The sequence below is a fragment of the Rhinolophus ferrumequinum genome, chromosome 21 (assembly GCF_004115265.2).
Source record: "Rhinolophus ferrumequinum isolate MPI-CBG mRhiFer1 chromosome 21, mRhiFer1_v1.p, whole genome shotgun sequence".
In the NCBI taxonomy this organism is placed as follows: domain Eukaryota; kingdom Metazoa; phylum Chordata; class Mammalia; order Chiroptera; family Rhinolophidae; genus Rhinolophus; species Rhinolophus ferrumequinum.
Window position 1 is genome coordinate 38,553,863 of NC_046304.1, and position 66,690 is coordinate 38,620,552.

Consider the following 66,690-nt stretch of genomic DNA (forward strand, 5'->3'; position numbering starts at 1 on the left):
TTGTATTGTGGTGAACCTCGTGAAACAAAATCCACCCGTCCCCTGAATACAAACTGTTCCTCTCCCCGTTCCCCTTTCCCCAGGGTACTGGATTAGGGCCCCTTTGACAGGTGTGAATGACATCACCAATTCAAAAGCCGCTGCTTCATTTTCCTTTACTTCATACAACTAATTACTGTTTTCACATAACTTGCTCAAGAGTTTATGTATTTTCCTAATTATTTCAAAAAGCTCCTCCTTTCTTAGGACACATGGCACAGGGAGTCAGCAGGGAGACCAGACACCCTGGTTTGCATGAGACTGTCCAGGTTTGTGACTGTGCTTCTGGCATGCTGTGTGGAGCACCCCCTTGCACTCTCAGCAGTGCCAGGTTTGGATAATAAATGATATGGTCTCTCAAGGTCTACATGACCAGAACCCATCTGAGTGATGGCAAACAAGGGTGGCCTCCAGCCCACTGCTCTTTTTATTATACACGGATGAAACAAAGACACACACACACACACACACACACACACCAGAAAATGAATTCACATGGGTCTCTTCTGTTCAAGGGACTCCTGCCCGTCTTCCACCAATAAATCCATATTATGCTGCAAGACTTTTATATTATGGCTTTGTCTTAAAATATGGCACTCGTTTAACTGAGAAAAGTGAAATGCAGAGTATACAGTACGTATGCTGCTATTTATGTTCCGAAAGAGGGAAGATTTATACACATCTATGAAAAAATACTACTGGAGGATACCTAAGAAACGGACGACAGTGGTTGTCTCTGGCAAGGGAATTTGGGTAGCTCGTGGGGCAGGGTTGGAGGACTTTTCAAAAAATACATTAAAAAAAAATCTCTTGGTGCCTTTCATACTCCTATATATGCCTAGGTTTTGCCTCAGAAACTCATATACCCCCTCCTTCTGGACACCTCCCTGCAGCCCAGCTCTTCCACTAATCTGCTCCTGGCTCCAGGAGAAACCTTCAGACTCCAGACTCCCTGACAAGTAGGCTGCCTTGTGGCTTTCAAGTTTGCCAGACAAGCTGTTTCAGCTTTTTTCACTGTGGGCGAAGACTAACTGGACCCTGTCCTTCTCTCCTTAGAGGCTCCTGACACATGAGGAAAAACGACTGCCTGCCAGAGCTGTATCCACCCAGAGGCCCAGTCTATGTAACTGCAGGTCTCTCGTTAAACGTTCACAGCCGGAAGATTGTTTAATGAAGCTCCTGTCAGAATTGGAATATGGAAACAGCTGCCCACAGCCACAACTTATCTTGCCGGGTGTCACTTTTCTTCTTATTTCTGTTATTTCATCCTGGCTGTCTATGCCTTGACCATCGTTTTTTTTTTTCTTTTAATTAAAGTTTATTGGGGATGACAATGGTTAGTCAAGTTACACGGGTTTCAGGAGTACAATTCTGTAATATATCCTCCATACATCACATTGCGTGTTCACCACCCAGAGATGGTCAATTCTCCACCTCGACCATCTTTATTCTGGCTAAAGTTACAGCTGGATCTGAGTGGTAGGTTGATTTAAGATCTTAATTATGAAGGCGAGTAATTTTTACCAACTCCAAGAGAGTTTATTGGCGAAATGAGGGGCTAAATGTTTATCATTGTACACGGCAATGTCAGATTTGGGCCCTTCATTGATGTGGCTGTTTGAACTGCTCACATGTAATTGGAGTTGGTGCATTATTTATAAGTCAGGTATCAGGTCACCTGGGCTATGAAACCTTGGGTTTTGAGGCAGTGCGCTGTGGTGCGAAGAGATGGCAAAAAAGTTCGGGGGATTCCTACTGGGACCCTATCGTTGGGTGGCATGCCTTCGGGCAAGTCACTTAAGAGTTCATCTCCTTTAATGGCGAAAATGGTAACTTATGTTTATTTTACCCCAGTAAAGAAAAAAGGAGTTTATCTCGTTCATTAGACCAGGTTGTCAATCTTTAAGGTTTCTTCCAGGCCTAGACTTGTTTTGATTCTGTCACCTTCCTTAGGAAAGTCCTAGAAAGATCTGAAACCTAGTTAGAAAATTGGGAATCAGTACTAGACAGCTTCTAAAATTGGCTTTGTATTTAAATAAGAGATAACTTGTGAATAAGTATCTCCTCTTTCAGAGATTGAATGGGTTATCAATTGGATTTCCTAGGTTTATCACATGCACAGGTAAGCACAAAACTCCACCAGGAGACCCAGGATGTAACAGTAAGTTTGAAGGAGCAGTACAACTCCAAACATCATAACTGACACGCCCTGTGAGGGGAACACTCGGGCTCTTTGGGGGCATTTGCCAACATTTTAAATGCAATGGCACGTTAAAAATGACTTGTCAAATTTGAAGCTAATCTCTTTAACTACCTCAGCTTAGCACTATGGCACTATTGCTAATTATGTACCCACTGGCACCTTACTTCCCCGAACCTTCTCACCTATAAATAAGGTGGTTGCACTAAGTCAACGGTTTTCAAATGGTGCCCTGTTGCTCCATGGGGCACCGCAGGGCTTCAGAGCCTGCAGAACTCCAAGCCTCCTCCTTGCTCCAACAAGATCAGAGCAGCTTTCATCCATTTCTATAGTGGGCTTCTATATGTAAGACTTCATGAAGAAAAGTTTGCTTTATTTAAATTGAAAAGTTTGGAAGTGACCACTCCATTCCTTCCAGCAAAAGGAATGTCCTTCTATGCAGCCATGTCCCCTGCCTGCCGTTGCTCTAGCAGGAATGGCAGAATTTCCTTACATGGGAATTTTACCTGAATAAAGTCCTTGGGTGAACAAGATGAACATCTCAACTGAAGTTATCTGCCGTAGCTGCTGGGCTCCAAAGAAGCCTCCCTTGGGCTCAATCACAGCACCGGAGAAACTGAGGACAGCACGGGGTGCTCACACCCATGTCTGCAGCAGCACAGCCCACAGATGCAGCTCACACATCCTTGTGAGGGGTGGCAGAAGGGCAGCCACCCCTGCATTTATAATCCATTCTCGATTTGCAGGTAAAGAGGAACAGAACATATTAGGTAATCAAAAATTACATGTTCTTGGGTCAACTTGGGGACTCCAGTGTTTTCTTGAGCACTTCCAGTTGAATCTGTTACCCCATGACACCCCAGAGAACTAGGTACTGCCACAATGCCATTGTATCAGTGAGGAAACTGAAGGTTGAAATGGCAAGGTAACTTTCCCAGGGCAAGTGACAGAACCAGAAGTTTTTTCAGCTATATTCTTAAATTGTGAGATGTATAACCTCATGGAATAAAACATACATGTAGACTAAGGAATAATTATGAAGCAAATATCTAAGTAACTGCTACCCAAGAAACGAAACTCTGTCGGCACCCTAGAAACCACTCTCCCACCCCCATCTTGGGTTCCTTCTTCATCCTGCTTCACTCTCTCCCCCAGAGGTACATACTGGCTTGACTTTTAAAAGTAATCACTTCCTTGCCTTTCTTGATCATTTTTCACCTACAGATGCACCAAGCCAAGATTTCTACTCAGGTCTGTGAAACTCCAGTCTGTGCTCTTAACCTCAAGATAATGCTTCTTCCTCTTGCTCTATCAGTTGCTGAAAGATGAGTTTAAATCTTCCATCAATTGTGGATTTGTTTCTCATTTTAGATCCGTCAGTGTCTGCTTTATGTATTTTGAGGCTGTTATTAGACACAGAAATTTAGAACTATTTCATCTTTCTTTTATTGTTACATGTCCCTCTTGATCTCTAATAATGATTCTTAAAGTCTTATTTATAGCTTATAGCTTTAAAATTCTGTTTGTCTGATATCAATAATGCTACACCAGCTTTCTTCAGATTAGTCTTCATGGTATGTTTTTCCATCCTTTTTCTGCCTCAATAAAACTTGGAGCATCTTTCTGCTATATATTTTTGTGGCTTATCTTGATTTACTTGGAAAGTCATCAATACTTTTAGTTCTGAAATAGAAAACTAGAAAAAGAAATAAGAAAAAAAGATGTGAATGAGTCTGCGCCGTAGGTCAAGCCTCCAGCCTGACACTCTCCTTTGGCAGTTATATTTCTACGTGAAGAAAGGCTGCGACTGAGTTTCAATAAATTAGTGCACTTCATCAACGTAACACTCATTCACGTAGGTTATGTCCAATGGGACCAAATTAGAAAGCTGTTTATTCACAGACACTTACTGCAAAAGCACATTGGACTGTATCATATAAATGAGTCACAGATAGTACCACAATCATTGCAAGTCAAACTATTCTGTTATCCGAGAGACTCCTTCTGTGGTCAGCGGAGGCCCGTTCTCCGAGGCTGGAGCATCAGGGAGCTGGCCCGAGTCCTCACTCCTCAGCACTCTGTGTGCTGATGTAGTCCTGGAGAAGCGTCTGCACTTCTGCCCGCCGGCTCATCTTGGTGGCTTTGCCCTGAAAGCGGCCTTTCTTCCCCGCTCCTTTGCCTTCCAGCACCTCAGCCACCCTGAGTGGGGGCAGAGATATAGTCAGCGGGAGGTGTTCGAGGGAAAAGCCACAGAAAAACCAAGAGCAGCAGCCCTGAGTCTTTCCTCGTGGGCTGGGGGGAAGGGCGAGGAAGAGTAGATGGCTTCTTGGGGGGTGGGAGATGAGGGTAAGGGGGATCAAATATATGGTGATGGAAGGAGAACTGACTCTGGGTGGTGAATACACAATATAATTTATAGATGATGTGATACAGAATTGTACACCTGAAATCTATGTAATTTTACTAACAATTGTCACCCCAATAAATTAAAAATAAATAAATAAAGAGTAGATGGTTTCTAGAAATCCTTAAAAATACTTGCACACGTGCATAAAGCTATATGTACCATGTTTATTGTAAGAGTGGATAACTGGACACAATAGAAGGGTCTAAAAATGGGCCAGATAAATTAGGGGAGCCTCCAGAGAGCAGGGTGAGTGTCCACTAGGGGTAAGGGGCTGCAGACACAATGCGTGTGGGAAGCACCAGCGAGGCAAACTGGGGGTGAGTGAGCAAGATGGCATTGTGGTAGCCTGGACAAGCCTGTCTGAAGAGGGAGTTCCTCGTACCTCCTACCACGTGGGAATGTGCGCCCAGTGTTACCAGAGTGCCCTTTTTTTCCTTTTATGAGAATAGCTAGAACTGTACATTTTTATGTAAAAATCCGATTTTAAAATGCAGCAACTAATTTAAAAATTTTTAAATAGTACGCAGGCCAAACCGGTCTACAGACCAATTCTGGATGCCGGTCAGAACCTCTGCTTTAACAGCTTATGTTTTCCTACAATGCTTTGCACTGAACATGTATTCATCAGAGTCACTCAGGATTCTGAAAACCCTAAATGCTAGAAAGAAAAGGGGACACTACGTCACCATATCTAATTTAAAATAAAATATAAACAATAATATAAGGGTCAAGAAGTCCAACAAAGTTCTAATTTTTCCCTAACAACTACATCAATGCCTTTTAAAATTTTGTCTCAAAATCCTAATTTTTCCCCCCAAAGAGTTACTACCTCTGTTTTGCTGGTGTGTTAAGCACCTGCTTCATCTGCCTACTGATAACCAGCACCAGTAGTCATGTATCATTATGAATCTCAATTTCTAGAAGAGATTTCGAGCCCAAAGACCTGGGTTCGCGTCTCAGGTCCGCCACTTTAACTGTGAATCCCAGACACAGATATGCCATCCCTCATCTGTAAGACTGGGAACGATGGTGGCAAAATTATTTCTGCTCGGCCCACCGCAGGGGCCTGTGATGCGAATCAAAACGAGCCTGCAGATGTGGCGCTCCCTGTCACCAGCACAGGGATGGATCAGTAGGTTAGGCTTATCCGCTCTCCCACCCGTGCAAGGCAGTCCACGGAAGATTACCTGGGCCCCAGGGTCTCCACGGCCTCAGCAGGCCCTGCCAGTAAGAAGAGCCCAGCACCTTTCTCATCACCCACAGTTAAGAACAGGAGAGTCTCCTAGGAGGTAAGACAAGGAAATGAACCCTGATCCTTAGGGATGTGGGTTCAACCCCCCTCAACTCTGCCTCTCCTCAGTCTCAAGAACAGATTTTTAAATCGTGTTGCAATTACATATGTATCAAATCAACATGCTGCACACCTTAAACTTACACAATGTCACATCTCAATTAAAACAAAAACAAAACAGAAGACATCCCCCCCTAAACTACAGGTATGTTCTGGATGAGTGATAATGCCACCTGTCCATGCTGGCCCACCAGGGCCAAGAAACTGAGAGTGACTACAGGAACTTAGCTTCAGCATGAAGGAGGCTGAAGGCGGCTGACCATGGCCAAGCATAAAATGCCTTCGTGATCTGACTCCTGCCAACCTTTGCAGCCTGGTCACCGCCCGAGCCCGACGCACCCCGACGCCTGCCACTGCCTAAACCTCCGTGTTTCCCCTCTGCCTGACCATCTTCGCTCCCTTGTCTATCAATGACCACTAAGCAGTATCCAAGGGGCACCCCCCTTCCCCAGACCTCCCCACCTTTTCAGGTAATGCTAGACCTCCAGCATTTACCATCCTAAATTATAAATGCTGACATGCACATTTGTCTCCCAGACTAGAGAGTGAGCTCCTTGAGAATCAGTACTCTCTACAGAAGAATTATGAAAGGAGGTGCACACTGCTTGGCCCAGAGGAGGTGTTCCGAAAAGTGCTTTTTGGAATAAATACAAAAGAGCGACCTGGAAATCACTAAGCCCTGGTCTGTCGGGACAGGGAAGGGCCGTTGAAGTCAGGAAAAGGGAAACGAAAGGAATGGCCTTCAAAGGTCTAGCAACCCTCGTATTTCTAAAGTCAGGCCCTCAGCACACTTAAACCTGGACGGCTTAGAAGAGTTCCAGCTCCGCTAAAACGAGCTTGGAAGATGGTAAATGTCACAGCCCCGGAAAGGTCAATACCACAGACCTAGCTCAACACCTAAAACAGAGCTGGGCTCACAGCTCTGATCATAAGAAAACAGTACTGAACAAATTTCTATTTCCTACTCTTCACGTGCTCATGTTAAACTGACGCCCTCATTTAGGTCGCTACTCAGGGTACACAGTGAACCTCATACTCCACTTACCTCTGACCCCGTCTCATTGGCAATGATATTCATGAACTCAGAATCACCCTCCTTCCTACAACAGAGGACACAGACGTGAGATCCAGGTTGGAGTGGGAGCTGGGAAAGCACAGGAAGCCCAGCTCCTCGTGAGGCCGGACCCCCTGCTGTTTGTGCGAACTCCCAGACTCCCTCAGCAAAGAGAAAGAGAGACAGCTGAGGGCCAGCAGGACGTCCTTCTCAGCATCAGCAGTTCATAACAAGCTTTGCATTTGTTTCTTTCTCCCTTAAATAAGATGCACCCGGGTAAATGGAGATCCGTTAGATGGTGAAGGAGGTGAGGGAAGGTGCTAAGGAAAGGTATGTGAAGATGTTTCTATCAAACCCAAGAAATTTGGTAGGTACGACATTTCTTAGGGTCTCCTCAGCCTTGGGAACACCAATGAGTGACCTGACGCCCACTATGCACTGCATACAGGGGAGGCTGAGCCCTACAGCCCAACACCTCCTCTCTCACCTGTGTAATGCGATCACACCTCCCCAGTCAGGGCTGCTCCTGAGGCTGTGGGCAATGTGCACCGCCAGGTCTCTCAGCAGGTTCAGGTTATTCTGAAATGGGTGTCGTAATGCAGGTGGAAAGGAGAACACGAGAGAACTACCTTCCCTCCGCTTCTTTCTCCCCTCACCCCGGCTCTGACAAACGACACATCTGGTTAGGCGCAGGGGCCGAGTCTGTTCCAGGAGCCTATTCCAGGCAGAGCCCACCCTCTCCACCCTCCATGGAATAATCAATCACCTTCTGCAGGAGCTTGGTGGAGTTCTGCAGCTTCTTCACTGCTTCCACGTGGTCCTCTGCTCCACACCTGCAAGAAAAAGGTCCAGGGAGATCTGCCTACCTTCCCAACTGCTTTTGGTGTTGGGGATACATCCATGATGCCCTTCTTAAAGAGTGTGAATCCCTCCAGATGGGGACCTGGGGACATTCCAAGTAGGCCTCTTAGGCAATCGGGGGAGAAGATATGAAGGACTAAACCATTTTGTATGGGTCTGAGTTACTCTCCAAAGCACTTTAACATTTCTGATCACACCGTACCCCCCGAGACAGATTATTCTGTCTGCCTTACAGGTAGGAAATCTAAGCACCGGGGTGTCCAGGATCTGAGAAAGAGGAGGCAACAGAAGGGGGCGTACTTAAGCAGAGTGGTCAGTGCTTTTTCAGTTCCATAACTTCTCTCCATCCACTTCAGCACCCGGTTCCCAGCCAGAAATATTAGGTTGGTTTTATTCTTTTTCCCCTTCTCAGTGCCCAGAATTTTAATGACCTATATGAGGCAAGGGGGTAAATACACACACATGCAGAAACCGCACTGGGTGCTGGAGCCACGCGTAGGAGAGACCTAGATCTCCGCCAGGCTCAGAAACAATAAAGGACTGATTTCACTAGGGACGCCCCCATTGTCCCCCTCTATCACTGCCAGCCCTGTTGTGATCTTCTACTCCTGACACCCTCTCTCCTAAGCATTCAGAAGCCCTTTCTCACCTACCTGAAGGTCACTGAGATTGCTCACATGGGTCCCACAGCACATGTTGGAATCGACGCTCTTGATGGTAACAACTCGAATGGGCCCGGCATGATCATCCGGCAAACCCCGGCCCCGCACCTGGAACGCAGGGGCGAGGGAAGGGCTGTCTGGATTTTGATGAGGCGCCCTCGGAGGGCCACTCTCCAGAAGCCATCCCACTGGCTCGCCCCTCACCTGCTCCACCTCAGGATCATTCAGGCTCAGCTCTCGCACATTCACAGGCAGCCGATCTCGGATTTTCTCATTAACACTCTGCTCAATGGCAGCTACCTGCTCTGCAGTCACAGAGGGGCTGTCCAACTCAATCACACTCCGGAGTCGCCCTAACTCCCTGTCAGAAGAAGTAGAGTAGCCACAGGACACTGATGACGACAACAATAATATCAGAAAGTTGACCGTTTACAAAGACTGTCCGCATAAATGATCTGATGTAATCCTCACAGAAATCCTGCAAGGCAGGAATGATCATTTCCATTTTACAGGTGAGAGGTAGTAAGGAACGTGATCAAGGTCACGCAGCCAGGATTCACCCCCTAGGTCTTTGGGCTCCAAACTCCATGGTCTTCCTAAACAAAGGCAGATGTCTCTTCTCTCATCCTCGTGTTTCCCCTAAGAAACACAAGGTCACCCACCACCCTATCTTCAAGGGGAACAGGAGAACACAGCAGATTCTGAACGTTGCCTTTCTTTTATTCTCCTACCCCCTGACCCATTACCAGGGAAGGAGCTGGTAGTCAGGGACCACGCCCTACAGTTAGTCTCACGCCTCTCGCTCACCATGATGTTGTCTTCAGCCCAAACAGATGATCAGCAACTGCTGTGATGAGATGCTGCCCTGAGCAGAGAGAACAAGAGCCAAGAGAACAGTGAGAAGCCCAGATAGCCACCTCCTCCCCCAGAGCATCACATCTTCCTTATGAAGACCGGCCAGGCACCAAGTAATACTCTTGAGATACTTCATTGAAAATCCTCATGAGAATTCTGCAAGATGCCATTTCACAAATGAGAAAACAGGCCTAGAGAGACCAAATAACTTGCCAAGGCAATGTAGCTTATCAGAAGCAGGATGTGAACAAGTTCTAATGTGCCGCATTCATTCATAGAACAAACATTCATGAAGTGTTTACCACATGCAAGGCACAGAACTTGGCACTAGAAATACAGCATCATCCCTGATTGATGAAGTCAGGAGGAGAAAGAGACGGAATTAACTGCAAAGGCAAAGAGAACAAGACAGCCAAAGGCCTTGAAGGAGGAAAGAAACAGGACACATTCAAGGAATTCAAAACAAGGCCAGAATGGCCAGAATACAGAGAGCAAGGGAGTTGGGGAGCGGCAGCTGAGGCTGGAGCAGCAGACGAGCCCTAGCCCAGGTAGGGCTTGGGGGCCACGCTAAGTTTGGCTTTATCGTGAGCTACAGGAAGCCTCTGAAAAGCAGGAGAATGAGATGATCAGATATTCATTTTTAAAAGATTATTCTGGCTGCTTTGTGAAGAATGGGCTGCACAGAAGCAAGACTGGACGTGGGGAGACCAGCCGGGAGGCTATTACAGAGGTCTAGAGAAAGACAATGAGAGCTGGGACTAGAATGATCGCACTGACAGTGGGAGGATATACACAAGTATTTAGAAAATAAACTGACAGGACTCAGTAACTGACTGGCTATCCCCAAAGAGGTTTCTGGACTGGCTTCCAGGACTTCAGCAACTGAGTGGATACTGACACCATGCACGGAACACAGAGAATGCTGACAGAAGACCGGGTCTCGGGGAAGGGGTGGCTTTGTAATTCCATTTTGGAGATTTTGAGTTTAAGAAGTCTATGAGACATCCAGATAAAGGCACCAAGTGAGAAGTTGCTAATATAATAGTCAAACATAGCAGCTATTCTAATAATTTAATTGTTCATATTCCTTTTATAACAAGTATATCCTGCCTCAATCAGAGCTGATTCTGAATATGTCTGTCTCTTCCAAAAGATTAATTCCTAGAGAACCCAAACCATACGTCAATCATCGCGGCTTCCTCATTCACACCTGCCCCTCCTGCAGACCCCTTGTCCCACGCCACCTACCTGAATGCTGCTGCATGTGGTCAAACCTCCGCTCCCAGTCCACCCGGACCCGGACCTCAGTCCCAGGGGTCAGGGCTGTCTGTGTGAAATGATCAGCCTGGGTCCCACGTCGGGTCACTCTCAGCACGGAGATGTCATTGATCGTACCACGGTCATCAGGCTGGGAAAAGAAGTAAAGACAATCAGTGGTGGGAAGCAGGATTCACCCTAACTGCAGGATACAAAGACCCTCTGGGGAAAGCATGTGAGAAACACACCCAGATTTTGAGACTCCCTAAGGAAGAGGCAATGCCAAGTGAGGTGGTCCACCTTGTTCCATGAGGGAACTACGTCTGCCCTCTTCACTCTAAACACCTATATGTTTTGTTCTTCGGAACAGAGTAACAGAATTAAAACAAAGACGGTAACTACAGCAATGAAGATTTTGGTAAAACCCAAAGAAACTTAATTCTCACTCTTATTCCCTTAGCTTAGATCCTTATCTTTCAATAGTTTCTGAAATTATCTGAATCTCCCTCCCTCCCTCCACTTCATCCTCTGCACTGCTACTAGAATTAGATTTAAAAATATTTATTCACTTAAAAAAATATCAGGTGCCAACTGCTTACAAGACACTGTGCCAGCCTGAGACTACACTGTAAACAAGACATGACCCCTCATGGAACTTCAGGGTCTGAAAAATACAAACATGCAAACAAATAATTGTAATATGATCTACAACAACATGCCATAACATGAAAAAGTACATTATTCTAGAGTTCAAAGGAAAGAGACCTAACAGTCTTAGGGAATCAGGGAAAACTTCCTGAAAGAAGTGATGTATGAGATGAGACCTTCTCTGGTTGCCTGAGGTCACAGATTTTCTTCAGCAGATCAGAAAACCTCTATGTTGAGAATATCACTATAATGACGACATGGATATGAAACTGAAACTTTCTCACTATCAAGTTTACTGCACATGTTCTCTTACGTCACTTCTTTGCCTGAGTGTTCACCATAGCTTCCTGAATAAAGTCCATAGACCTTAATACATCCTTCAAGGCTGTCTGAACTATCCTCTACTTACCTTTCCATGGTCATCTCCAACCTGTCATCAACGCACACCACAGACTCCAACTATATCAGACTATTTGTAGTTAACTAGACTTGTCAGTCTTTCAGGCTTCCCTGCCCTTGTATTATCTCTGCTGGAAAAGCTTCTCCTATAACGCCCACCTTTGGTGTTATTATCCTCCTGTCCCATGTTCACACTGGACCTTGTTGCTACCCGATCACAGCATTCTTAAGTCTGCCCTCTCTTGTGCTCCCTCAGGGGAAACTTTTTCAGTCCCTGTCAAACACATTCCTACTTCAAGGCCTTTGCAATCGTTTTTCCTGCTGCCTGGAATTCTTCCCCCTCCCCCACCAGCACCACTAGACAATTATAATGGCTTACCCCCTCACTTCCCTTAGGTCTCTACTGAAATAACTTGCCCCCAACCTAGGAGAACACGCCATCATTCTCTTTCCCTCAAGCTTTAATTTTACTTGCGGCACTTATCATACCTGGCGTACTATTTATTCCCAGTTCTGTCTTCTCCAATAAATATTCTATTCATATGTATGTGGATGAACTGTCACGTTCACTCCTTATCTTTAGAGCCTGGAATAGAACCCAGCATATGTTATGGCTAAGTATTTGATAAATATTTGCTGAATGAACAAATGGACTGAACTGAACTGAACCTCCATCTGTTTGCATTAGGACAGGAGAGCATTTTCCACCTGGGAGGAAAGGAATGAGGAGCTTCCAGAGAAGGGAGAGGGGGAAGGGAGGGAGGGGCAGACGGAAGGGAGGGGCCTGGTACCTGTCCACCGCCCTCAGGGAAAAGCAGCGTGTCTTCCAGCACCACTTGGAAACCGCTCAGCACTTCCTTCTTGCCATTGCTTCCTTCGGTCTGCAGCTCCGCGGGACGGCAGGAGACCACGCTGGTGGTGAACTAGGCAGAGAGGGACGAGAATAAGCCCCGACCCCAGCGCCCAGTACACCAGGGCTGAATCGACCTCGGTTCTCCCTCCACGCAGCGCCCTCTTCCCGCCCCGCCTCCATGCACCGGGCAGCATTAGGTCCGTCGCCCAGCCAGCCGTACCTCCCGGGCGTAGCTGTCCCGCTGACAACGGAACGCCATCGCTGCTGTCTCCCGGGACGCCGCGACCCGCGCACACTGAAACGCCTGGGGCGGACGGGAGCCGACGGGGGACAATCCCGGTTAGGGCGCGTTTCTGCGCAGAAGCAAGAGCGCAAGGACTGGGGTGTGGTTGGGTCAAACTTATTAAAAACGCGATTCGCCGATTCGGCTGGTTGAGAAACTGTTTTAAGACTTTGAAAAGCACCAGTGGACAAAACAAAACAAAACGGCGTCCTGAATTTGTCAAGGCACTTAGTTTAGCCCGTTGGACCCCACGGATGTGTGCAATTCGGCCCCGCGGAATCCGGCTGCGTAGAGAAGGGGACGATGGTGGTGGCTTGGAGGCACAGCAGTGCTGCTCAACAGAAATGTAATGCAAGCCACATGGTAATAATATATTTTATTTAAATCCACATGTCCAGAATATTTTTAATCATGTAATAATGGGTATTTTTAAATAAGATTTTTTCCCATACAAACTTTTCGAAACCTGGTATTTTACACTTACAGTACATCTCAGTTCAGACTAGCCACATTTTAAGTACCACCTGCGACTAGTGCTAATTGGACAGTGTAGCTAAAAAAGTTACCAGAAATTAAACTGCCATCGTTGCCTTAAAAATTTTAAACGGATTAAAAGTTAAAATTAACTTCCTTTTTGCTCTTTTAAATCAACTAATAAAAAGCGTGGACTTCAAGATGTTTCAGAATTAAGGATTTTTCAGATTTTAGGCAGTAATACAGAGCATATTCCATGTGTTACAAAACGCGCTCTATTTGGAACAATGGGGCAACATCATGTCAAACCATTAATTTGTGTGTTTTTTTTCGATAAGTCTATGCCTTTGTTGGCTACTTGAGGGAGGACGAAGCAGGAGAAGATGGCCCCGAAGCAGGGAAGCAGGGGCGGCGATGCTTCAAACGCATTATTTAAGCTGAGCTATAAATACACTAAATAGAATAAACAAAGACTATAAATAGCCTCACATCATTTTAGGTCATGTTTTGGTGTCAGATGAGTTTTGGTGTCAAATTTTAAGTCTGTTTTCAGAAATTCTAGGTTTTCAGAATTGTGGATAAGGGACATATGCTATACAAATTCAAGTCCCAACTTTGCCTCTTCTTGATCACCTATGAAGAAAGGACCTAATTATTCTGTAGGGTTGATATGAGGTTCAAAAAATTTTAATAATATATAATAGCAAATTATAAAGCATGATTCAAATATAGCTTTATCAGTTTTTTAAAAAAAGCTTAAGGACTAATGTCAATAGCAAAATGGGTGAAAGACATGGACATAGCACATTAAAAGAAATGTGAATCACTAATAAAAATAAACAATGAGCAACTCATAATTAAAGGCAAATAGAACCAGGTACAATTTTTATCTTGGCAAATATCTAAAAGGTTCTGGAGAATGGAGCTCTCTCATGGGTGGGAGTGAGAATTGGTGCAATTTCATCTAAGAGCAACTTGCCAACAAGTTGCTCTTACATGAAAGCTATCAATCAAAATGTTTAAATGTACCTACTCTTTGACCTAGCAATTCCACATCTAGCAATTTACAGATTTTTTTGCCAAATATGTAAAGATCTAAATTTTTTAAATGTTCATTGAAGCAATTGGTTGAAAATTTTAAAAAACTAAGAACAACCTAAATATCCCTCAATAAGAAACCAGTTAAATTATGAAAAATATATTCAATTGAATAACACGTAGCCATTAAAAAGTTAGATCTACGTACACTGATTTGGAAAGAACTCCAATATATATTAAGTGAAAAAAAGCAGGGTGCAAGATATACATAGTGTAATTCCAATTGTGTATACACACACACACACACACACACACACTGCATTTGCTCATATATGTATTAAATTTTAATATATATTATACTGTTTATGAATATATATTAATATATTTTATGTATGTTATGTCCCATATGTTATATATTATTTTATATATTATATATAATTATATAAATTATACATATTGTGGAATTTATAATGTGTATAGTTTATATGCATATATACATATATAAGTATATAAATTTATTGAAGAAACCTATGAGAGGCTACAAATTTTACTTTACATTTTATACTCTTCTATACTATTTTAATTTTTTAAACTATGTCCATATATTACTGATATAATTTTTAAAGTTTAATTTTTTAAATAAATCTCAATACTTTACCATGAGTTCAAGGGCAAAGTCTCAGCATTGTATTTTGTTTAAGTCACAGTTTTAGTACACATTAAGCACTCAAAAAAATATGTGGATGAATGGGGTGGCTGATGAACGGAGGACTAAACAGACACAGGCATTAATTAATGTAACAAATTAGCTTTAAAAGTATAAAGAGATTTCTGGAGTGTACAGGAAGCTGAGGTGGGTTTCTAGGGTTAGCAGTATTAGCCATATAGTGCAAGGTTGGTTTCTGCTCTGAGAAATCAGAGCATAGAGCTGTGCATGGAAAGGCCCCCACCTTGGTTATAAGCCTGCTCCCAACATCGTCTTCCAGTCCCAACAATGAGGGCCAGGATCTCTGATACCCACTCCGCCCCTTAAGAGCAACTATAGAGGAAGAAGAGATTACCTCCAGGAGGAAGAAGTACAAGAAAGAAAGAGACAGACCAGTTCCTAGAAATTTATTAGAATCTATACGCTGCTTCTTGGGCTTTTGCTCTCCCACATACACACACATGCTGAAATACTCAAGGGAGCCCTTATGAGTGGCCCAACATGGAGATTACAGCCAATTGGTACGAAGTCAGAAGCCCTACTGCCCCAGTCTACCCCTCTCCTATCCTGCCATCTGATGCGGCAGCCACAGTCAAGTGCCTAGGAAGGAGAAATAAAGCATGAACGAGAAATAAAGCATGAACTAAAGCATAAAGCTCTCATTAAGAGCTTCTAGGAAAGTTCAGACATCCCAGAGGGCTCTGGTGCACAGCCAAAGAGTAGACGAAGGCCCAGGCCCTAGCTTGTCAGAATGACTGGAAGATAGTCAGTTTCCTCCCCAGCTCTCCTGTCCCATAAGTTAATTACTTGTTGCATCTGCACTGTCAGAATCATCCTAGGAAAAAAAAAGACAACAGCACCTGTAGAGTCTGCAGAAAACGAACATTTGTGTTCACAAATGCTGCTCACTCCCTCCTGCTCTCCAAGATTTCTTTTGTGATTTTCTGAGTCACACAACTTTTTGGGAGGCTAATATGGAAGGACTTAAACTTTGGAAAATACAATAAACCACTGTACTCAATAAACAGCGCTATGTTATGCATCATTCAGTTTCAGAATTTCTTTTTTTTTCTTTTAATTTTTATAAGAGTTTATTTGAGCCAAAATGACCACTGCCAGGAAACAATATCTCAAATGCTCCCCAGAATTTCAATTAATGCTCCTGCTCCTTACAGCTGTAGAGAGAGTCCCAGGACCAGGGCTGCTCCAGGATGGAGAAGCAGAGGGGGAGATGGAAGTGAGGAGGTCTTGCTGGGATTTTCCAAAGCCTGGAGAAGAACATCTGACCTCCCGTGTCAAATTCAAATTTGGCTTTCATGCACTGAAAACTACTGTGTGTTAGGGACTGGGACAGGAGCTTTCTAGAATCTTATTTTTAATTTAATTTTTTATTATTTTAAAAAAGATTTTTATTGAAATATAGCTGACATACAATATTCTATTAGTTTCTCTAATATCTTTAGAGCTAAAAGGAAACTGAAGGGTTGAGGGGCAGGCTTTACTTACATCCAGGTCATCCATGGCAGGGGGAGGTCTCTTGGTGCTGACCTTCTTCAAAAGCTGTGGGAAGAGAAAAGTAGTCACAAGAGAGAAGAGGGGTGAGGGAAGAGCACCCTGCATACCGACGGACCACAGAATGGGCCCCGCCAGACAACTGCCCTGTCTTTAAAGCCCCTAACACATCACTGGAATGAACTGGACAAAAGGAAATTGATTCCCTTTTTAAAAGGAAATTGAAACACACAGAGAGCACTCTCCTTACTAATCCAGGTTGGGATCCGCTAGTGTTTTTGCAACTTGAATAAACCATAGCTGAAGTTCTGAAACCAAATAACATATGGCAGGGTGCAATTTATTGGGAACTAGTAATTTTTTAATGTGAATTTTTATACTGCTTAGTTTGAGCTTCCCATGAAGTTGGTCTGGCTCAAGAAAACACACAGAGAGAAACTAGAAGAGAGAACAAAAATTACAGAAAAGTAGGAAAAGGTTTTGCCAAACTTTTTCAGGACACACGCTCTACTCTGTGAGTAGTGAATCTACGTATACAATTTCACTAATAGAATATCCATTTCTCCCATCCCTACTAAATAAACATTGCACAAAATACATGAAGAATATCAGCACCAAGGAGCAGCCTGCCTGGGGAGCTCATACACATCTGCCTCGCCCTGATGACAATCCTCCAAATGTGTGCAGAGACAGAATGATCAAGATGGGCAGGAAATGGCATTACCTCTGCATAATGTTCCACCTGAGCCAGCTCCACCTCTTCATCCCCTTCCCAGTCTCTCCAGTTATCAAAGTCCACAGACAACCACACTGGCTGCAAGAGGAAGCATGGAGTGTCACAGGCTAGGAGGGTAGCAGAGGGCATGGGAGAGTGTGGGTGTACAAGGTCTGACAATTAAGTTCACCATCCGATCCTACAAAAAGTGCTGCATACCTCACTGCTGAGTTATCACTTACGGTCACCTTCAAAGTACTCCCCTGGGGAAGCTATGCACCGACGCCAGTGCCTAGTGCTCCCTTCAAAGCAATTTTGGAACTCTTTCTGGAATGGCCACCAAAGCTATCGTCGTATTACCCTTGATGTCCTGAATGTCATCAAAATGTCTTCCTTTCAATATTTCCTTTATCTTCGGGTAAAGAAAGAAGTCATTGGGGGCCAGATCAGGTGAGTAGGGAGGGTGTTCCGATACAGTTATTTGTTTACAGACAGTGCTATGTGAGCTTGTGCATTGCCATGATGCAAGAGCCATGAATTGTTGGCGAAAAGTTCAGGTCGTCTAACTTTTTCACACAGCCTTTTCAGCACTTCCAAATAGTAAACTTGGTTAACTATTTGCCCAGGTGGTAGAAATTCATAATGAATAATCCCTCTGATATCAAAAAAAGGTGAGCAACATTGTTGCAACAAGTTCATGAACTTAATTGTCAGACCTCCTATGCACAGGAGCATGGTTGGGGAAAAGAAGGTCAATAGGGGTACAGTCTTCCCAACAGCACCCCTTTGACTAACCCCCCTCTATGCTGCCATGTCATCATCATTATCCACAAAGATGTACCAGGAACCTGCTAAGTGCCAAGCACAATGCCAGGCACTGTAGGAGATGGGAAAGCATAGAAATTCTGCCCTCCAAGGACAGACCAATTAGAGAGATACATCTGGAAATACAACTGTGTCATAAAGCATCGCAGACTCAACAAAGCAAGACAAGGAGTCCGAGACAAACCTTTAAGGCCCGTGTTCCAAGTTCCCACACTTAGACAGGGAAAGAACTTATTCACTCATTCATTAAATAGATGTTTATTGAACACATACTGTGGGCCCGACTCTGAGCTTAGCACTGGGGTTATAAAAATGTTCAGTACATAGCCATCAAGAAGCAAGTGGGGAAGGGAAATGTAAATAAATCATTATCCTACAGTGTGGAAAGGGTGGTGGTAGGTTATATAGGGAACAAGGATATTTTGGGAACTCAGGCTTCGTGGAGTAGCCGGGCCTTGAAGGATGAGCAGGGGTTAGGTTGGAGAAGGTAATGGTGATGGAAGCTTTCCAGGAAGAAGGCACAGCTTGAGCAAAGATACAGAGTTGAAAAATAACCGTATGCGTGCAAAAAGCTCCAAGCAGTTTCCTGTGCCTGCAATGTGAAGTCTGAAGCACAGAGCAATGGGATATAAGGCTGCAGAGGGAGGAATAGCCATGCCATGCACTTATATGTCATGCTGTGGTGTTTGGACTTCAACCTAAAAGGCGGAAGGTACAAGCTCAAATGCCTGAAAAAGACAGGGAGATAATAAGAGTAAAGTGAGGTGCACCACGTGCCCCATTTAAAGCTTCAACTCTCGGCATTTGGGAATTCAGACCACTGTAGACAGTCTTCATTTTCTGAGAGAAGCTGATAATGTGAATTTTTAGGTGAAATCTCCACATTTTTATACATCAGCAACTAATCAAAAATTCTACATGTAACCAATCAAAATAATTTTTAAAACTGTGGAGACTGCTGAAACAAATTTGAGAAGGAGATCCAACCAGCAGGCAGCCAATTCAACCTTCAGGAGAAGAGAAGCCACTGGAGGGTCTTAAGTGAGGGAGTGACAGAGTCAGATATGTGTTTTAGACAGACCATGCTGGGAAGAAGGCACCAGACAGATCGGTGGTTGGGGCTGACAATATGCAAGAAACCTCACCCAGTGATGGATGAGGCCTGAATTAGGAAGAGAGGAAGTAATGGATTCAATACTTAAATGGAGGTCAAATAGGCAGGACCTAGTGAGTGATTGAATGTTGGTGGGGAAGGGAGCAAGGGTGATTCCCAGACCTAACTTGGGTACCTGGGTACATGGATAGAGAGCACAGGAGAAAGAACAGCCCACTCCCTACCTTGATATCCTCCTTGGTGAGCCGGGGCCAGGCTACCTTTTCCTTCCATTTCCTCACAAAGCAAGTAATAGAGCGGCCAGAGCGCTTATCCTGAGAATCCTGCCAGATAGAGAGAACCTCATTCTTAGGGTCTAGGGTTTAGAATCTCCCATTTCCCAGACAGCCTTCCCATCCAGACTTTACTGTCCCTGCACCCCCAAACCCTTACCTTGGAGTTCACCTTGGCGTAGAACTCAATCTCATTGTACAACTCCACTCCATCCGCATTCTTGCAGCTAAGGAAACAATGCAGCTGAGATACAAGAGGCTGCATGTGGGGGCGTTAGAAGGGAAAGGTTCCCAGGAAGCCAGGCCCTCCGGAGGGGAGGGCCATTACCTGAACACAATGCGGTGGTCTTCTATGAGCACGTGGACGTCCGTGCTGTCCTCAACACAAAACTCCATGAACACATACTTGGGCCTGTCGTACCACAGGGTCCGGGCATGCTGCCTGAAGAGGAGTTGAGGTGGGGCTTCATAGGGGTGGGAGAGGGAAGACTGAGGGCATTTGAGAAAGATGGAAGGAGGGGGAAATAAAGGGACGCTTTATGCTACAGCCCAAAGTGGAGCTAAATGCGACAGAAGGGGCTGAAGGGGAGTCACTGGCGTGGGTGTGTGTGGTGAGGGTGAACGTGGGGAGAACAAAAAGTGTCAGAGGAGAGAGGTACGGAGTTATAAGATCTGGGGTCTAGGGTTCCCATGAGTCCTGGCAGAACTTGGAGCGCCCAGAAAATGTGGGGCAAGTAATCTCCAGGGAAAAGGGCGGCAGAAAACACTCACCGTGCCATGGCGGCTCCCGCTGCCCGGTGGCGTTTGGAGTCCGAGGCTGGGGCCGCTATCTTTAGATCCTGGGGACGCCCCTATCAGCTGCCTCTCCTTATATGGTCGGGGAAGGGTTTAGAAGCAGGAGAAATATGGCCCTACAACCAAAGTAGCTGCACTCGGAGAGACTGTGGAAGAGCATAATCCCTGCAGCCCTTCACATCTCCAGGTCTCGAGAGCTGTACAGATTAGGAAGAGACGACCCACCGGCTGGGACCAGGGCAAGGGCTACGAGTACACACTACACTCGAAACACACAGAATGACGTGTCCCCGACTTCACTCACCTGTCTCTCCAACGCTTAGTACACGGTGCCTGATTCACAATAGGCGCTCAATAAAATATTATTGGCCCGAATAAATCCCCAGGGAAGGCCGCCCTGGGTGACGTCGAAACTCGGTGACGTCTGAGCCCTGCCCACCCGCTCCTCGGGTTTCCCAGCCAGCGCGCCACCGTTGCCATGGCATCAGGGGGGCGCGGCTGACGTGTGGCGGTGTTTCCGGGAAGATGGCGGCTGTCGAAGCAGCTGCGGAGCCGGGAACGGTGGTGGCGGCCGTTGGAGCAAAGGAGAAGGACGCAGAGGAGGAAGAAGAGGAGTCGCTGCCGCCGTGCGAGGCGGTGCGCTGGGCCCCGGTGGGAGCGGTAGCGGAGGCCGGGCCTGGGGCGACTGCATTCTCGGAAGAGGCGGCGGCCGAGGACCCCGGAGCGGCTCCGGGGTCCCCGCCTGACTCGCCTGGCCGGACGCTACGGCGGCTGCGGGCAGAGCGGCGGCGGCTGGACTCGGCGCTGCTCGCGCTTTCCTCGCACTTCGCTCAGGTGCAGTTCCGCTTGCGCCAGGTGGTGCGCGGGGCTCCCGCGGAGCAGCAGCGCCTCCTGCGCGAGCTCGAGGACTTCGCCTTCCGTGGCTGCCCTCATGTCCTGGGTTACGGGGAGCTCGAGGACTCCGCCAGCGACGAGGGCGATGGGCTGCCGGGGGACCGGCCACGGTTACGGGGCGAGGACCAGGTGAGCAGCTGGGGCCCGGCCCGGAAGATATGGGAATAGGGAGGTTGGGTGAGTACTGATGGTGAGGGGGATGAAGGTAGCGGTGGTGAGAACCCGACCCGTCTAGGTGAGTACGTACGTCGGAGACAGGAAGACAGACAGGTGTATGGTGCCCGCTGAAGGGCAGGAGGACAGAGAGGCCTGGGAACCTGATGGTGAGCAGTGTCCACGAAGGTATTATGACGTGAAGGGCAGAGGAGCAGTGAGCGAAGAGAGTATTCAGAGGGCAACCCAAGCAATGCTGGTCGGGCTCACCTTGCCATCACCTCATAAAGTACCTAAGTCCTGGCACATTTGCTGATAGAGTGCACCCACCTTGTGAATTGGAAGAATTGGTTAATGAAGGGCAAGTGAATTGGAATTCATGGAAATTTAGATCTACTCTGTCTGTGCTTTCCTGGAATCTAGAGAATCTTTCATCTTTAGACTCTCTTGTCAGAGTGAGAGCTTTGGTGACCAGCAGAGTGTCTTAGTAATTAAAAGAAACACAACGTCTAGTATTTGACAAGATACAAAACATCCATTTATGAATGAAACAGTAAAATGGATATAGAAGGAAAGTACCTCCACATAATAATGGCCATATACATTAAACCCTCAGCTGGTATCATAGTTAATGGTGGAAAACTGAAAACTTTTCTTCTAAGACCAAGAACAAGACAAGGATGCCCTCTCTCACCAGTGTAATTCAACATAGTATCGGAGGTCTTAGCCAGAGCAGTCAGGCTAGAGAAAGAAAAGGCATCCAGACTGGGAAGGAAGAATTCAAATTGTCACTTTTTGCAGATGACATGATTCTTTATATAGAAAACCCTAAGGACTCCACCAAGAAACACAACTCCTGATTATATGAATTTCCTAATACTGGTATTGTTTTTTTTTTTTTTAAGATTTTATTGGGGGAAGGAAGGGGAACAGGACTTTATTGGGAAACAGTGTATATTCCCAGGACTTTTTTCCAAGTCAAGTTATTGTCCTTTCTATCTTAGTTGTGGAGGGCACAGCTCAGCTCCAGGTCCAGTTGCCGTTGTTAGTTGTAGGGGGCACAGCCCAGCATCCCTTGTGGGAGTCGAACCTGCAACCTTGTGGTTGAGAGCCCACTGGCCCATGTGGGAATCGAACCTTCGGAGTTAGGAGCACAGAGCTCCAACCGCCTGAGCCACTAGGCCAGCCCTAATACTGGTACTTTAAAATTCCTTCCCCATCCTGCTTAATAACTAGGTATTCTAAATGAGGTGTCTTTGGTAACTGACAAGTTCACTCAGTTAGCCTACCCCCTGAAGTTATGAGTAACTGTGTACTATACCAAGGGAATGTTTTCTTACAGTCTTTGAATCTCTGGAAGGACACAGTTGTACATAGGTATTGAAGAGACTCACTGTCTTTTCTCCACCTTTTTATTCTTCAAGTTACCACCCACATGTGGCTTTCTTCCCAATTAAATTGGTTTTAACCGAGAAGATTTATAAGTAACAGATGCTGAATTGTTTGTTTTAATCTGAAATGTTTCCAGTACAATCCTGTGTTACTGTTCCACGCTCCTCTCCACATACCTACAACAGCTTGCACAAACAAGGAGCTGCCACCTCAAATTGCCACTTTTAAGGAATAGAAAAGATAGAATTACTGTGGCCAGGCCCTGTTCAGGGGTAAGGAGCACCAAAGGTTCTCCGTGGATGTGGTGCTCTTCTGGTTATTAATTTTCACTTTTGGAAACAGAGTACAACTTAAAAAAAAAAAAAAAAAAAGGAGTGCTCAAAAACACCTAATGGGGGGGGGCAGCTGGTTAGCTCAGTTGGTTAGAGCGTGATGCTCTTAACACCAGGGTTGCCAGTTCGATCCCCGCATGGGGCAGTGTGAACTGCGTCCTCCATAACTAGATTGAAACAAGTACTTGACTTGGAGCTGATGGGTCCTGGAAAAACACTTAAAATAAATAAAAGTGAAAACACACACACGCACACACACACACACACCGCTAATAAACAGCTGTAATTTTGTGTGCGTATATTGACACACAAACAGGTAGTGCCAAAGTGAGGAATATGTGTGAACCATATGATTTACTTCTTATCTGTTCAAATTTTTTAAAAGCAGTATTTTATCTCGTTTCATACTGGAACTTATATCTGTTATTTCCTTCTTTGCACTGGAGCTCTTCGTTCTATCCTATTAAATGTATTTGCCCACGTTCCAATAAACAGCATACTGGAACTATCAGAGTTCAGACATTCTCATGAAAACGAAATCAGGGTTTATGACTGGTTTCTTTCTTCTTGGCTTCATAAAGTTGGGATGCAATGAAAATGTAAAGAAAGTTTACCAAGTTCTTGTTTCTTAGGCTGGTTAGACAACTTCCTTCAGTCAGAGTTCGTTAACAGTAGTCCCCCCTTATCTGAGGGGGACACATTCCAAGACCCCCGGTGGATGCCTGATGCCTTGGATAATACCAAACATACATACCATGTTTTTTCCTATAGTTACCCACCTATGATAAAGTTTAATATATAAATTAGACATAATAAGAGATTAACAACAATGATAAAATTATCAAATTATCTTAAAATTGTTTAAAAATAACAATTATAACAATATACTGTAATAAACGTTATAGAAATTGCTTTGGGCCAAAGTTATGGAAATTGCTCTGAGTCATTAGTAAGTAGAATAAGAATTACCTGAACACAAGCTCTGCGGTACTGCAGCAGTCAACCTGATAACCAGAATGGCCACTAAGTGACTAATGGGCGGGTAGTAGATACAGTGTGCATAGCTGGATGCCCTGGAGAAGGGTCAGGCTCAGGAATTCATCACATAGTACTCACAATGCCACACAGTGTAAAACTTGTGAATTGTTTATTTGTAGAATTTTCTATCTAATATTTTCAGACCTCGATTGACCACAGGTAACTGAAACCACAGAAAGTGAAACCGCAGATAAGGAGGGACGATTGTATTTGAAATGTGTCATTCTGTACCTGATTCAAGTTCAGTACACCAGATGTGTGTTGAGAGCTTATCCTGTTCTAGCATTGTCGTAGCCTTGAGGGTACAAAGTCGAGGCCCTTACCTCTGAGGAGTTCAAAGACTGGGGGAGACAGAATTCTAAACAAATAATTATAATGTGACATGAGCTAGAGTAGAAGTGTGTACAAAGTACACAAGAGGAAACGATCAGTTCTGCCTAGGGAAATCAAGGAAACTTAAAAGATAGCTAGGCCTGCACTAAGAAGGGGAGAGGGACAGTGTCCTAAGAAAAAAACCACAACACTCAGAAAGAATTGGAGAAGGAGTATCCTGAGAAAAGGCTTGCTTTAATGTTGAATAAAACTAAAGCGAGAGTATTGCTTTTTACATAGCTTGAACAAAAAGTTAACGTGTTGTTTTTCATTTGCTCTCTCTCGTACCTTACTTGTGGAGGGGTTGGTAAGTACCATTTTAAGGTTAAATTTAATATCCTATAGATTTCTATTTTCAAATGCAGCCTTACACTCGCATGACTTGCTGCGTTTCCTTTGTTTTGTTTTTGATACTCAAAAGGCATGGAAGGACCAGTGCTTGAGTATACATTGGCAAGACTTTGCCGCCTTAAAGGGATTTTTATAATTTAAATGCAGAAACTACCTGGTGGCCAACAGTGGGAAAAGGAGTCACTGCTCAGGGAAAGTTACCAGACTTTTTATTACCTTCCCACCCCCGTTACTTGGCTTTTAGATTTTTTTTGCTGCTCCCGGCATCTACGGTTATTCTTATTTGATTTTGCAGTCTATAGTTACATTGGAGAGGCTCTGAACTTTCAAAAAGTGGTTATAATTTATAAAGTCTTTCTCTACACCCTTCCCTCCAGATTCTCGTGCAAAATTTGGCTGCAGAAAATATTCAGGAGTTGTTCTGTAGTAATTGGCTATGGAGAATGGCATGTTTTATTCCTGGGAGACTGTCTTGGCTAAAATAAATGGTCTCAATCCTAACTAGACCTTTGAAAGAAGAAAAAAAAGCAGTCTTAACAAAAGGCCCCATTGTATTAATATCCTATTTCCAATGAGGGACAAATGTTTTCTTAATTAAAACACACATTTAATAAATTGCTCTAGATGAAATAATTATTCTTGTTTTTGAACCTACTTTAAAATTCTGTATTTCATCTGGATTATTTGGAAACATTTTATATGTTACTAGTCATTATTGGCTTGAGAGGATTCTTAGTGTGCCCTGAATTTCCTTTTCCTGTGAAATAAACCTAAGTATTTTCTCATCTTAGAGTGAGCAAGAGAAACGCGAACGTCTGGAAACCCAAAGGGAGAAGCAAAAGGAGCTGATACTGCAGCTCAAAACCCAGCTAGATGACCTGGAAACGTTTGCCTATCAAGAGGGCAATTACGACTCCCTGCCGCAATCCCTGGTCTTGGAAAGACAGCGGGTAAGTACACACCAGAGGCATCTCCACCATTACCTAAGGTTACCATGTCTCTTCCAGCATTTACAGGACATTCTTTCCTAGTTTGTTTCCCCTTGGCCTTACTGAGAATCCCTTCACTGGCCCAAATCAAAGGGAAATTTTACTATTACATGGGACCAGTCTTTATTCACACATGGAAACACAAGTTCCAAAGTAAAATGATAATTGAGCTCTTTTTTGGGGGTGGTTATTATTAATAATGATTAATAATGACAAAAATATTTTCCTTCATTTGATCATTAAAACAGTTCTATTTGGGCACACCATACAGTGTAAACTAGCTTTTTCCCCACAACCAGTTGACAAACATTCCAGGAATTCATGCTATATTTATTTAAGCAACACCTGGTAAATCTACTGGTGTTAAGTAGATTTAGTAAATCTACTGGTAGAAATGTAGCTACAGCCTCCCCTCTATGTTTGTTTCTCCCTGTGAGGTGGCTGTTTTCTGGCTGAGCTGGAGTTACGTCATCTAGATTTTCTTGTTCCTAATATCATCACTAGGATATTTTGGCTGTAATGTACCTTGATGTCTTGTAAATATTTTTCTTTAGTTGCGTAGAGTAGAGCAAGAAGGGATGAGAAAGACTGGAACTAAGAAAAATCAGTATTCTCTTCTAGGCCTTGTCGGAAACTAAGTATGAGGCTCTTTGGATCATTAGCCACTTTGGATTTACACTATTGTTCCGAGTGAAAGTTGCCTGGCCTGGTAGAACATTTGCAGTGAGAGGAGCCATTTCTGGCAGAGAGGAACCAAGGGTTCTTATTACACTCAGAGAAGTAAAGGGTCTGTCCTCACTTTGATCAGCAGTTGCATCATTTGCTCACGAATTTGGGAGTTCTCTGTATCTTTGATTTCTGTTTAAGGGTAGGAGGCATACTAGTAAAGAGTCTCCTTCTTCCTCCTCCTCTCCCTGAAAATTCCAGAAAGTGTGCTCATTGCTTGTGGTTTTGATAGGTGATCATAGATGAGTTAATAAAGAAACTGGACATGAATCTGAACGAGGACATCAGTTCACTGTCCACTGAAGAGCTTCGGCAGCGTGTGGATGCCGCTGTGGCTCAGATCGTCAACCCAGCCCGAGTGAAAGAACAGTTGGTTGAGCAGCTGAAAACTCAGATCCGAGACCTCGAGATGTTCATCAATTTCATCCAAGGTCAGAGGAGGAGATGGGAAGGGGAGGGTGGACAGACGTGATAATTACATGTATTCTGAGTACTAATACCTAAAAGTGCCAGTCTTGATGTGTGCTGTTTAAGAGGTTTGATCACTCAGTAAGGGAGTCAGCCTGGTAGAGTAGAAAGAACATGGATTTTAGAACCAGATAGTTAAAATCCCAACTCTGCCACTTACTGGCTTCATGTCCTTGGGCAGGTTCCTAAGCTCTTTAGTCCCACTCTCCTTACGCATAAAATGATTCATGCTTCCTTCACTCAGCAAATATTAATTGAGCCAGCTAGCATATGCCAGTCACCATTCTACACAAATAAGATGTATTTGTAAAAGTCTTGTCATGTGGCAGGCACTAGTAAATATTATTTTTCCTTTAAAAATCTGCCATAAAAGTGCTAAGTAAGTTATCTCTTCTTTATAACTTGTGATTACAGATGAAGTGGGGAGCCCCTTGCAAGCAGATGGTGAACACTGTGAGTGCAAGGCCAGTGGGAAGACAGGAAATGGCTCTGCCAGAACCAGCAGCAGCAGACTGCCTCCAGGAAACAGCAAACGTAAGTACATCTTTCAGATTAGGCAAATGACAGAGACAAAGTCGATTAGTGGTTGCCTAGGGCTTAGGGGGTTGGGGAGAAATGGGGAATGGGAAATGCTAAGGGTATAGGGTTTTCTTCGGGTGGACGATGGTTACACAACTCTGAATATACTAACAACCACTGAATTTTTACACGCTAAGTGAGTAAATTGTATGGTACATGAATTGTATCTCAATACAGCTGCTATTAATCCCCCCCCAAAAAAAAGGAAGTCCAGCAACATCCTTAACCAAAAAAACGTAAGTCCAGTGACATCCTGGGTGGCTCTTGGCCTCGTTGGGATGCATACATAACTCAGAGGCAAGACTTCATCTCAGCTTGTGACTTGTTGAATGTACCTCTGTGCCATTATGGCCCTAAGTGATGAGTCATTGTGTTTTCTAAACAGCAAAGGCAGAAGATGTGAAGAGAGTGCGGGAGACGGGGCTGCACGTGATGCGGCGAGCACTGGCGGTGCTCCAGATCTTTGCTGTTAGCCAGTTTGGGTGTGCCACGGGCCAGATCCCCCAAACCCTCTGGCCAAGGAGTCAGGCTGACAGGGACTACTCCCCCTTACTGAAGAGGCTTGAGGTGTCAGTAGACAGAGTGAAGCAGCTAGCCTTACGGCACCAGCCACATGACCACGTCATCACCTCTGCCAACCTCCAGGACCTCTCTCTGGGAGGCAGGGACGAGCTGACGATGGCTGTGCGAAAGGAGCTGACGGTGGCCATGAGGGACCTCCTGGCCCATGGACTGTACGCCCCCTCACCAGGGATGAGCCTTATGATGGCCCCTATTGCTTGTTTGCTGCCAGCCTTCTCTTCGACCCCGGAATCCATGCACCCCTGGGAGCTCTTTGTAAAGTACTACCATGCTAAGAACGGCCGCGCTTATGTGGAATCGCCAGCCCGGAAGCTCTCCCAGTCCTTCGCCCTGCCTGTGACGGGAGGCACTGTTGTGACCCCCAAGCAGAGCCTCCTGACAGCCATCCACATGGTGCTGACAGAGCACGACCCTTTTAAGCGCAGTGCAGACTCCGAGCTGAAGGCCTTGGTGTGCATGGCGCTGAATGAGCAGCGTCTCGTGTCCTGGGTGAACCTCATCTGCAAGTCCGGGTCGCTCATTGAGCCCCACTACCAGCCCTGGAGCTACATGGCACTCACCGGCTTTGAGAGCGCCCTCAACCTGCTCAGTCGCCTCAGCAACCTCAAGTTTAGCCTTCCTGTCGACCTGGCTGTGCGCCAGCTCAAGAACATTAAAGATGCCTTTTGATGAGAACGCCCTGGCCCTCCCCCAGCACCTTGCTCAGTAAGGATAGGTAGTTAGGAGAAAGGAGCAGGGGGAAGAGGTAAAGACATTTTTCCCCAGCCAAATGACTGCAAAGTCTGTTTTCCCCGCCAATTTGGCATCTCAGAAAGAAATTCTGGAGACCTTCCTGTTGAAAGGTTCTGCCCTGGTGTGTAACCACAGTGTGTACGTGGCACATACATTTGAGCCTGTGTAAAAGGAAACAATTATGGCACACAGTTAATGCACCAACTCCTCATGCCACATCTGATTTTTAGAAAACCCGGTAGCTCTAACCATTTTCTTTATGACTATGCATTGTCGGTCCTGGAAAATATGCGACTTGAGGTTCCTGTTAGTCAAGCTGGGAGCCAGGGTCGGGGGAGGCTGTGTATATTCCATAGCTGCCTCTGTAACTAGGAACAGGAATATTCAGAGAACAGCATTTCTAAGGGAGTTAACCACAAGTTGATTTTAATAGGAGCCCTTTTTCATGTAGAGGTAAGAACTGAAATCTGTTCCTGACAAGGTGATCTCATGGCACAGGCGATGGTCTTTGGGTTTTGGAGCTGGTTGTTTATAAAGAATGACAACCACTGTCTGGTAGCACCGCCTCTGGCAAGTTACCTTTCCTCTGTGCACCTCCCAACAAGACGCTGACAATCTTCTCAGAAGTAGGTGTGTTAGATGTACTTCTCGAGAGAACCCTTGCCATCTGAGTCAAGTGTGGATAGGAGAACACCTGAGTGACCAGCAGCAACTCCTTCCAGGTCTGTGACTCCACTTGTCCTGGAGGCTGGATGATGGAAGAGGTCTGATCATACAATAAGGACTACAGCGGGGGTGGGAACTACAGCAGGTCAGTGTTGACAGACAAGGGATTGAGCACTTCATCATAAAACTGACTCGAGTGGTCCTATTTTGTTTTCAGTATTTTAGCCTATTTAGTTCATATTTGTTTTTCAGCCTGCATACTGCTCCAAGACTGACCAAAGATGGGCAAAACATATCACTTTCTGAAAAACCAAGTGGGCTCCCAACACTACTGATTCAGCATTGTTTCATGTATTCAATTGCCAGGTGCACTTTGTGTCTGCACTAGTATAGTGCATTTTAACTTAATTTTTTTTCAGCCACATGTTATTTAAGATGTACTGTTGATAATTCATTAGAATTAGTTCTCCTGTGTGAAACAGAATAAATGTAAAATGTGAAAAAATGATATCTGTGGTTGCTAATAAAATGCTAGTGTTTTGTATGGAGTCCCTACAAAGACCTTAGGGATCCTTGGCTTGGTTTGTGAGTCTGGACATTATCAACCCATCTGATCTAGATCATTTCTTTGAGCCATGTCTGGCTCCTGGCTGTTCTGCCTTTCCTCTGCCCTCTGCCCTAGATCAATTCAGCTTTGGTGGTGGTTTATTGCCCCCTGAATAAATTCACTGAAAATTGCCCTTGGCTTTATCATCCCATCTCAGCGAGGCCTCCAGTCCCATCCCTACACCCCAGTATTTTTCTAATCCTCAAAAACTAGTTTGTATTAAGGCTTTGTGCTAGCATCGTGAGAAGCATTTTTGTTTGTGTCATCCTCATTTAAATCTCACTACTTGTAAGGCAGGACAATTTATTCCCCTTTTATAGCTGAGTAAACTAAACTGCAGAAAGTTTAAATATTTTGTCCAGGTTTACATGATGGAAGAGCTGGGATTTGCACTCGAGTTGCCTGAATCCACATTCTGTGGTCTTTATATTCATTGTGTCATGCCGCTTCTAGATATTTTGTTCCTCTCTCTCCTTTGTCCACCTCCTCACTCTTCCATCACTCTGGGGAAGAGAAGGTATATTTGCCATATACCTGGCCAAATGTCAGCTGCCAAAGGACTAGGCTTCAGGGAAATGGGCAGACAGCCTGCTCTCCCAAGTTCTTCGTGAAATGAAGCTGTGTGGACAGAATCCCGCCAGCATCCCAGCAATCAGGTATCTGCTCGTCACTGATGTCATCTGTGTTTTAACTAAGGACAGAGTTCTGCCCTTGGCTTGGGGTGAGAAAGACAGGACAAGAGAGGAGAAGAGGAACAGTCACCCCAGGTCTAAGAATATGCAAGAATCAAATGAAAAAGACCCATGGATATGTACCCAAAGAAAGTACAGGGTATGTTGCAAAAGTATGATCTGCAAAGTATTATTGAAGATTTGTTAGGTGCTCTGCATTCATTCATTTTTGAGTGCCTACCAACTGCCTGGGCCAGGCTAGATGCTGAGGAAAGAGATCATTAAAACATACTCCCTGCCCTCAGGGAACACACAACCTAACTAAGGATATACCAAGCCAAATGGAGATTTGGGTAGCTTGTTAAATTGCTGGGTCCCATTCCCAGAATATTTTATTTGGTAGCTCTGGGACAGAGCCTGAGAATTTGCATTTCTAACAGGTTCCCAAGTTTTGCTGCTGGTCTGGGACCCACACTTTGAGAACCACTGATCCAAACCCACTAAGATAGTCCTATAATAAAGGTAAGTATGGATTGGATTGCTTGGGGGACACAGAGAAGGAAGAGATTAATTCTACCTGGGAGAATTCTGGAGTGGCCTTGAAGGATGGATAGGATTTTTGCCTTGCTACAGTGGAGGAGAGGAATAGACACGTGGAACAGGATGAGTAAAGATGTCGGGGCCCAGAAGAGGTTGGATATCAGTAGTTGAGCTGGATGGAACCTGGGGGTACAGGAAGGGTATGGAGGGCTCAGGAAGTTATCCTGAAGGAAAGGTGGAAAGGAGTAAGAGTTCAAACTTTGGTACAGAGAGCCAACAAAATAGTTCAAGCAGATAAGTGGCGGTGGACTTGTGTTTAGAGAAGTTTCTCAAAAGTAAGATCTATGGATCATACGGCTCCACTCCAGACCTGAATTGGAATCTGATAGGTTGGAGATGCATCTTTAATACGCGTTCCAAGCAATTCTGATGCACACAAAAGTTTGAGGAGGGACTGGAGAAGAAAAAAAAAAGGATGGATCAGTTAGGGAAAAGAATAGAAAAGAAAACTTGAAAAACAAGGCAAAATTCACAGGATTTAGTTACTAATTTGATTTGGAGAGTTAGTTTGTGAGAAGAGTCCAAGGCAATTATTAGATTTCTGGGTTTGGTTTCTATTTTCCAAGGAAGCAATAGCAAAAGAGACAAAAGCAGATAAGGAGGCTGGGAGATCACGGAGATGGAAATCACAGAGGGTAGTGTGTTATAGTGGGAAGAGCACTGGGTTGGGAATGGGGAGACTTTGCATCACCAACTCAGACTTTGCTGCTCTAGAATTGTCCTCTTTGAGAGACCAGAGTAGATCTGTGAGGCCCCTTCTAACTCTAAAATGTCATATTCCAAGTTAAAGCAGAAAATATTTTAACTGAATGTAGAAACATAAGTATGTAATTAGGATGATAAACCATTGGAAAGGGGTCCTGAGGGCTGCAAGGAAAAATTGGTCCCTGGAGACCCTCCAGGAGAATTGATGAACCGTTGATTGGTCCCACATCTTGCCCAAGACCAATCCTACAGATTTTTCAATGTTCAGACGAGTAAAAACTGTAAGATGCTTTCTCTTTCTCTTGAACTCAGAAGACACCGAAATTAGAACCATCTAAAAACACTCTTCCAGTGAGTGATGGGAAATAATTCAGTTTAGAGCCAACTAGACCTGAGTTCAAACCTAGATATGAATCCCATCTATGCTACTCATTGGGCTCAACCTCAGACAGAGGTAACTTATCCTCACTGAATCTCAATTTCCTCGTGTCTAAATGGAAAGAAAATTAAATAGGCTGTCGACTTACCCAACGTGCCTAGCACAGAGTAGGTGCTCAGTATGGTGACTGGGTAAACAGTATATGGGTGAAAAGGGCTATTTGCATCTCTCCCAACTCCACCACTTCCTAGCTGTGGACTTTGGGCAAATTACTTAATATCTCTAAACCACAGTTTCTTCAACTGTAGAATGGAGATAATAGTACCTAACTCCTAGCGTGTTATAAGGATCAAGTGAGATAATATATGTAAATAGATTAACTCAATTTAGTACAGGGCAAGCAGCTGCTGTTACCACCATGATCATCCTTCGCCACCTTCACTGCTTATTCTAGTCTGTAATGTCTATAACTAGACTCTAAATGTTGGGGGCAAGTACCTTTGTTTGATTGATCTTCGTCTCCTACACCGAACAGTTCACACGGTGTGCACTAAAAAATGTGTTATTTTGTTTCCTGACTCTGCCAAGGAAAAAAAGTAAATTTCAAATTGTGTCCCCCTCCTAGCGTCAGAGAAAGGAACTACAACCAAGGGGGCAGCCTTCCTCGCTATTCCATCCGCACGCGAAAGACAGGACTCCTTGGCTCTTGTCTACTACGGGAGATGCTAATAAAGTTTGATTTGAATAAACAAACCATCAGGCACTGCTTTCCGCACAGGAGCTCCTTCCGCCCTCAACCCAGAGTCTAAGCGTCACGCAAGAGGCGGGGCCGACCCTGAGGGGCGGGGCCGGAAGTGATATCACCTCCCTCTGGGGTGAAAGGTTAGGGGAAGAGCGGTTCTTTCCTTTCTGCTGTAGGCCCCAGTGGCTGCTGTCGGTGAGTAGAGCCCTGGGGAGGGTCTTCCAATCCACCGCCATCCGCAGCCTGGGGGTCGAGTTGCGGGGCGGCGCTGGGCACTTTCAGTTCCTTGGTCTCAGGTGGCTTTGTAGCGGATCATGGCCTGTGAGCAGGGCCCGCAGGACGGGGCCGAGACGGCAGTGCGCGTAGTCTGAAGTTCCGGGCCTTCAGCCTGGGCTCGCGGATGTCTGAGCGGCCCCTTCTTCCTCTCTGCAGAAATGGGCAAGTTTATGAAACCTGGGAAGGTGGTGCTGGTCCTGGCCGGACGCTACTCCGGACGCAAAGCGGTCATCGTGAAGGTACTCGGCCTCGCGAGCCTCTACGCCCTTGTTTCCAGGGAATCGGGCCGGTTTCGGAATGCCGACAAGCTTGGAATTAAAGAACTAGCTTTGGGACGTGAGCATTGCGGGTGGGGGTGGGGGTGAATGCATGGGGGTTTTCGGAAGAGGAAGATGGAAAATAAAAACAAACGTGAGTTGAATTGGGAACGTAACACAATGCGCCCCTCCACCTGGCCAACGTTGTTGAACGCTTGCTTGGTGCCTGACACATTGCCTACTGCCTTACAGGTGTTTTCATGTCCATTCCTTGAAGTAACCATAGGACATTCCTTTTTAGTGCTAAGGTATAGATGTGTTGAGTAATTCACCCGAGGTCATACAGGTAGTAAGTGCTGCAGCTGGGATTCTGTAAAAAGAGGAGAAATTGTTTCTATTCAAATTGGTTACTTAACATATTTTAGCCCTTCACGATTTGCCTTCTACCTTCGTCTTAGCCTCTAGATGTCCCTAAGCTCTGGCCACACACAGCACTGCTTTTGGCTATTTGGGGCACACTGGTGTACCCCTGGTTCCCTTTCCTCCATCTGCTTGAGACTGGTTTCTGGAGTTGGGCTGCCAGCTTTGGAATCCTGCCACTACCCCTTACTAGCAGTGTAGTCGTGGAAGAAGTTAAAAATTGTCAAGTGCCAAGAATCGGTGCTTGGCAGTAGCAGGGGCTTCATAAATGTTAACTGTTATTTTAAAATCTCTTACCTCCCCGGAACCTTTCAGATACTTCCTGGTGGGACTGCGTACCTTCCATACCCTTACTTACTACTATGGGCATCTAGCATAGCACTTAGTGTCTGCTCTGTGTGGTTTTTCTCTGCAATGGTGGGTCTCAGACCTAGGGGTGGGAGTATCCTTTCTGTACATGCCCTGCCTGTATCGAGCACGGGACCTAATCAGGCCCTCAGTTGATAACCAATGTAATTCTTGCTCATTCAGAACATTGATGATGGCACTTCAGACCGCCCCTACAGCCATGCTCTGGTGGCTGGAATTGACCGCTATCCCCGAAAAGTGACAGCTGCCATGGGCAAGAAGAAAATTGCTAAGAGGTCAAAGATCAAATCTTTCGTGAAAGTTTATAACTACAATCACCTCATGCCCACAAGGTGAGCATTTCAAGCATGGGAATAAAAGTGGCTTTTTTCTTTTTTTCCCCCCACCCCCCACCCTGCTGAATAAGGAGACAGCCTTGCACCCATTCCAGAGTGAGGAAGAGACATCGTTTTCAGATCATCACTTACAAAGTGGTTGTGTTTCTAGTCTTGGCCTTTCATCCATCTTGCAGCCACGTTCTTGGTTTTTTTCTGTCGTGATTGTCCTAACTTGGCCAAGCAGGATTGAACAGTCTCTTACATGCTTGCTCTTTATCTGTCTCTCTCACCTAAAAATTCTTTGTTGAGTAAAAGTTTGTTTCCATCCACAGTAAACAGAGGCGTAGGAATTGGTCTGCCCTCTTCCACTGTTCTACTCCAGGATAGTTACAGGCTTTCAAAAATGGTGAATAAGTGAAAACAAGTCTCCCTCAGTTCCACTGAACTACCAGACCCTTTGGTTCCTGGCCTTTCAGAATATTGAATATTGCACTGCACATACACTATTTTAGTACGAGGTTTATAAAGGAATAGAAGATTTGAAGGAGTGCTGAACAATAATTGCCGGAATCCAGTAGTGTGTGCCTTAAAGTTCACTGCTGGGACTTCACGTGTGTCACTCTTAGTTTGCTGACCTAAAACAGCAAAGCTGTTTCTCAAGTGCTGGAAAGCGGTGAGATTGGGGCAACTAGCCACCCAGCTTTTGCATTGTCATAATGAGACTCTGGCCCTGCATAGGCAGAACTTGAACAGTATTAAATCCAATGACTCCAAATAGAAAGCTAGCCACCCACCCACCATGATCAAAGTAAAGAAGATCTAATAAAGTGATGGTGCTTAGCTAGAAAATGAGTAGTCAGGAAATTGAGAATGAAGTTTTTCAATGGCTTGAATCTATATAAATGAGTGTTAACATTGTAGATTTTCAAAGAATCTTTGACTTTGGGACAGCTTTTGATGATTGCACCTATGGAGTCAGACTCAGGTACCCCAGTATTCCAGGAGGCCTTGGGTGGTTCTGTGAAGGCCCTGGCAGCAGATGGGCTGATCCTACCTCCCCACCATTGTTCCTAGGTACTCTGTGGATATCCCCTTGGACAAAACTGTTGTCAACAAAGATGTCTTCAGAGACCCTGCTCTGAAACGCAAGGCCCGACGGGAGGCCAAGGTCAAGTTTGAAGAGAGGTAAGTAGGCTTTGGTAGTGGATGTTCCGGTATGGTGTTCTAATTCCTGTGACGGGAATTTTGTCTCTGTTCCTCTTCTCATTGGTGTCTTTTTTTTTTCCCCCCTTCTAGGTATAAGACCGGCAAGAACAAATGGTTCTTCCAGAAGCTGCGGTTTTAGATCTTTTTTGTTTCAGTCATTAAAAGTCAAAAAAATATTCCTGTGTCTGCCTGTTGTGTGTATTATTAATTTGGGAAAGGAGAACAGTCATAAAATGAGAGACGGTGGTGGATGAGGGGCTATGGAGAAATACAAAAATAGGAAATAAAATCTAAACCTCTTTGTGAGACTTGAACTATGGTACTTGGCCTGGTGATCTGTTAATGATCTGGCTGCCCTCAACGGGTAAAGTGATCTGTTGAGCTTCCCAAAAGGGCTATCAACTAGGGAACCTGAGCCACCCCTCCTACACCCTCATTGTGACAACGAAAGGACCTGCTTGAGTGGGCACTGGCCACTTTGGATTAAGAACCACTAACCTGAAGTTCTAAACCTTAGCACTGGTGATTGTCAAACCAGAGTACCAGCACCCCACCCTATGGCTTAGATTTAGTTGGTAAGAATTTCTAGCAAATTGTCTGATGACATTGGTGCTTCTCCGATGAGGACTAAATAGGGATGGAGGTCCAGAGGAGCCATTCCTCGTACCATGTTTCCCCGAAAATAAGACCTCTAATGTGTCCTTTGGAGCAAAAATGAACATAAGACCCAGTATTATGTAAGACCCGGTCTTATATTAATTTTTGCTCTGAAAGACGTATTAGAGCTGATGTCCGGCTAGGTCTTATTTTCGGGGAAACAATAGTACCAGGGAGAGGTACCCAAATGGCCTGGCTAGCTGACTGGCAAGAAGGGGATGATTCAAGGAGCTTGGGATACTTGTGACCCTGTTTTACTAATGAAATAGGCTCTCCAGCTGAGCTGGTTCTAAGTAGATAGGACTAGGATTCAGAGGCCTGTATTTGCCAAGCTTTGCACTTGGTGCACTTCCCACCCAGGATGGTGGAGAAAGGAGTTCAGTAAGTGACTCTTGGTGTAAAAATCTATGTACTTTTCACTTGGCTTCTTTAAGTATTGGGCATCTCCATTGAGACTCCTGTTAAGTAGTTTTTCAGTCACAGATGTAACAGAATTTAAGCCCTCCTTTGACTAAAAATTCAAGTTCTTTCCACTGCCTCAAGGCCCAAGTTCAAATACTGTCCAGGTTTGGATACATGCTTCACTTCTTAGTCATGTAACATTGGGTGAGTTTATATACTTCTGTACTTCGGAAGTTTAGAACCTCATCTGTAAAATAGGGAAAATAGAACCAGGTTTGTGGGGTTTTGAAGATTGAGCTCAATTCGTGTGAAGTAGAACCAGTATTGGGCATATAACAGCTCTCAACAAATACTATTACAGCTTTGTGAACTTGGAGGGGTTTAATCTGTCCTGGCATTTGTCTTTGTTTTATCAATGCATGTGTCCGGCATCATTCTGAGCTCCAGGAAAACATCCATTAACGAAGCAGACAAAATTCTACAAATGGGCTTTCACTTGGATTGATAGCTGGGAACGAATGGTTGATTGAGACCAGAATTCCGTTTAGTTAGTAGGGAGCTTCTGAGGCCTCATAGCCCGGTGAAGTCAACCTGGAGGCCAGGAAGGCTCCTCCCAGGGGTGGGGAAACCAGCTAGGGGCGTGTGAGCACGGAAGGGCAGGGATTTCGCTGAAATGAAAGTGGAAGCAAAGCCTGCAAGCAGAATAAGGGCGCTGCTGGGGAAGATCGAAGCCCCTCAGAAGGTAGGAGCAAGACTTTAGTCTGTGTCCAGCTCTGAAGCCTCGGCTCTTGCCAACCAGTTTCCAGAACCCATGTCTGCGACTGAAGATACTGTAAGTGAGGAGGAGGGTGTTGGGAGTGGGGAGAAGTAGAGGAGCACTCTTGGCTGGGAATCTGCCCTGCCCATCTTTTAAAGCTGATGAGGTCTGGGGAGAAGTGCGGCTGCGATTTCCTCTCCCCTATGAAGTTATACCCATAACCTGTTGTCTCAAAGACAATTCTATAACCTGTACCTCAGGATCCCACGAATTCCTTGTGTGAATGTGCATTTTTCTGGAGGAAAAAAATCCATAGTTTTCATTAAATACTTGTAATGGGGTAGTATCAAAAGGAAAGACTGAAGAAACGAGAGGGGATGAGATTCATGCATTCAACAGATCTGTGGTTCTGTGACCTAAAAAGTTTAAGAACTGCTCTAATGACAATTCTAAACATTTAAGAAATGCTTACACTCTTATCTCCTGAGAGCTCCCCCAACAAATGCTGCTTATACTTCTAAGCTTAACCATGGGCCCTCTTCCGGGTCAGGGGTAAGAAGTGTACCTCCTCTGAGAACTAACCTTCCCCCTGTCTGCTGTGATCCACCACTTCCTGACCCGTGCATGCCCCTACTCATACTAGACTAAGCTCTGTGAGGACTGGTCCCAGTCTACGCTGTTCCCCCTTGATCCCCAGTGCCTAGCACTACCCGGCAGGCAGTAGATACTCAATAAACAGCTGTTGAACGAATGAATCTCACCCCCTCTCCAGTTTCTTCAGTCTTTTCCTGTTCTGATACTACCCCATTACAAGTACACTGATCTCTCACTTAGACATTTTCCATTTGTCCCTCAAATATAATAAGAAAGACCACAGGCTCTAGAGCCAACCTGCCTGGTTCCAAATCCTGGTTCCTCCAATTGTGTGGCCCTGGGTAAGTTATTAGCCTCTCTAAAGTTTACAGTCTAAGCCCCATTTCCTTATCTGTAAGATGGGAATGATAGTAAAACCCTCACACGAAGATCTACCTGCAAAAATTAAACTAGATAATCTATAAGTTAATACAGTAAAAAGACGTAGCACACTGTTTGGCACATACTAAGTGCTCAATATACGTTTGTTATTGTTGATATTATTGCCAACCTTTTCAGAACCCCAGTTCCCCAGGACCATCTTGATTCACCCGCAATTCATGCCTACCTCTCTGCTAAAACTGCTCCTTTAAAGGGCCTTCACATATTAAAAAGGAAGGAAAGTGGGTTCAGGAGACTTTTTTATTTTTTACTCACACCAAATTCACTACTGAGACACAGCCTTTATTAATAACATTTTGTTATCTATCTTCCCAGAGTTTCTAATGCATTTTTATGCATTAATAAATATCCTTATGAATCAACAGAATAGGGAATCATACTTTATATAGCTTTATATTTTGCTTTTTTGCCTTATTGTGAGCATCTTTCCATGTCATTAAATGTTCTTCATTAACATGTCTTTTAATTGCTATAATATTTTATATTTGTTTAGCTATTCCTCTGATGTGGGACATTTTCTTATTTTGTTATAAACAAGGCTACAATAATCATCTTTGTACGTGAACTTCGGCCATTTACTTATGATAAGCAGGACTATTTTTTTTGTTGCTCAGTTTCGGTGGTCTTTCTCATTCTTCATCTTAGTTGACCTGTTAGCAGCATTTGGCACAGCTGCTGGCTCATCCGCCTCTTCCTTAAAACTCATTCTCCTTTCTTTACACCTCTCCTCTCCTTCAGGTTTCACTAGTCTCTCCTCTGCATTCTCCTTGTTCCCCCTACCTTAGTGTTGGATGCCCCAGAATCAGCTCTTGGACCTCTTCTCTATCTATACCTACCCTCCTTGTTGCTCTCATTTAGTTTTGTGACTTTAAATCTCTCTGCATGGATAATTCCCAATTTATACTCCCAGCCTGAACCTCTTCCCTGAATGCTAGATCGGTAGAGGCAATTGTCACTATGTGTCTCTACTGAGATGTCAGATAAGCACTTCATACCTAACATGTTCAAAACTACCCCTAACTTTCTGCCCCAAATCTCTTCCACTCACAGTCTTCCTTCCCCACCTCAACCAATGGCTCTCCTTCCCTCCAGTTGCTCAGACCAAAAAGCTTAGTCATCCCAGACTCCTCTCTTTCTTCCACACCCTATTTCTGACCCATCAGCAACTTCAGTCTATCTAGACCAGGGGTGTCCAAACTTTTTTCAACATTTTTCACCAAGGGCCACATGCGGTAAAATACACACACAGCCGGGCCACTCACTCGAGGTGAAGTACGTATTGCCTCACCTGGTTTATTTAAGTAAACTAAATATGTTTTTGGAATTTGCTGTGGGCCAATTAACAATGGATTGTGGACCGCAGTTGGCCCGCGGGCCGCAGTTTTGACACCCCTGATCTAGACTCTTGACTGCTGTTCACCACATCTGCTGCTATCACCTGGTCCAAGCCAGCAAAATCGCTCATCCGGATGCTGTAATGGCCTCTTAAGTGGTCTCCCTGCTTGTGCCAATTCCCCACATCAGTCTATTCACACAATAGCCAAGGAATCCTGTGAACATTTAAGCCTGCCTATGGCTTCCCCTAACTTCGAGTAAAAGGCCCTCAGTGATTCAACCCTGTTTCCCCTGTAACTTCTTTTCCAACCACTCTACCCTCATTCGCTCTCTTCCACCAATATTGACCTCCTTGCTGTTCTCCACATACACCTGACAAATTCCTCCTACCTCAGGGCCTTTGCACTTGCTGTTCCCTCTGCATAGAACTTGCCCCCACATGTATACATGGCTTCTTCCTTCAAGTATATGATCAGGTATTCTAATCACCCTATTTAAAACTGTCCTCTACCACTTTCTGTCCTCCCCTCCCTGCTTTGTATTTGTCCATAACACTTATCACTGACATAATGTACATTTTACTTTATTCTGCTTATTGTCTGGCTCATCCCCTAGAATATAAAGTTCACAAGGAAGGTTTATCTGTTTTGTTCACTTCTATGACCCCACGGCCTAGAGTTGGGCCGAGCAGATGGTAGATGCTCAGTAGGTAATGTTGAATGAGTGACTGAGTGAGCAAGTGAGCAGTGAGTGGCCTTCTTGTAGCCCTTTTTTGCAGGTCTCTTTCATCCCTCCTCCTTCTGTGTATCTGACATTACCCAATCCTGGCCCTGGCCTGGCTTATCTCTGACCATACCTTCTATTTCTTATCTGCATTCCTTTGTCTCTCCCCTGATCTCTAACCAGGTATCCTCAAAGATTACACTTTTAACGCTCTGTCCCTCAGGGACCTCTTCCGTCCTCTTGGCTTCTAATCCAGAATCTTATCCACCAACTCCTGTCCCTGACCCTAAGTGTCTTCAGTGGCCTTGGGTTTGACTTATTTTGGCCCATTAGTTAAACTTGATGAGCCTGTTTCCAGCATTTATTATGTGCCAGGCACCACTGTTCCAAACAAAATTATCTACAGGTGCAAACTGCTATTATATTCATTTTACAGGTGAGGAAACCAAGGCACAGGAGTTAAATAACTTGAAGTAGTAAGAGGAACTGATGTAAGCCCCCGAATTTACGCTCTTAACCATTATGCTAAACTGCCTCCCAATACTCCCATAATGAACATAGATCGCATGAGATTTTATCTTATGGGTTGGTAATGTTCTAAACTCAGCAAGGAAGGCAGAAGCATGTATGTAGTCAAAATTAACTTTAAATCGTAAACCCATCCCTAAAATACCCAGAATTTAGTCTCTCAATGAGCTCAAAGTAGACTGAGTTGCGATTTTTGTTGTTGTTGAGCACCCGATAGACATTGGCTTGCATTTAGAGTCCATGTTGTTGTTATGTAAATAAATAGCCTGTATAATTGAATTCAAGTAAGTCTACAATCAGCCTGTGTTGTCCTTAAGAGGGTCCTGTAAAAGAGAAGTTTCACTTGGGACTTGGAGACAGGAGGCAGTGTTGTGATACTTAAATGAGATGGAGTCCAACTGTGCCTGGCACTTAGCAAGCCTTCGATAACCACTGGCTCTCTTTCCTTGCCCGCTGGGTCAATGGCATTATACCAAACTCTTGGGCACCCAGGTCTGCAACGTGGTATTGTCTCTCCAGTTTGTTCTCCTCTGTCTCTTTAACACAAACATCCAGAGTCTGTGGGCTTGTCCTTGTGAAATGTACTCATCCGTAAGTGCTCCTTTGTGCCTGCTGCCAGAGGCCCAGTCAGCTCCCATCACAGAGGTGGGAACGAGAGCCACGGAGTCTGCGTTTGTTTTCCCTGCTCCACAGTTCCTGCCCCAGTTCATCCTGCCATCACTGCCAGGATCTTTTTTAAACAGCATGTCCATCACCTCACTCCTGCTTTCAGAAATCTTCACTAGTTCCCCCATTTCCTACTGATATCACATCTAAACTCCCCCTTTTGGATTTTTCTTTAAGAGACTACTTAGGAAGCTATTATGTATTTATTTTTATTAAGCTATTTATTAAATAACATTGCCAACTACTAGATTTTCAATTATGTATAATTACATCAAGATGTAAAGCAGAAGTAAAAAAGAGGTTGGACTGAATCCAGCCCCCTATTTCATTTTTCATATATTTTTAAAATTCAGCCATCTTTTTCAAATAAAAATTCAGATTTCTGATTTCCCTTAAAAAATGGAAAGCTATGGGATACTGGGACCACATTCCCATGTCAAAAAGCTTGGTTAGGGGCCGGCCGGTGGCTCAGGCGGTTAAAGCTCCATGCTCCTAACGCCGAAGGCTGCCAGTTCGATTCTCTCATGGGCCAGTGGGCTCTCAACCATAAGGTTGCCGGTTCGACTCCCGCAAGGGATGGTAGGTTGCATCCCCTGCAACTAACAACAGCAACTGGACCTGGAGCTGAGCTGCGTCCTCCACAACTAAGATGGAAAGGACAACAACTTGACTTGGGGGAAAAAAAAAGTCCTGGAAGTATAAACTAGTCCCCAATAAAGTCCTGTTCCCCTTCCCCAATAAAAAAAATAAAAAATTTAAAAAATTAAAAAAAAAAAAAAAAAAAGCTTGGTTAGAGCTAAGAGGTTGCCCCTTCAGTGGGGATATGCTCTCTCCAGTTTGTCAGAGTCCCCACCACTGGCCCCGTGACTCACTGATGTCATCTAACTGGCCCTTACAGGCACTGAATTTGCAACCCCTTGTTTACAGAAATATAAAGAATGAGCTACCTTCCTCAGTACTCATAAACCAGCATTATGCAAGCCCTAGTTTTCCTCTGCTTAAAATAGAGGGAACTCACTAAACTTCTTCAATGCCCTCTGTAATATGCTCCCTGCCTGTCATTCTCTCACTTCATTCATTCATTCATTCATTCATTCATTCATTCAACACACATTTGCTGAATGCCTGTTTTGTGCCAGGGACTCTGCTGAGCACTGAGTCTACAGAGATGACCAGGACAAAGTCCTGTTCCCAAGTGAGCTCACACTTAGACTCTGGGCTGACCTTATTTATCAGGCTTCCCAACCACAGTGTGAACTCTGCCAGCTAACGTCTGTTCCAACTTACAAACAAAGGTGCATTTATTCACATCCCTTGTGTCATTCCCCTGCCCATGTTGTCAGCTCTCTCTCTGGACCTGCTCCAGATCACACTGAGCCTGAAAGGCTGCTTGAAACAGTAGAAGGGGTGGCAGTCAAGGGACAAGCTGGGAGATGTGGGGTAAACAACTCCCCAACTCTGGGCTTGATTTCTTCACTGTAAAGCACGTTAGCAGTGTGGAGTCAGACTGCCTAGGCCCAAATGACTTTGGGCAAGTCACTTAACCTCTCTGAGCTTCGGTTCCCTCATCTGTAAAATAAGGATAAGAGGGTATTTATCTCATACGGTTGTTGGGAGAACTGAGTGAAACAATTCATATGAAGGACTCAGCACAATGCCTAACATATAATTAGTGCTTAATACATAGTAGTATGACATTTTGCAACCCTAAGCCCCCACTCCTCCCGGAGACCTTCCTAGCTGCCTTACCCCTTCCATACTGTCCCTCCTCCAAACTCCTGCAGTCCTCTACAGTCAATCCTGTGACTGTGCAGTCTTGGGTACTGTTTTATACAGGCCTGAGGGCTGGACCTTTTCTTCCACTGCCCTGTGTCAGAGCCCAGCACCTCACAACAGAAACTCAATCCGTATTTGTTAAACTCTAGGTCTCAGTAATGAACCAGCCATGGCCACTGCGAAAGCCTCCTGCCCTTCGGAGAGTGGCTGAGGCACCACATCCTCAGTAGAGGGGGCCAGGACCAGCCCAGGGCTGGGTAAAGGGGTTGGGTTGTTCTTGGGCAGAGTATCAACACTGTTCCTGGAGAGTCCAGAATTGGGACCCCCTTCCCCTGGGCTTGTTCTTTCTCTGGAAAGGCAGGTGGAGATCTGGTCGTTCCCCTCTGCTCTAATAGGCACTCTACAGTGGGAGCCAATTCCGCTTCCTTCAGGAGGAGCAGGCCAGACTAAAGATGAGGCTGCAGGAGCTGAAAAGGGAGCTCAGGAACTGCCCCCAAAACAAGGTAAGCTGGGAGAAGGGCTGTGGCTTGGGAGAAAGCGCTGGGGAGTTTTTAGTTTCACTCCTCTCCTCGTTCTGCCACTTCCTTGCTGTGTGACCTTGAGTATGTTACTTGAACTCTCCGAACTTGTTTTCTTATCTGTAAAGTGGAGCTACCTATCTCACAGGCTTGTGTGAGCACAAAGATCTTGCGTGTAAAGTTGCAGGCCAGGCTTGACCTGCAGTCATCCACTCATTATCTAGCTCTTCTTTCAATAAATGTATTCATCCCTGGCACTCAGTATCAATCACATGGCACCGGGGACACTTTCTTCCTGGCTGGGAGTGGGGAACTCTCCCACCCTTGAAGGCTGCATCAGCTTCCCCCTCCCCAATCTCTAGGTCCCCTTCCCAGTGCCTGAAGTCCCACTGGTATTCCGAGGACAAACTCAGCAGGGCACGGAAGTGCCCAAGTCTTTGGTTTCCAACTTGCGGATCTACTACCCTCTGCCTGGAGGCTCTGCTCTGGTCAACTTTGATGACCCCAAGGGTGAGCTCTTGGGAACACTTGGGAGGGAGGCTGGGAGGCTTCCCAGTGCTGACCTTTCTCGCCCCCACCCAGTGGCTGATCGGGTGTTGCAACAAAAGGAGCATAAGATCGACCTGGAAGAGATCCGGCTACGGGTGCAAGTCCAGCCCTTGGAGCTGCCCGTGGTGACCGCCTTCCAGGTGATAGAATGGCAGGGTCCTGGGACATGCAGGGGGTGCTGTGCATCTGGGCCCAGGGAGTGGGGCTGTGCCTGGGACCACTCCTTCTTGTCTCCCCCTAGGTGTCCAGCCAAATGAGTGGCCAGAGAGTGCTCATCAGTGGGCTTCCTGCTGGACTCAAGCTGAGAGACGAGGAGCTGCTGGACAAGCTGGAGATCTTCTTTGGCAAGACCAAGAATGGGGGTGGTGACGTGGAAAGTCGGGAGCTGCTGCATGGGGGTGTCATGCTGGGCTTCACTAAGGATGAAGGTAAGGGCCCCACTGGGGAGAGTAGGGCAGCTGCATCAGGCCTAAGGAGGAAAGCCCTGATGCTAAAGGTCCACCCCTCCCTGTCCCCACAGTGGCCCAGAACCTGTGCCGGATTGGCCAGTTCACAGTGCCACTGGGTGGGCAGGAGTTCCCTCTGAAAGTCTCTCCCTACATGAGTGGGGAGATCCAGAAGGCCGAGGTAAGCAGGCAGGGGGAGAACGGGGGCTGGGCCAGGTAACCAGTCTGCCCACCAAAAACTTGCTCAAGAGAGGATCCGAACCCCAAACCCCACTGACCTCTCTGCTGCCAGCCTCTCCAGGCTTCCTGCCCCTTCCATGCACCCCTGGGCAGTGCCTACCCCAACCTCTGTCCCCAGCCCAATTCCCACAAGCCTTTGCTCATTTCTCGGCTCCTTTTCCAGATCAGGCCCCAGTCAATGTCCCAGTCTGTGCTGGTGCTCAACATTCCCGATGTCCTGGACGGCCCGGAGCTGCACGACATCCTGGAGATCCACTTCCAGAAGCCCACCCGTGGGGGAGGGGAGGTAGAGACCCTGATAGTCGTGCCCCCAGGACAGCAAGGCCTGGCCGTCTTCACCCCTGAGTCCTGCTAGAAGCTTGCCCTTGTCAACACCCTCCACCCCTCTGCCAAGGTACTGAAAACAGGCTGGGGTTGGGTGCACTCGGATTAGAGATCATGCTGGTCAACAGTAGGCAGGGAATCCGAGTTGTAAAACACTGCCCGGAACAGTAAAAGTGCCTGCATGGCACGATGTCCTTCCTCATTTCATTTCATGAAAGGAAGCTTGATTTGGGCATGGAAGGAGGCTGGGGGGAGGGCAGAAACTCTAACCTTCCACTATCAGCACTGGCCTTCCACCAGCTCACCTTCCCCTCCACTCTCAAAAGCTACGTCCAGGACCCAGGGTTTGGCTTTTTATTGACACAAACACAAAGGCAGCTTCGGTAAAGGGGTGGGGTACACAAAAGCAGAAGTGGCACTTCACACCATTTAGTCCTCATTTAGAAAGTAAAGAGGCTGAGCCCCTCCCCTCTGCCTCCCATTGGCAATGGTTGTGGCAATAACCCTCCCTAATTCCAGCTCTGAGAGCAGAGGGAGTTACACCCCATACCCTAAGAAGTCCCCACTTTGGTTCCAAGCCACCCAGGTCCTAACCCCACCCTCCCTTTACTCCCCTGCTCCATCTCCCCACCAATGTAAACGAAGTTTGGGGCTGAGTTTGGAGAGCTGCCTCCCTGCTCTGAGAAGGCAGGGGTAGAGGGCCTCTCATGACTGCACAGAGATGTGCTTTAATTTTTACTTTGGTCCCAGAACAAGAAAGAGACAGCATTGCCTCCCAGAGCTCTGGCTGGTGAATGCCACACTTATCTACAAGGCTGAGAAAGCTTCCCCACCTTTCTCCTAAACCACCTATAGAAAAATGACAGCCCCAAAGACAAGACATAGCACAGACCCCAGGAGGGTAGGGGCTGGCCCCCCACCCACTGGCACACACAGATTTTTGGCAGTGTTGTGGGACTGGGGAACAGCAAAACCCAGCTCCACCAGAACAAGGAAGGCACTGGGGAGTACAGGGGTGGAGAAAGAGGTGCGAGACAGGGACCCCCCCACATACACAAGCACAGGTTTTCCATTGCTAAGGCACTGAGAACAAATCCAGAGAACTCAGTGAAAGAAGGGGGGCTCTGTGTCCCTCCCACAGAGTCATGACCTAGGGGAGCAGGTCTGATTCCTGCCCTTGTTGTAAGAGGCAACCTTGGTTAAGAGTGGACAAAACCTGGAGGTGGAAGAAGCCCAATTGTGCTTAAAAAACTGGGGACAGGAGGATGAGGCCATGCAATGAGGCAAGGGAATTCAGAGGTGGGCGCTGGTTGGCCCGGGTTGAAGGGACACTAGGGCAAAACGGGGACATGCTGGATTCACATAGATTGGCCCCATATCCTGAGCTGACATTTCAATTCTTTGGGGAGGTGGTGGGGCAGGGGCAGGAGGGGAGATGAAGCAGAGGCGGAAGCTCACAGAACAGGATGGGAAGGGATTGGCTAGCCTTGGCACAAAAGCAGCACAGCAGGCCCGGGGAAAGGGTGGGGGCAGGAAGCAGCCGGCCTCCCTCTGACCCTCCCTGTCCCCTTGGCAGGGCCCAGACATCCAAGTGGTCACTTCCCAACCTCCTTAGAGGGCAGGAAAGAGGGAGGGGGGCAACCCTGACGAAAGAGAAAGAACAGGGAGGGAGAGAGGTCATCACTGGAGACCTTTGGAGGAGTGAGGACAGAGCAATTCTGATAGAGGATGAAATGCAAGGGTCTGGTGGCCAACAGAACGTGGCTTCCCAGCTTCTCTTCCCGGGCCCCGAGGGTCTCCCAGCCCCAGCCCTAGTTCTCCTTCTCTGGCCCAGGCACCAGGAGGACTTTGCCCACATTCTTCTTCTCCTGCATCTGCCTCATGGCATCCACCACCTGGAGAGGAAGACAAGACTCTGCTCCCAGTGCCATCCAGCCCCTCCAGAGCCAGCCTAAGGGAGGAGGCTCTCCTCCTCCTCCAAGGAATCCTACCCCTGGGACCCCACCTGCATAGCCATCACACTCACCTTCTCAAAGGGCCACACCGAGTCAATGTGCGGTTTGATGTGGCCCTGGTTGTACAGAGCCAGGAGGCGGGCCACTACACCACTGACCAGCTCTATCTCGCCATTCAGGTAGCCCAGGTGGAAGCCGCACACAGCCCGGTTGGACGGCAGCAGCTGCAGAGCTGTCACGCTGAACTGATTCCACCATGTGCGTGCCAGGGCCATCAGGTTCCGCTTGGGGCCTGTCAGCAGGTTGGCCATTCCTGAGACAGAGACACAGCCTGTGAATCCAGGTGCCAGGCACATCCCTGTGTGTCTGGACCCATGCTCACCTGCCCCCTGGGGGCCCCTTACAATCATCCACACCAGGGACAGAAGAATAATCCCCCACATTGCAGGCCACCAGGCCCAAAAGGACTCCAGCTGACTCAAAAATGGCTCTAACCTTTATTTGTTTATTTTTGTGTGAAATCATTTTTTAAATGGAAATGCAGCTTGCCCAAGAAGCCCAGGAGGGTAGGGCAGAAGGCAAACTGGTTGATTTTGCATCAGGAATAAACCCAAACAGGAGCACAGAAAGAATACACAATTTACTATGACTCACAGGAAAGGTTGTGAAAGAGAATGACGGGAGCTGCGCCCAGGAGGCAGCAATCTGAAGGCAAAGCAACACCCAGGACCATCCTAACCCTGATTCTCTGGAGCACCTGTGTCCTTGTCTCTTCTTTATTCAAAAGTCCTGGGCCCCTCTGTCCCAGCCCGCTTCCCCCAAGTCCGTCTCCAGCCCGGCCCAGACTCACCATAGATGACCACTTTGCCCATGGGCTTGAGGAGACTGTAGCCCTTGGCAGTATCTGACCCACCTAGAGGGTCCATGACGATGTCCACCCCTGTCACAGAGTAAGGGGGCCCAGCATTAGAGTCCACCAATCTGGAGATCCCCTCCCTGTCCTGTGCCATTCTACCCCTTCCCACCCTGACCCCACCTTTGGGGGAGATTTTCCTGATCTCATCCACGTAGTCAGTTGAGTGGTAGTCAATGGGGTGTGTGACCCCGTTTTCCTTCAGCACCTCATGCTTGCTGGCCGACGCCGTTCCGAACACTGTCACATTCTCCACTGTACGGCATAGCTGCAAGGCGGCCATACCCACGCCCCCTGCAGCAAGACACTTTCATAAGGAGGGGATATAGAGTCACCCTGCCACCACTCTCCATTCTTGTCTTTTAAGGACCCACACTCCATCACTTTCATTTTGCCTGGGCTCATTTGGAGGCTTTCTCCCCTCATCCCATGTCCAATTTCTATGACTGAGAATTGGGGGGAGGGTGGCTGGCAGGGAAGGGATGCTGGGTGAGGGCATGTTGCTATGGATAGCACACCAGGCTGGACCTGGTGCCTGAATGTTGCCACGGCAACAATACTGCAGAGGCCTCTAGGCGCCATAGGCCAAGGCAGCCTGGTGTTGTCATGACAACAATCTAGCCGTGCTGCAGGGAAGGGGCCTAGAAGGAAATCTGGGTGGGGTGAAGAGGGAAAATAAAGGAAGGGAAGGGGCGTGTCACCTGCAGCCATGTGTACCAAGACGCTGTGGCCAGGCCGTAGGTTGCCAAAATCAAAGAGAATCATGTAGGCTGTGATGTAATTGACCAGCAAGGCAGCAGCTTCCTCAAAGGTCATGGCCTCAGGCATCAGGAAAGTCTGGGCCGAGGGCACGGTCACCTCCTCCTGCCACATGCCTGACTGTATCAACACCATCACCCGGTCCCCTACCTTGAAGAATGAAAGAAGAGCATGATTCAGTCACTCATTTACCTAGCAGCAATTTATGACCTTCCACTTATGTACAAGGTCCTCTTTCTCGTAATGAAGTAGCTGCAGAAGCAGCAGCAGTAGTCATGATGATAACAATAATGTCATCAAAAACAATAACAACTTACCTTTATCGAAAGCTTACCAAGGTCCAGGCCCTATTGTAACTGTTTTATATTTAAACACTCAACCAATCCTTACACCAGATCTTTGAGGCAGATACTATCCTTATCTCCATTTTACAGATCTTCGACTCCACTATTGTGCAAGATCCCTGAGGCAAGAAGCTTGTACTGGGCCGGCAGGTGGCTCAGGTGGTTGGAGCACAGTGCTCCTAAAGCAGAGGTCGCGGGTTCCATTCCCACGTGGGCCAGTGTGAGCTGCGCCCTCTACAGCTAAGATTGTGAACAACAGCTCTCCCTGGAGCTGGGCTGCCATGATCAGCGGGAGGTTGGCGTGAGCTGCCCCAGGCTGCTGAGTGCTGCCACGGGCTACTGTGTGACACCATGAGTGGCCGGCAGCAGCAAGAGCTGCCGGGAGCTGCTGTGAGCAGCTGACCGATGACCAGCAACCGACTGCCTCAGCCAGGGGAGCGCAAGCCTCGTAATACCAGCCTGCACCGGGGAGCTGTGTCCTACACCACTAGACTGAGAAAAACAATGGCTTGAACCAGAGTGGGGGGCAAGAAGCAGAAGAAAAGGGGGAAAATAAAAGAAGCTTATACTTAAGGCAGTATGAAGTGTTGAAGAGTTCAAACTGCTTCTGTTAAAATGGGGTCCACTATTTACTGACGGTGTGACCTTGGGCAAATAAAAAAATTACTTAACGTTTTGAGCCCCAGTTTTCCTATCTGTAAAATAGGGCAGTTAGGAGGATTAAGTGGTGAAAAAGTCATTCAGTGATTTTTTTTTTTAGCCCAGTGTCAGCCACATAGTAGGCACTTAGTAGTGTTAGCTAATAATGACAATAACAGGAGCAAGGAGGGCAGGTCACTAATCCAGTAACTGAAAGAAGAGGGAGTATGTGGTAAGGGCCATTACCTTTACCACAGCGAAGGTAAAGGTCTCTGAGTAGTTAGGGCTGGATTTGGTCACCTCAGGTGAAGTATCTGAGCCAGCACTGGTGACCCAGAAGACACCTTCACCCAAAGATAGGGGTGATGGACAAAGAGAGCCACACAATTCCACCCACCGGGAAAACGTATTTTCCTAACTTTTAGCCACCTGCAGGACAGCCTCCTTGCAGGAGGAAAAGGGAGCAAAAAAAACCCCACCAGAACCCTTCCTCCAACTTAGCAACAGGGGTCAGGGGGAGGACGGGAAAGCGGCATTCTCAGGAGAGAGGAAGGCCTCCCCTCGCTCCATCTGAAGAGCATGGAGACAGAGGTGTGGGTGCTGTTCTGGGACAATCTGGGTCTGTCTTGGTCCCTGCCAGGAACGATGGGAATTCTGTATATTAACGAGACTTGGGAACCATGGGGAAGGGGGATGGGACTCCCCCACATACCCTCTTTCATGTGCTCAAGGCCCCACCTCCACTGAGGATGACTGAAGGCAGGCTGGGATCTTTCCCTGAAAGCACTGGTCTGAGATAAGGTCTGGGGAATGGAAGCAATCCACCCCAGGACTCAGGACTAGCAGACTTGGCAAACATGCTAGAGGGCTAGGTCACTCTGGGTGGTGGCCAGGTCCAGATCAAGGCTCACCACTAACCCAGGCTAATGCCCACCCCTCAGCCCATCACAGAGCAGGGTTTTAGCCCTTATGGGGGGGGGGCTCTCCTCACAGAATCCAGCCCCTTACAATCAGATTCTTGCCCTGGACAGGATATCCTGTATTTACCAAGCGGAAAGTGTGGGGAGGGAGGTTAGGTGGGTGGCCTTCAGCAGTAACGTGAACTACAATTCCCTCCACCTTCTCAAGAGTGGGATTATTTAGAAGTCAGTGGAAAGGGTAGCGCCACAGCTGAATCCAGGAAGAAGCCCTTTAAAGAGGAGATGTACAATAAATCCAAGAATTCCAGTTCTGGGATCTGGGAGTGGCAGGTCCCATTAGAGGAAGGCTGCATTTATCTGAGGGGCCTCTCTTGCAGGGACCTGATTTGAAAAGAAATCCCTAAATAAATGATGTGCAAAGGCTCACCCCAGGTCTCTCAAAAAGTTGGTCATTTGGAACTCTCTGGTGTCCCGGGTTGTGGCTAAGCTTAACGATAAACAAAAAAGAGAAACAGACGGGCAGAGCTGGGCAAACCTGCTCCGGTGCCACACCCCCCACCCCAGTCCAAATGGAAACCGCTGGGGCTTCTGAGGGTCCTCCACAGGAAGGCAGAGGGGGGTTGTGCCTGCCTGAACGTTTCCCAGGGCAGCCCCGGGTGGTGGCCCGAAGCTGAGTCACCGGAGGAGGAGATATTGCAGTCATGGGAGACAGAGTCCAAGACAAAGATCCAAAGACCCAATCTCGCCCCCCGCCCCGTAACTCCCCCCGCCCCCCGAAAACCAGACTGCCAGTGTAGGGCCAGTGGAGGGGTGGTGGAGGCTCCCTTTCCTCCATGACGGGCGTGCCTCGTTTCTTGGCCCTGCTCTGGGAGGGGCCGCCTCACACCCCCACAGACCACGGGGCTGCATGTGACTAGGGTTCTGGCACAGCGCTGCGCCCCCGCCCAACTCCGACGACATAGTTCCGCAAGCTCCCTAGGGGAAAGAGGCACTAACCGTCATTCAGGGTCACAGACCACAATTACCCGGGGAGGGTTTGGTGGGCAGGGGGTACAGGTGTGGTTTTACTGGGGATGGGGGGTCGTTGTGCGCATGCGCACGGGCGCCTTATTGTTTCCCCACACACACCCACCACCACTACCACCGCCGCCGCCGCCGCCACTTTTGGGCGGCGGCTACAATTAAAAAATGGTTGGGGAGGGCGAAATAACTCCGTCTCCACTTCCATCCCCCAAATATTAATCCAGTTCTCCAGGACCTCAGAACCCAGGTTCCTTTCCTACACCTCCATGCCGGTCTCCCCGGGTCCATGCCAGTTTCCCCTGCCCTGCCACACCCCCGGCACCCGCCCACTCCTGCCCCACTGCCCCGCGGCCTGCACAGCCTCTCACTGCCCTGTCCTGCGCTGGCCCGCTCACCTTGCGGTCGTTGACTCCTTCGCCCACAGCGATAACGACTCCCGCGCCCTCCATGCCCGGAGTGACGGGCAGCGGCGGCAGCCGGTCGTACAGCCCCTGCCGTGCCATAAGGTCAGCGAAGTTGAGCCCGCAGGCCCGGACGCGCAGCGTCAACTGGCCAGCCCCGGGGGCCGGGGGCGCGGCCGGCCGGCTCTGTAGCTTCACCTTGTCATAGCCGCCGAAGCCTGTGAGCACCAGAGAGCGCAGCGGCGGAGGCGAAGCGGCGGCGGCCCCCTCGGAGACCGCGGGGGGCTGGGCGTCGCCGGCTGCTTCGGCATTCGGGGGCTGCAAAGAGGCGTCTTCTCTGGACCCTGCCTCGGCTGCCGCCACCACGGTGGCCGCCTCGGCTACCTCTCTCTCCGCAGACATGGCTGGAACTCCCGACGTGCGCGCACAGCTGTACCGAGTGTACACTGCTGGAGAGGGCGGGGCGCGCTTCAGGATGAGCAGCGGCTGCGGATCCTGAGCGGGTGGGGCGGGGCGCCAGGCCCGGGGCGGGGCCTCGCGCGCCCACTTAAAGGGCCAGGGCGCGCGAAAAGTGAAAATGAGGAACATCTGGGGACAGACACGCGGAAGGTCATTCTTGGGATCATGCAGATCGCCATTTAATTTACTTATTTATTCATAGTAAACCTCATGTAAGTTAAAAAATATGCTAAGGGGCAGTCTTAAGGACGATCCCAAAACCTGAGCTGACATCAGATTTGGGGAGCCAGCCACCCGTGACCCGAACCCAACCAAGTTGTTCCTCAGGCTCTGACTCTACCCATTCCGTGTGGTCTACCAGTGGCAAACTTGGAGCAAAGAAATCAAGTCTGTAAAGCTTTACATCTGATTTTGTTTGTTCAAGCTCTGTGCCTCAATTTTCCCTTCTGTAAAATGGTGACGATGCCACTTGGTAAAGATAAAATTAAGTCGAATATCCTCGACTTAAAAAAGCGCTCTTGAAAGGTAAAAGATGCCATGCAAATGCAAAATAGTGGTTTGATTATTGTTAGATTCCGAAAGAAGTCTGAAATGACTTTAGAGGTTGTTTCTGGCTCCAGCAGGGCTGTCATTCTGGGCAGTTCTGCCTGTCCCTCCTCCCCTTCTCCGTCTCCCCGAAGTATCCACCAGAGGACGCAGCTCCCCCAAAACTTTTCACCCTATGCTTGTCTGGAGAAACTCATTCTTGCTCCCCTGTTAGTCCAAGACCGCTATTAAGTCACCATAACCCCACACTAGGCTGTCCGTTGCCATGGGGACGGAAAGCCATGACGTCAACATTGTCCCGGTGGGTGTGTTGGAGTCCATACCTTCCTATCCCCAAGACTCCCTGCGGGACAGAAGAGTGCAGGAGGGAGACCGAACCAAAAAGACACCCTTCTTCCCCTACCATCTCGTGCCCCCTCCTGTTCAGGAAGTGGATGACTGCCTCCGCGCGTGTCCGCACTAGCACACCGGCGTGGGCACGCAGAAGGCCCGAGCCTCGTGAGTGTGCTGATGCCACCCTACCCATCAGAACTTCGCCCGAGCTCCGCCCCGCCCTCATCTTCAAGGAAGTCAAATCAGTCCAATAGCCCGGCTCGGCCCGCCCCAAACCAGCAGGAGTCCCTTAGTTTACCAGCGCATTAGAACCCTCCCTGCTCCTAGGCCTAGGTTTCCCTGGGCTCGGCCCAGCTCCTCTGGACCCCGCCCCCTGGGTGCGCGGGCGGGAGGCGGGGCCGGGGGCGCGGCCGACGGCCTGGGGGCGGGGCGGAGGGGGGGCCGCGGCCCCGGGAGTGGGCTCCGCGCGGGCCCGCGAGATGCCGGTGTCGGCGGCCCGAGCGGCTGCAGCTGCAGCGGCGGGGGAGGCTGCAGCGGGGCCCGGGAGGGGGACTGCGCGGGGGGCCGGCGCGTAGCCGGGACCATGGAGGGGCAGAGTGGCCGCTGCAAGATCGTGGTGGTGGGGGACGCGGAGTGCGGCAAGACAGCGCTGCTGCAGGTGTTCGCCAAGGACGCCTACCCTGGGGTGAGGGACAGGCGTCTTGGGAGGGGGGTGCTGAGGCCGCGGGAGTGGGTGACTGGATCCCGGGGGACGGACGGAAATGGGTGCTGGTAACCAGGGACGGGAGAAAGGGGCTCGGAGGACCGGGGGGTGGTGTTGGGGGCTCCGGCAGGACTGCAGAGGATTGGGATGGGAGGAATTGGGGATCGGGGTGAGATGAACGGGGTTTGGGAGAAGCAGAAGATCCCGGAGGGGGCGCCAGGAAAATATCGGGGGTCCTGGGCATCGGAGAGAAGAAGAACTAGGGGCTGAAGGGACTGGGAGGGGGTCTGCGAGCCTAGCAGAGATTCCCCGAGGGAGCCGCTCCCGGCATCTTCGCTTTGCCTAACACTAAACCAACTTGTGTCTAGGGATTGGGCTGGATGTGGTGGGGCAGTGAGGGCATTTGTCTGGGAATAGGACTGGAAGATCTTATCTTTACCCATCCGTGTCTGCAGAGTTACGTCCCTACCGTGTTTGAGAACTACACCGCGAGCTTTGAGATAGACAAGCGCCGCATTGAGCTCAACATGTGGGACACTTCAGGTAGCCAAGTCTCCTACCCTGACCCCTCCCTTGGCTAGACCCTTAGGTTCCAAGTCAGTTCCACCCATCCACCCAATTCTAGGAGGAAAGAAAATCAATTTTCTGCTTAAAGCCAGGGAAACTGAGGAAGAGCTTGCTGACACACATAGAAATGATGTCCTGAAGGAGAAAAGCCCAGTATCCAATCCCCTCTGGATTCTGCCTACTTGGGAAAGTTGGGAAGGAATGTTTTTATTTGGGAACATATTTTTTAGGAGATAGAACTGGGTTTAGGAAAGGCATTTAAAATGTCTTTGGGTTTGGGAAATACTTCTAGACTGAACTATAGAAATCTGAGATCAAGTCCCAAGAGGATGGGAGAGCGCTCTCTCTCTCTCTCTCTCTCCCCCTCCTTCCAAAAAGGAACAGGGTTTTTATTTTTACCCTAGCCCCCTGGAGGGCTTTAGAAGATGTCTGTCAAAGCCCAGAAAGCACATGCAAAATTATGTGAGAATGTGGAGAGATTTCATGAGCTTCTCAGACTCAGGAAAGATTAAGAATGACTACTTTTAGAGAAACCCCTAGGGAAGTGGAGAGCTGATTTCTGCCATCTAACCTCTGCCTGTCCCCACCTTGCAGGAACGCAGACTCTTTAATGGGTATTAATAAGTGCTCTTTTCCATTCTCTGCTCCTAGTATCCCTTAACCAGCATTGCTAAGGTCTCCCATTCCCTTCCAGGCCTTCCACCCACTCAGGACCCTCATCTGCCCCCTCTCTCCCTGTCTTCTCTCAGGTTCCTCTTACTATGATAACGTCAGGCCCCTGGCTTATCCTGATTCAGACGCTGTGCTCATCTGCTTTGATATTAGTCGACCAGAAACACTGGACAGTGTCCTCAAGAAGGTGGGAGCCTGGGAAAGCAGGAAGCTGGACTGAGGGGGACCAGAAACCATGGCCTTGACACAGCATAAGCCATCAGCTGGGAGTGTGTGAAACTCTCATCCTCCCCACCCCCCTTTCCTGGAAATCAGTCCTCAGAGCTGAATAGGGCATCTGAGGGGATGGAGCAGAGCAGGGAGAGATACTCAAATGATTCTTTAGCCACCCTCCCCATCTCCTTGGACATGGGAACCCCAGGTGGACAGGATGGGAATGCTGCTCCTGGAGTGGTCTCTCCTCTCCAGGCCCCTATTTCCATGAGAAAAGCCCATGGTGAAAGGACAGAAGTCAGCTGAGGCAGCCCCAGTTCCCAGGGGGAGAAGGGGAGGGCAGGATTGGTCTGTTCCCAGGAACAAATTTGGGAAACAGAAGGTTCCAGGCTGGCAGAGGCTTCATGGCCCCTGAGGTAGAAGCAGGGTCCCTGACCCCACAGCTCCACCCCAGCCCTGTCCTCCCTCCCCTCCTTCCACATCCCATCCTACTTTCAGCCTAAGCCCTCCATTCCCACTCCTTGCTCACACGGGAGAGTCCAGAGGGGTACATGGTTTCCTCATGCTGTAGGGAAAGGCGTCCTCCTGGTGTGGGGCACGGTTCACCCTGTACCTCCTCTTATCCCTCCATAACTCTATTTTCTTCCCCCAAATAGTGGCAAGGGGAGACTCAGGAGTTTTGCCCCAATGCCAAGGTTGTGCTGGTTGGCTGTAAACTGGACATGCGGACTGACCTGGCCACCCTGAGGGAGCTGTCCAAGCAGAGGCTTATCCCTGTTACTCATGAGCAGGTAGGCCCCTTGACCCCTGACCTAGTCCCAGCCTAGATCTCCTACCTCTGACCCTCTCAATCTCTGATTTGAAAACACACTACTTTGCTCATCCCTTTCCCTGGCCTCTGACCTCTGACCTAATCCCTTGACTTACTCCATCCTTCCAGGGCACTGTGCTGGCCAAGCAGGTGGGGGCTGTGTCCTATGTGGAGTGCTCTTCCCGGTCCTCTGAGCGCAGCGTCAGGGATGTTTTCCATGTGGCCACAGTGGCCTCCCTTGGCCGCGGCCATAGGCAGCTTCGCCGTACTGACTCACGCCGGGGACTGCAGCGATCTGCTCAGCTGGCAGGACGGTCAGACCGGGGGAACGGGACCGAAGGCGAGATACACAAAGATCGAGCCAAGAGCTGCAACCTCATGTGAGGGGCTGGATGGGGCAGTGTCAGGAGGGGTGGTGAGGACACAATTGTTCCCCTGCCTGCACCGAGGCTTCCTGATCTCCTGACTCTGGCTGGGACTTTAGGGCAGGCTGAGTGAGCAGTTCTCTTGGGCAAGAGAGCTGGAGGCAGAGGGTGCTACCATTCATTCCCCACATCCTCATTCTCCTCTTCTCTACAGGAAATTGAGGCAGCTAGCAGGGCAGGAATCTGGGCCTGGAGCTGGGGTGGGGCAGGGGGGTTGGAGAAGCTGGCAACAAGCAGTGACTGGTTGAGTCTCAGTATATGAAAGGTGCCATCCCTTCCTACCCCCAGTCCCATATCCTGGTCCTAGCTTCCTTTCCTAAGGAAAGTGTCCATTTCATGACCTTCCATTTTCCTCTCCTCTCACTTCTACAGCTGTTCTCACTCATTCTAACCTCCAGGCAATATGCACTAAATTAAAAAGTAAGTTGAGAAGCCCCCCCCATCTACTCACCCATCCTAGCTCCCTCCCCACCTTTTTCCAACAGTCCCCAAATAAAGCCCATGTCCATGGAATACGGCTGTGGCTTTAGTTTTGTTACTTTCTAACAAACAAACAAACAAACAAACAAACAAACAAACCACACCAGAAAGTCATGGGTTGGATCATCAGTGTCCTTTTAGGAGCTAGAGGTGGGAGAGTGAGCTCTCTTGGGAATATTCATCTTGGTTCATGAGCCAGGCAATCCTAAGGCCATTAGGGGGTTTTAAGTGGACTGATACACGATTCATTACTCAGCCCAGCTAGGGTCCCCTGCTAGTGTGGGAGGGGTCCTGCTGACGTAGTCCAGGCCCCTTTCTCACCATCCTACTCCCCACCCCCAATTGCTGGTACCCTGGGTGTTGTGGGAGGAGGGAGGGCATCAAAAGCCTCCACGTTGCTGAAGCTAACCTTGAGTAGAGTGAAGTTTCCCAAGGGGACAGAAGTTTGATTCTGGGGTGTCCTCAGAGGGGCGGGGGGCAGGGATCTTACCCTCTTTCCATCCTGAGCTCCTTGATGATTTTGGAGGGAGCATCAGCTGAGTTTACTACCCCCAACCCTTTAAAGAAGGAAAGCTGGTGGAGGGGCTGGCTGGAGCGCTTGTTGTCAGGAAAGACAGTGCTGGTCTGTTTTCTTGGGAGTCTGGTTTCACATTGTCCTGTATTCCCTCCCTGGCTCTGGTCCCACTGGCCTCTTTTCAGTGACATTCTCCCCCAGGAACCATCCCTGGCCCACCCCTCCCCCAGCCCCAGCCAGTTCTTCCAGACACACTGCCATCTTCTGGAATCCCCCCTAATTCACAGCCCGTCCCTTCCTTATTCATTCAGTAAATATGTACTGAGCACCAACTGTGTGCCAGACACTGGCTTAGGAAACTGACAGGACCAGTCTGTGTGCTCTGGAGGCCAGCCCAGCAGGGAAAAGAGGTACCCCAGGTGTGACAGTGCCTCGGCTGTGGGAGCTCTTTGCAGCCTCAGGAGTCAGTCCTCTGAGGCTGCAAGGGGGTTTTCCAGGCAGGAAAGGGGTAGGAAAGGCGCTCTGGACAGAGAGGGTACAGCATGTGCAAACACATGGAGTTGAGAAAGAACATGGCACGGTTGGGGCTGCCATGATGGGAAGGGCAGAAGACAAGTCTTCTTCAAGGCCACTGCAGGGCCCACAAAGGAACGAGGACTTCATTCTGAGGATGTGAGGAGGCACCGGGGATTTCAAGCAGAGAATGAAGTGACCAGATTTGGTGTTTTGGATAGATGGTTGTCTGGATGAGGTGATGGAGGCTGCGGGATTTGGCTCTGAGATGTGTCATTTTAAATCGCTTCTCCTTTCCCTGTGCCAGGGCCCAGCCTTGAGAGGAAAGGAACTCCCCACCCACTCCTGGCTCATCAGACACCCCTTTCCCTCCTCTCCTACAGGACCCTGTCCTGGTCCATCTCAGCCTATCTCCTCAAGGATTCTGGATCAGCTTCAAAGGCATGGGGGCACCCCATGCTCTCAAACTAAAATCTGTTTAGAGGCTGACTTGGAGGCCCTCCTAAAGGACCCTAAGTCTTGGATTGAGGATGCTGGAAAGCGCTGGGCCTCCCGGGCCCATCTCTCAGGCTGGTCCCAGAGGACTGACCCTTCCCCCGACAGGGACCTGCCATACCCTTAACTTGGGCTTTGGGGCCTTGTGGCTTCTCTTTTCCACTTTGGACTTTGGTACAAAGCAGGCTCAAGACTGTAGCCGCCAAATTGCAGTGTTTGTGCCCCTCTCTACTCCCAACCTCCCTCTCCTGCCACGCTCAGGGAATGCAAACACATTTCAATATCCGCCTAAAGCAAACATAATTAGGAAGATAAATCAGCTGGAGGAGCCCCCAAAGTTGAATACATTTCCAATACCACTGACACCAGATTTTGGTCCCCTCTGAAGGTCCTGGTTGTCAGAGGTTTTCTTTCCGGGGAGGGGGCTGTGCCTCTGGGCTGAGGAGCCCAATAGTTGGGAGGAGGGAAGGGGGCTGTTCTATGATCCTCAAAGGCCTGGAGGGAGGGGGCTTAACCCCCACCCCCACCCTAGATGCAGGAGTCAGACTTAGCTTCCTCCTCTGCAGCTGTTTCCCCCACAAATTAGACACCCGTTTGGGAAACAATGTAGCCTCGTTAATCATTTAATGAAATAAACAACTAATCATGCTGTGATGCTTCCAGTGTTTCTTAACTTCAGCAATCCATCTGCCCAGGAGGGAGGAGAGGAAAGAAAGGGGTGGGGGCAGGGACTTGGTCTAACCCCTGAAATGCTTCACCTGACAGAGGGTCATCCATCCGCTTGTGACTCCAGCCTTTCCAAGAGGGACAGTCGTGAAAAGAGCTAGAGATTTGGAGGCAGAGGCTTGAGGGCCTCGGTTCCAGCTCTGCCCCTTCCTCCTTGGGGAACCTTTGGTGAGGTCCTGCACCTGTCAGAACTTCAGTTTTCACACCTGGAAAAGGCAGCTGATCACATCTACCTCATTGTGCTCTTGAGGAAGGTTCAGAGAAAAGAAAGGATGTAGAAAAGCGGTTTGACCCTTTAAAGGGGGCAGAGCTGATGTCAACCGTTATTCTTTACAACTTAGACATCCAGTGCTTCCGAGCCAGGCCTGAGAGAATGAGGAAAGGCTTGTTGGATGGGGCTTCTTGTGCTGGGGATACAAAGGCTGAGGAAGGCCAAAACACAGGAAGGGAAGGTCACTGCGTCTTCTTCCCACACATATCCTGAGGGCTAGAGAGAACTTTAGTGACTCCTCCAAAGGCTGAGGGCCTTTGGTCCCCATTTTTTGGAACTCCTCCTCTTTTCTGAAGTCTCTAGGTGAGGACTCCATGTTGCCATAGAGACCCCACCCCAGATACACTCAGGTCCTGAAGGCTGAGGGAGATGGAAGCAAAGGGTCATGTCCCTGAGCTTGTGGGTGGACACCAGCAATCCTGGCACAGCTGTCTCCACCAGTTCCACACTCTCTTCCCCAGGAAAGGGGTTTAACTCTTCTGCAGTATCCCCCCTTCCCTCTCTGTCAACAAAGGAGTTTCTTCTACACACTGCAGCCCCACTCCTGTTGCCCCTTTTGGCTGGATTCCCAGTTCTCTCTCCATCTCTAGTCAATTCCCTACTCTCTCTCCTCAAGGTTGGGGGTGAGGGTCAGACAAGGGGAGGCTCCAGGTCCAGGCAGGTGGGGTGATTCCCAAGCAGCTACCTCCCAGCAGCCAGAGGGACAAGAGGGACACATACATGAGTGTTCCTCCCCCCAGGAAAATGCCTCTGCTGTTGACTCCTAAATAACAGATGTCTGTCTGCATATTAATGAGATTGGAGGAATAATTGGTGAGTTTTTCATTCAGTGTCAGAATGAACCCGGAGGCCTTATGTTCATGCACACAGACACCCACTCACCCTGCCACCCTCCCACCTCCCTACCCCTCCCCTTCCCCAGAACACAATGAGACAGACGCAGATGCTGGCAAGCTTGACCCACAGAGGGGAGGGGCAGGCAGGGAACTGGGAAGGGGTGTCAGCAGGAGGCAGACCTCCGCAGTCTGGGTCTGGGTCTGTCAGATTTCTCCCTCTTAATTGTCATCTCCCCAGCCTCCCAGATGCAAAAGCTTGCATTTGTGAGATTTCACCACAATGCAGAAGGGCCCAGAGGAAGGTGGGAACCAAAGGGTAGAGAGGGTTGTTGGGGGAGGCAAGTGCTGCCTGGGTTGGGGTGGGGGAAACAAAGCAATGGCCTTTTTCAGCAAAGTTGTGCTTCCCATGAACCAGGAATCAGTGGGCTTCATATCCTGCTTTAGCCCTGTGCCAGGGTGTGAGGTGGAAGCATGGAGGTTTTGGGGTTAGACAGCTAGCATTTTCCAGCTGGCCGCTCTTGTGCAAGTTATCCAACTATTCCGAGTCTCTCACTCTCCTTGTCTCTAAGAACACTGACCTTGCAAGATGAAAGGATGAAATGAGAGAGTGTCATGTGTCTGTGTTCGTTCTTGGTTTATAATAGGTCCCAATATGTATTTGCTCTGTTCCCATCTACCCCCCAGACACACCAAGACAGTTTCAAAATTGCTGCCTCTCCTGCCAGGCCCACCCTTGTTAGGGCAGGGATTAATTAGGAGTTTAATAATTATCCTGGCTTCCTGCAAACTGAGGAAAAGATAGACAGGGGCAGAAACAGAGTAAGAGATGATTAGATAGACACAAGAGAGAAAACTGATGGAAACCAAGGCCTGGAATACCGTGTTTCCCCGAAAATAAGACTGGGTCCTTTTTTTTTTTTTTTTTTAATTTATTGGGGTGACAATTGAGGACTGGGTCTTATATTAGTTTTTGCTCCAAAAGACGCATTAGGGCTTATGTTCAGGGGATACCAAAAATCATGCTAGGGCTTATTTTCCAGTTAGGTCTTATTCTCGGGGAAACACAGTAGAAGGAAAGCGACCACAGAGATAAAGAACCCCGAGCCAGCCAGGAATGGAGAAGGAATTGCAGGCAAATGGAGTGAGCCCTGGAATGAGAGTTTAGAATCTAGACAGTAGATTCTAGAAGCTCCAGTTTTGCCATGAACTTGCTGTTGGACCTTAGCAAGTCTCATCCCCTCTTAGCATCTCAGTCTCCTCATCTGTAAAAGGATGGGCTTGGTTTGCTCTCTAAGGTCCCTTCTCATTGTGTGAGAACAAGTGTTCTAGTGGCCTGGGGGAGCGCATCAGTCACTCTGCTGTCTCCTCTTCCCCTCGGTAAATGGATCTGCTGCGCCAGCAAACAACTGTCCATTGTGTCCTGATGAGGGACAAGCAGGGAAAACCAATCACTTATGATGCAAATGAGCGGCGGCTGCAGCCTCCTCGCTTTCACTGAGCGCCTCTCTTCTGCCCAGACCCCGGCACTGCCCCAGTTCCCATCTGGTCCTGGCGGAGGAGGGGGAAGGCCCAGACTGGCCTTCCCATTGTTGCTCATGGACTCTCCCTGCATGCAGCCTCAACCCTCACAGCCTCGAGAGGCCCAGCTTCTCTCCTCGCTCCCAGGGCAGCTGAGTTTTTGTTTTTAATTGAGGTGAAATGCACATAACATACAATTACCCATGTGAAGGCATACAATTCTGGGACATTTCATGCATTCACAATGTGGTGGAGGCACCACCTCCCTGGGCTCAGGTGTTCGGCCCCTCTGCCTGTCTCTATACCTCACCGCCCCCAGTGGCACAGGAAGGCAAAGGGTCAAAGGGTAATGGAGGGCCAGCTCGGTGGCTCAGGCAGTTGGAGCTCCATGCTCCTAACGCCAAAAGCTGCTGGTTCGATTCCCGTTGTGGCTCTCAACCACAAGGTTGCCAGTTCAACTCCTTGATGCCTGCAAGGGACGGTGGGCTGCGCCCCGTGAAACTAACAATGGCAATTGGACCTGGAGCTGAGCTGCACCCTCTACAACTAAGATTGAAAGGATGACAACTTGACTTGGAAAAAATCCTGGAAGTACACACTGTTTCCCAATGAAGTCCTGTTCCCCTTCCCCTGTAAAATCTTAAAAAAGAAAAAGAGAAAGAAAGAAAAAAGGAAATGGAGACTGGTGTTGAGCTAACAGCTGAGAAAAGTCCAGAGCTGGCCTGGGGTGAAAGGGACAAGCCCTGCACTTTAGTTTAGGATGGAGCCAGAAGGGAGAGATCATTACTACCTTCCCCAGCACAGCCCTGGGGGCCCTATCTGTAAGAAATGGACTCTTGAATGCCTAAGGCAGTTTTTTTGTTTTTCCTTAATTTCTCTGGCATTTGGTTAGAAACCAGATTTTGGTTTCCATGGCTTTCAGAGCCTCTGTGGGCTTGGGGATGATCCCACCAGCAGGCTGTCACCTTGGCAGTTGCAAAGGGTCCTGAGACAGCCCTCACAAGCCCTATGCCTCCAGGAGAGACCTCCCCTCACCAGGCTCCAGGAACAGGCTTCACTAAGGGAAGATTTTCTACCTACCGTACTTGGCACTAGTTTGTTCCAGAGTCTTATAGCTTCACAGCTGGGAAAACCCACATAAGTTGTAATTTGAGTTTCTTTTGCTAATATGCACTACCATTTGGTTTTATATCCTTTTCAAGAGATGGCAAACATCTGCTTACCTGTGTCTGTGTTACCTTCAGATTCACCTTTATTTTTTCCTTCTCTAATCTAGGACACGTGGTAATGCTTTAAAAAAAACACACAAATTCTTCTGGAATTAACCAGTACCAACTGCTGCACTGCAGAGAAAAAACTTTACAGGGTCACAAACTTTCTTTTATCTTTTCCCCCCACTCAACTGGAGCCCATACTCCCTCTCTCCCAGACAAAACACAGTCCAAACAATATAATGAAGGCATTTCCTTCTGTGGCCTAATGAATAGGGACTCCTGGGCTAGTTAGTTCCAGGTCTGCCACCAATTCACTGGGTGATCTTTGACAAGGCCCTGATCCTCAGTTAGTTTTATCACCTATAAAGTGGGGATAACAATCTTTACCCTAGCCATCTCCCAGGGGACAAGTGAGGGGAGAGGAATGATGGTTATGCCAGTGCTTTGAACTTGCAAAGAGAGTATCATGAACATCATAATTATTTCTCTAGTGATGGCGGCAGCAGTTTACATGTCTTTGAGTAAACAGGCTGGAGGAGGCCTTGCTGGAGGACACGTGGATAGGGGAAACTGATGTTCTCAGCCTGGGTGGGTGTTGTTCTGATTAATCACAAAGGCGTAGGCATTATGATAGGCAAAAGAGAATCAAGGAAATCTGTAGGTGTGGGCTTAGAAGAGGAAGAGCGATTCTTGAACATTTAGATCTTATATTATTTTTGGAGTAACTGGGGTCCTAGAAAAATGAGTGGGGGGAATTGAAGGGAATTAGCACTCCCAGTGGCAGAATGTGGGTAGTTTTCCAGGGACCAAAGTTCCTGAGGGTGGGACCAGCAGTTGGACAAACCCTTCACTCAGTGAGACCATTCATTCATCCTCTGACGTATTCATTCAGCAAATACTCATGGGTGCCTAACGACGTAGCTGCCAGGCACACAGCTGGGCTGTAACAAAGATAAAATGATACTAGTCCTACCCATAAGGCCCTTCTAGTCAAATAGAGAAATAGCTTATTGAAGGGGAAAAGTGTCATAAATAAAGCGAAAATTCTGCGGTGTTGTGAGTGGGGAGAGATTCTCGGCTGAAGACCTGGGGAGGAGGTGGGGTGGGCAGGATTTGGGCCTGAGATGGCAGAACAGAACTGGCTCAGTACACGATACAGTATGAGCAAAATCTGTGGATCCCTGTATTTGTTGGTCAGGGTGCCTGAAAGGGTGAAGCATGGACAGGTTGGGTTTGGACTTGGGATGGAAGGTCTGGGGAGATTGGATGGGTGGGTCAGAGAAATATATCCTTAGAAGACTCTCCCATCTTTTTTCTTTCTGGATCAAGTGCTCCTTCCCCCAATTCTGGCAGATGGGGTTCTTACCTGGGCCTTCTGTAATCTCCTGCCTTCCTTTTCACCTGGCTAAATCCTACCCAGGCTCCAAGGGCAGCTTGGGGTGCTTCACCAACGTCCCCCCATAGCAGGCAGAGCCTTATCCCACGACACAGCCCCCAAAGGGCTTCTGAACCAGAAGCACAATCCAGCAAAGGTTTTCTGTGGCTTTCTTGCCTCACTCATTAAATAGAAAGCAACTTGAAGGGCAGAAATGGATCTTTTCTCCCTCCCTTCCACGACCTTAGTATGCACACGTACAGACATACAGGCTACCACAGAAGTGGGGGCACATTGTCTCCCCTCCATCCTTAACCTTATTACTCACCACATCCTGGGACTAGTTCCCAGCACAATTTAGCCTCACACAAATCCTTGTTTGAATCAAGGCTTTGCTACCTTTTATTGTGTAACTTTGGGCAAGTTGCTTGCCCTCTCAAGGAAGCCTTTTCCTCCTTTGTATGTTGGGAATAGTGCATGGCACTTAGGAGTGTGGCAAATGACAGTCATTAATGATTATTATTGTTGTTGCTCCTGAGAGCCGGCAAGATCAGATAGTCCTCAGAACCCAGGCTGGGTTTCCATTTTCCTTCCTTTTTAATTTAGTCATCTTCTCATCTCATCTGCCTCCTGTGTTGTCCTCCTTGGGTCTTTCCTGTCACCAGTCTACAGGTCTGCCTGCCTTTTTCTTTCTAGGTCGCCTTTCTCTTCTCCCCTCAGAGAGCCTGCTGGAAGCTGATGATCACTGGGCATGTTGTCTGTGCCTTGCTCTCTCCATCAGTCAATAAAAATAAATTACAAAATCATTTGTTTTATTTGTTCTTGTTACCTTGAGGGCTGTCTGAAATTGCCTTTCTTTAGAAAGCTGCATTTGCATATTTCTATGCTGGAGTCAAAGGCTGCAGCTGTGGTTTCACTGCAATTTAAATATTAATAAAACCTCCTAAACCTCAAACCTTGAGCTGT

The 66,690-nt window shown here is 47.7% G+C and overlaps 7 protein-coding genes across 11 annotated transcripts; 4 read left to right on the forward strand and 3 right to left on the reverse strand.

The window, feature by feature from the left end:
• Positions 1-4,095: 4,095 nt before the first annotated feature.
• On the reverse strand, positions 4,096-12,939 carry AARSD1 (alanyl-tRNA synthetase domain containing 1). The gene is made up of 12 exons (XM_033089942.1): positions 12,807-12,939; positions 12,525-12,656; positions 10,678-10,837; positions 9,382-9,439; positions 8,779-8,935; positions 8,566-8,682; positions 8,213-8,343; positions 7,818-7,884; positions 7,539-7,630; positions 7,043-7,097; positions 5,834-5,928; positions 4,096-4,438 (listed from the first exon to the last, which is right to left on the reverse strand). Exons 1-12 carry the CDS (start codon positions 12,843-12,845, stop codon positions 4,303-4,305), a joined length of 1,239 nt encoding a protein of 412 aa, XP_032945833.1. The 5' UTR covers positions 12,846-12,939; the 3' UTR covers positions 4,096-4,302.
• A 2,234-nt stretch (positions 12,940-15,173) lies between these two features.
• Positions 15,174-20,745, reverse strand: PTGES3L (prostaglandin E synthase 3 like). The gene is made up of 8 exons (XM_033089943.1): positions 20,625-20,745; positions 20,297-20,517; positions 19,854-19,967; positions 19,686-19,752; positions 19,478-19,576; positions 17,324-17,413; positions 16,594-16,647; positions 15,174-15,922 (listed from the first exon to the last, which is right to left on the reverse strand). Exons 2-8 carry the CDS (start codon positions 20,302-20,304, stop codon positions 15,887-15,889), a joined length of 468 nt encoding a protein of 155 aa, XP_032945834.1. The 5' UTR covers positions 20,305-20,517; positions 20,625-20,745; the 3' UTR covers positions 15,174-15,886.
• A 68-nt stretch (positions 20,746-20,813) lies between these two features.
• On the forward strand, positions 20,814-30,187 carry RUNDC1 (RUN domain containing 1). Of its 2 annotated transcripts, XM_033089939.1 has the most exons (6): positions 20,814-21,343; positions 24,803-24,808; positions 25,644-25,802; positions 26,800-26,998; positions 27,450-27,569; positions 28,000-30,187. In XM_033089939.1, the coding sequence occupies exons 1-6, from the start codon at positions 20,846-20,848 to the stop codon at positions 28,863-28,865; spliced, it is 1,848 nt and encodes a 615-aa protein (XP_032945830.1). In that variant the 5' UTR covers positions 20,814-20,845; the 3' UTR covers positions 28,866-30,187. The 2 variants fall into 2 exon arrangements, with proteins under 2 accessions (XP_032945830.1, XP_032945832.1); XM_033089941.1 differs by lacking the exon at positions 24,803-24,808 and having other exon boundaries at positions 28,000-30,186.
• Positions 30,188-33,340: 3,153 nt separating this feature from the next.
• Positions 33,341-36,319, forward strand: RPL27 (ribosomal protein L27). The gene is made up of 5 exons (XM_033088972.1): positions 33,341-33,493; positions 33,731-33,813; positions 34,783-34,952; positions 36,012-36,122; positions 36,234-36,319. The coding sequence occupies exons 2-5, from the start codon at positions 33,733-33,735 to the stop codon at positions 36,280-36,282; spliced, it is 411 nt and encodes a 136-aa protein (XP_032944863.1). The 5' UTR covers positions 33,341-33,493; positions 33,731-33,732; the 3' UTR covers positions 36,283-36,319.
• Positions 36,320-37,845: 1,526 nt separating this feature from the next.
• On the forward strand, positions 37,846-48,370 carry IFI35 (interferon induced protein 35). Of its 2 annotated transcripts, none has more exons than XM_033090345.1 (8): positions 37,846-37,944; positions 44,418-44,525; positions 44,903-45,050; positions 45,123-45,229; positions 45,331-45,517; positions 45,610-45,716; positions 45,939-46,169; positions 48,234-48,370. In XM_033090345.1, exons 1-7 carry the CDS (start codon positions 37,876-37,878, stop codon positions 46,128-46,130), a joined length of 918 nt encoding a protein of 305 aa, XP_032946236.1. In that variant the 5' UTR covers positions 37,846-37,875; the 3' UTR covers positions 46,131-46,169; positions 48,234-48,370. The 2 variants fall into 2 exon arrangements, with proteins under 2 accessions (XP_032946236.1, XP_032946237.1); XM_033090346.1 differs by lacking the exon at positions 37,846-37,944 and adding an exon at positions 37,969-38,034.
• VAT1 (vesicle amine transport 1) lies at positions 46,439-53,536 on the reverse strand. The gene is made up of 6 exons (XM_033090344.1): positions 53,048-53,536; positions 49,669-49,876; positions 49,091-49,261; positions 48,905-48,994; positions 48,126-48,367; positions 46,439-47,994 (listed from the first exon to the last, which is right to left on the reverse strand). The coding sequence occupies exons 1-6, from the start codon at positions 53,453-53,455 to the stop codon at positions 47,911-47,913; spliced, it is 1,203 nt and encodes a 400-aa protein (XP_032946235.1). The 5' UTR covers positions 53,456-53,536; the 3' UTR covers positions 46,439-47,910.
• Positions 53,537-54,872: 1,336 nt separating this feature from the next.
• RND2 (Rho family GTPase 2) lies at positions 54,873-66,472 on the forward strand. Of its 3 annotated transcripts, none has more exons than XM_033091499.1 (6): positions 54,878-55,076; positions 55,550-55,637; positions 56,411-56,520; positions 57,203-57,337; positions 57,487-57,737; positions 66,421-66,472. In XM_033091499.1, exons 1-6 carry the CDS (start codon positions 54,975-54,977, stop codon positions 66,461-66,463), a joined length of 729 nt encoding a protein of 242 aa, XP_032947390.1. In that variant the 5' UTR covers positions 54,878-54,974; the 3' UTR covers positions 66,464-66,472. The 3 variants fall into 3 exon arrangements, with proteins under 3 accessions (XP_032947392.1, XP_032947390.1, XP_032947391.1); XM_033091500.1 differs by lacking the exon at positions 66,421-66,472 and adding an exon at positions 59,597-60,427 and having other exon boundaries at positions 54,880-55,076; XM_033091501.1 differs by lacking the exon at positions 66,421-66,472 and having other exon boundaries at positions 54,873-55,076; positions 57,487-58,295.
• Positions 66,473-66,690: the final 218 nt, after the last annotated feature.

Bases quoted from the DNA above. Each gene is read 5' to 3' on its own strand.
- IFI35 (XM_033090345.1), top strand. From the start codon at position 37,876: ATGAAAGTGGAAGCAAAGCCTGCAAGCAGAATAAGGGCGCTGCTGGGG. The intron at 37,945-44,417 runs GTAGGAGCAAGA...CTGCTCTAATAG, and splicing joins AGATCGAAGCCCCTCAGAAG to GCACTCTACAGTGGGAGCCA. The intron at 45,717-45,938 runs GTAAGCAGGCAG...CTCCTTTTCCAG, and splicing joins GGGAGATCCAGAAGGCCGAG to ATCAGGCCCCAGTCAATGTC.
- PTGES3L (XM_033089943.1), bottom strand. The intron at 19,577-19,685 runs GTAAGGGTTTGG...TCTATCTGGCAG, and splicing joins ACGCCAAGGTGAACTCCAAG to GATTCTCAGGATAAGCGCTC. The intron at 17,414-19,477 runs GTAGGGAGTGGG...TTCCTCTTGCAG, and splicing joins TCACCAAGGAGGATATCAAG to CCAGTGTGGTTGTCTGTGGA.
- RUNDC1 (XM_033089939.1), top strand. From the start codon at position 20,846: ATGGCGGCTGTCGAAGCAGCTGCGGAGCCGGGAACGGTGGTGGCGGCC. The intron at 26,999-27,449 runs GTCAGAGGAGGA...TTGTGATTACAG, and splicing joins GTTCATCAATTTCATCCAAG to ATGAAGTGGGGAGCCCCTTG. The intron at 27,570-27,999 runs GTAAGTACATCT...TTTTCTAAACAG, and splicing joins GCCTCCAGGAAACAGCAAAC to CAAAGGCAGAAGATGTGAAG.
- RND2 (XM_033091499.1), top strand. From the start codon at position 54,975: ATGGAGGGGCAGAGTGGCCGCTGCAAGATCGTGGTGGTGGGGGACGCG. The intron at 55,638-56,410 runs GTAGCCAAGTCT...GTCTTCTCTCAG, and splicing joins CAACATGTGGGACACTTCAG to GTTCCTCTTACTATGATAAC. The intron at 56,521-57,202 runs GTGGGAGCCTGG...TCCCCCAAATAG, and splicing joins TGGACAGTGTCCTCAAGAAG to TGGCAAGGGGAGACTCAGGA.
- AARSD1 (XM_033089942.1), bottom strand. From the start codon at position 12,845: ATGGCGTTCCGTTGTCAGCGGGACAGCTACGCCCGGGAG. The intron at 5,929-7,042 runs GTAAGTGGAGTA...CTTACCTCCTAG, and splicing joins CCAATGAGACGGGGTCAGAG to GAGACTCTCCTGTTCTTAAC. The intron at 4,439-5,833 runs GTAATCTTCCGT...GCCCCCACTCAG, and splicing joins GTGGAGACCCTGGGGCCCAG to GGTGGCTGAGGTGCTGGAAG.
- RPL27 (XM_033088972.1), top strand. From the start codon at position 33,733: ATGGGCAAGTTTATGAAACCTGGGAAGGTGGTGCTGGTCCTGGCCGGA. The intron at 34,953-36,011 runs GTGAGCATTTCA...CATTGTTCCTAG, and splicing joins AATCACCTCATGCCCACAAG to GTACTCTGTGGATATCCCCT. The intron at 36,123-36,233 runs GTAAGTAGGCTT...CCCCCCTTCTAG, and splicing joins AAGGTCAAGTTTGAAGAGAG to GTATAAGACCGGCAAGAACA.
- VAT1 (XM_033090344.1), bottom strand. From the start codon at position 53,455: ATGTCTGCGGAGAGAGAGGTAGCCGAGGCGGCCACCGTGGTGGCGGCA. The intron at 49,877-53,047 runs GTGAGCGGGCCA...TCATTCTTCAAG, and splicing joins AAGGAGTCAACGACCGCAAG to GTAGGGGACCGGGTGATGGT. The intron at 48,368-48,904 runs GTGAGTCTGGGC...TCTCTGTCTCAG, and splicing joins GGGCAAAGTGGTCATCTATG to GAATGGCCAACCTGCTGACA.